The following is a 71,802-nucleotide window of genomic DNA, read 5'->3' on the forward strand; positions in this document are numbered from 1 at the left end:
GGGAGTCTGCTTCTCTCTCTCCCTATTCCCCTCCCTGTGCTAGCTCTCAAGTAAATAAGTAAATCTTTAAAAAAAAAATCTGCTCCCCCTACTCTACCTTCTGCCTTGTGGCTCGTGATCACATTCTGTCTCATTTTATCTCCTGATGACTCTCCAGCTACACTGATAGCCCCCAAGGAGGCAGGGAGGGTCCAACCCTTCTCTTGCAGCCAGCCTGGGACCCAACACCAGCTAGATGCATATGCTGTCCTTGGTGGTGAGATACCCGCCTCCTCCCAGTGCCCTTTTCTCTGGGCTTCAGTTTTCTCTCCAACTCTTGATTTAGTTTTTCTTCTTTTCTTCTTCTTCTTCTTCTTCTTCTTTTTTTTTTTTTTTACAACTGTGGTGAAAGCTACATAACATGAAATATACCATTGTAATCACTCCTAAGTGTCCAGTTCTGTGGCATTAAGAAATGAGCCCCTTGTGCAAATTTTTTTTTACCGGTGAGCATCCATCACCATCTTCCATTCACAGAACGTTCTTCCTCTTGCAAAACTGAAGATCTGTCCCCATTAAATAATAACTCCTCGCTCCCTGCTTCCACAGCCCCTAGCACCCACCGTGCCACTTTCTATCCCTATGAAATGGATTACTCTAGGAACCTTGTATCAGTGAGATTATATAGTATTGGTCTCCCTGTGCTGGGTTATTTCACTCGATGTAGTGCTCTCAGGGTCCATCCATCTTGTAGCACGTGTCAGAATTTCCTGTCTTTTTAAGAGGGGGTGAACCTTATTTTCAGAGAAAGCAGATCCCCCCTGCCAGTATGATGACAGCTGTGTCAGCTCTCTTCACCTGAAGAGCTTTCTTCCAGAAAAAGAGAGATGGTCTGGGGACGTAGACACATCATTGCTCCATTGAAATCCAAGTTTATCTTTATTTTGGCTTAATTGTGATTGTTTTATGTAGCTTTTACTGGAGACGAGTAGAGAAAAATGACTTTATTTTTAGCTAGACGTCTGTGCTCATTTTAAAATGTCATCATTATGTCATATAGCTATGATTAGAAAACAGTTATGCTCACTTTTCAAAGCTTATAAGACAGGAAAAAAAAAAAAAAGGATATAGAGGAGGTCTATGTTCCTATCACCCAGAGAGAGCCCTGATGACACCTGCGTCATATTTTTCCAGGCCAGGTAGGATCCTGGGACAGGGTAGTAGGAAGACAGGATGCACAAGGGGGTGGTTTCTGTTAGCTCCCCGTGGCGAGGGGGAGATGTGTCCTGCTATGCCTTTTCTGTGTAGCAAATAAGAATGATTGAGAGGGCGCCTGGATGGCTCAGTCAGTTAAACGTCTGCCTTTGGATCAGGTCATGATCTCAGGGTCCTGGGATCGAGCCCCACCACAGATTCCCTGCTCAGTGTGCAGTCTGCCTCTTTCTTTCCCTCCACTCTTTCCCCACCACTGGTGCGTGTGCATGTGCTCTCTCTCTCTCAAATAAATAAGCAAAATCTAAAAACAAACAAACCAAAACAAGCAAACAAAAACCCGGGCACTAAGTATTGGCAGGGATGTGGAGAAAGTAGAAACTTTGGACATGGTTGGTGGGCATGTAAAATGGCACAGCCGCTGCAGAGAACGGTCTAGTGTTTCCTCCAAAAAATTAAACACAGAATTACTATAAGACTCAGCAGTTCCACTTCTGGGGAGCTACACGGTAGAATTGAAAGCAGGGTCTCAATGAGAAATGTGGACATGCACGTCTATAGTAGCTTAGCACAGCCGGAAGGTAAAAGGAGCCCAAGTGTCCATCGATGGATGAATGGATAAACAAAATGTGGCATAAAAATCAAAATCAGGTGGAGGGAAAGACATCCAAGCAAAGCTGCCGAAGAGCTTACACCACGAGGAGAATCACTCAGTACAAAAGAGGGAGAGGTGGAGAAATGGACCTCCCTAGCCTCAAAGGATTTATATGCAAGACGGTCTTTCTGCAGAAAGGAAATCCGAGTCTTGATGAGAAAGCAAACTGCAAAGCTCAGGCAAGAAACGGAGAGAAGGCAGAAGCTTTACAAAGTCCAATGCACCGCTGAAAACAACCACCGCGCAGATGTCCATGAGCAAAGAAAGCTTCAGCCAGGAAGGTGGTGAGCAAATGGGTCGGAGAACATTGTAACACTGACATAGAAGAGAATACGAAGTGTAAATATCCAAATGATGGGAGATGATAAACATGGAAGACATAGGATGTCATTATCTGGTGTGGAACGTATTTAGGGAAGAGGGTCAAGTCCTCGGGAAGATAGCTGGGTGTACCTCAAATTCTCTGTAGCAATTTGTAATTCATAAGGCAAATGACGTTTTTGATGCTCTCATAGGAAAAAATAAGACCCTCACATTTATGCCCAACCAAACTACCACTCAAGTATAAAGACAACACCTACTCTTAAGCATGCAAGAATTTAGTTATGTAGGAACTAGGGATCCTTCCTGGAAGAGAGAGAGAGAATCATAGAGAAGAGAGGGAGGGAGGAAAGGAGGAGGGGAAGGGAAGGGAAGGGAAGGGAAAGAAAGGAAGGTAGGCTTAATGGAATCTAGCCAACTTAGGGCTGAGTCAAAGTAAAGAAGAATTCTGGAATGAGAAGTATTGGAGAGCACCCAGGTGGGGCCATTTACCCCATTTCGATACATAAGCTCATGAGTATACTAAGGATTTTACGGATTAGGGCACAGAAGAGAATGCACATGTTGTTGACCTAAACTATAAAGCTAATGATAACTAAAAGAAAAACATTCAGTGTTACATGAGTGTGCTAGGGCTGCTGTAAAAAGGACACCCGACTGAGGGGTTAAATAACAGAAATGCCTTGTCTCACAGCTCTAAAAGCTGGAAGCTTGTGATCTTGGTGTTGGTGGGTTGGTGGCCCCCAAAGGCGTTTAGTAGTTTGCCAGCAGCCCCCAGTGTCCCCGATCTGTGCCTTCATGTTCACACGGTGTTGTCCCTGTGTGTGCACCTGTCTCTATGTCCAGATTTCCCCCCTTTGCATAAGGACAACAGTTCTACTGGGTTAGGGCCCACTCTGCTGACTTCACTTTAGGTAGACTCCTTTTGGGAAGACCCTATTTCCAAATAAGCTTAACTTCTGAGGTACTTGGCCTGAGGGTTTCAACATGTGAGTTTCGGAGGACATGAAAGCCTTAACCAGTAAATGGGTGGAGACTTGAGGGAAAGGACGGGCGCGCATCGGTAAAGCTCACTTGGGCGGCTTACCAAACCGAGTAACTCCTAACCCTTCAGCTTTTCATAATCTTTGTTTCCTGAACTTTAAATAGGTCTTGTCATAATAAAACATATAGCCGGAAGCTCAGCAACTCCTTCAGGTTTACTTCCTTTTTTTTTTCTGTTCAATTCAATTAAAATTGATTTTTTTTTTCAGGAAAAACATTAATTTTTAAAAAATGGTTTTAAATTCAAAGCAAGGAAGCAGATCCACAAGAGATCATTCCAGCACTGTCTGAGGGTGTCACAGTAGAGCAGGGGTTGTCCATCCCTGGGTGGGACTGGGGGCCGCCATGCAGCAATGTCTGGAAACATTTCTGACTGTCGGGACTTGCAGAATGGGTGCTCCTGGCATCTAGTTGGTAGAGATGAGGGAAGCTGAAAACATCTTACAATACAGCTTGGAAGCTTCTCCCCTCTTCCCACCAAGCATTATCCAGTCCGAAAATGTCGATAGAGCCAAGGTCGAAAATTCCTGCTCCGTCAGGGTGCATATCAAACTGTCAGAAAGGAGGGAAATTGCAGCTTAGTCCAAACACCTCCCAGGATTTATTCAAATGTGACATCTTGGCTGGTGCTATGTTTCTTAAAGGAATTTATGCATGAAAAAGCCTGCGCAAGTAGGGTGCTGTTTGTCCTAAAGAAATCCTCTTTAATGGGAACATTTTAGGCACCACTGCAAGCAAATGGGGGAGAATACTTGGGGCAGGGAGAATTTTTGGGGTGGCTCCAAGCATTACCAGTGGGCGCACCGCAGGCTTAGAGTTCTGATGCATGCTCTATGTGCAAACTTGACCGAGAAACCTTACTCTCACGGTTGCCCCCTCTTTTTTCCAGACCCCATGTCCCCCAGACTTGTGAAGCGTCTGTACCACCTACGAGTTCCTGAAGCCTCCCGCTTGCTCACCTCATCCTGGGAAGTCCCCCCCACCCCAACTCCTGCCCGCCTCCCTCCTTGGGACTTGGCTCCAAGTCCCCTCGCCTGGAACTGCCCCCACTTGGCCATCTTTCTTGAGTGCCTTTGAAGATTTCCGGCTTCTCCAGTCCGGAAGCCACACACAGGGTCAGGCATTTGAGCCCGCTAATCTCTTCTGCCAGAGCCCGAGTGCCACGAAGCCTCTTTTCATGCCTATTTAAAGCCTCCGAGGGGCTTTCAAGTGCTCTTTGATAAATCATAGTAAGTGTTATTCCGGCCACTCCAGCGACGTACCTGCTCGAGCCCCCACCCAGCGTCAGGCAGCCGCTCCCCATCATGGCATCTCACTGGCGACAGTAATTCATTCCACTCGAGCTGACGAGCTTCGTTCCCATTTATTTGCACATTATGAGCTCTGTCACTCCACTTACCCTCTCAACAGTAAATGGTTTGAAAAATGCAACTGTAACAAATATTCGGGAGAGAAGAGAGAAGGGGAAGGGAGGGAAATCAAACCTCTGAGTTCAGAGTCCAAAAACCCCCAGATAATGAATAAATAATGCTCTTGAATTATCTCAATCAGCGACAGCATCAGGATGCCACAGACACTTTCAAGTTTTCCTGGAAAATAGATTTCCTTCTCTCTCTGCTCTCAGGTCTGTGTTGTCCAAATATCATTCTCAGGCTAGGAAAATAATTAAGCTGTGGTGTCTTCTTTTGTCTTTGAAATCAGAGGAGCCTGGGTGTTGTTTTCTCCCTTGCCTATTGAAAACCGGCACCCACTCTTTAGCCCCTCGTCCTGTTGTGATGATTGGAATGACCTTCAAAGATACTGAGGCAGCTCAGAAAGGTAATGCCTCTTTTCCTAGGTCTCAAAGCTTATATAAACTGAGACTTGAAACAGTGTGTTCTAAAATCACAGAGTGACTCGGCTCGTGCTAGAGTATATAACACATTCGTGAGTAGTATAGAAAGTTGCCCCCTCCCCTGCAGCTAGGATGTGGCTTGGCTTACTGATGGTGCCTTATGTGAAGAGAAGATGGCCTCTTTCTCTGAGCAGATACAGCCCCATGCTAGGTCACATGGTTTGATGTGCAGTGTGTGGGCTGAGTTTAGCTTTGCTCATGCCCTCATGCTGGAAGTCTTTGTGCAGTGCACAACCAGCACAACCATACATGACAGCCTGCCATGACAATCTGAGAAAGTCTACTCCCTGTGGAATGTGGGGAGTCGGCACCAGCATAGTCAAGGCCATATCTAGGCTGTATCTAGCAAGCGGCAGCATTTGCTAAAATCAAAAGCTGAAGCAGGATGAGAGTGAAGCTATAGAATGGTAGGGCTTGGCTCCGGAGGGTTTTCTGCACCCAGGCTGCAGTGGGAAGAACAGATCTAGGTGAGGGATTCAGGTCTGAGGATGTGCAGGCAGAGTGTGCCTGGTGCTGGGGATAGGCCAGCCATGTAGAGGAGACTTGTGGGGCTGGAAGCAGAGCCCATCTCTGGAGCCTTGGCAACTGCTGGAAGGCTAGGGTTTGGCAGCAGATGTGGGGTGATGTCATGACTAAATCATTGTTTGAACCCTATTGCTCTATCACACTCATGCTACCAGGGAAACTCTGATCTAGTCTAAGGCCCAAGTCCCACCCTCAATCCCTAGTGCTGAGTCCGAGTCTGCACTCAGTATAGTGTCCCTCCAAAGGGGGCGGGAAGGGCCACTGCAGCTGGGAGGCCTGGGGAGAGATTTGGAGGACTCCAGGGACAGCCTGGTTATGGGGTCGGCTGAGGCTGAAGACAACTGGTCCCACCTGTCCCTGTTTCCCTCATACCAGGTTTCCGAGACCTATCATCAGTGGACTAACTGTGGCTTTGTCTCTTGCTAGCTATGTGACCTTGACAACTTATGCCCTGTGAGACTCAGGCTCCTCATCTGTAAAATGGGTTAATACCATTCCCATGATAAGTCACTGTAATGTTTAAATGAGAAAATGTGCTTTGTAAAGTGTCCACAATGGGACATCATCAGTAGAAGCCTAATAAACAGTATTATTAATATGATCATCTTCATCATTATCGGCACAGCAGGAACATTCTGAAGCTTGTCCCATCCCCTCCTAACTCTCTGAGTCTCATCATCCTGCCTCTTCTTCTCTCATTTGCTGGTTATCCATTCTCCCCTGGGATTCCTGCTTGGCTTTTAGAAACACAAATGATTGTTGGGTAGGCAGAGAAAATACCTTTCTCCATTTTCCATAGGTTACTTTAATTTCTATTTCAAGCACCATTCCCCTGGGCAGGTGCAGGAGCTAATCCTGGTCACGTTAAAATCCTGTTCTCCGCCTTCGTGTGGCCAGGTCTGGGGTGGGGGCTTGCAGGGCTCAGCAGTCCACAGAGGTGCCTGCTGTGATTTGGGGGCAGATGCTGGAGGTTTCTTGCTCTAGAGTGTCCCCCCTTTACCTTTCTTCAAGTTATCATCATCAAATGTGAAGAAGTTGAATACAAACTTACATCTAAATGTCCCCTGGGAGGCTTTTAGGAAAGGTTTTTTTCTCATCTTACTAAAAGAGAAGAGCATCCCAACAATGACCTCTCTCACATTCTCTTGCCCTTGCAAGTTACTTTGGATACTGTAGTGTAGAGATGTGATGGCTGGGGCTGCTGCAGCCGATTTGTAGCCATGAGGAAAAGACCAAGAGCATCACATAGAAGCTGGCCTACAGCCCTGACACTACTGAGCTGCCAAACCAATACCTCAGAGGGGGCACAAGTCAAGAGATCATCGATGAGTTCATTCAGTTGGGCAAGACCAGTCTTCTGGGGTCAACAAGCATGTGTTGATGGGTGCTGGGTGCTGAGGACTGTGTGAGGCTCAGAGATAAGACAGAAAGTCTGTCACAATTGCTTCTCTCCATCACAGCATCTACGCACTTAAGGGCATCTTACACTTGTGAACTTCTCTCCAGCGGGCTCCCAGGGCTGGGTTCCAGGCTCAAAAAATCTCATGGTTTGTCCTGGGGCAGCTTGTTAAAGTCATTCTGACCTCAGTTTCCACTCGCAGGAAATGAGAATAGTTGTACTCTCTCATAGGGCTCCTTTCAGATGACGGCTGTAAGAGCTGAACACACATTAACAGTTTCTGAGATGTTTATAACTTGACTACTGCAATTATTAATAAATACCACTGCCCTGAAGTCAAGAGGGCATTGCTGGAACCCTGTTAGTAGTCACGACTAGTGTCCTGGGACTGGGCCCCCATCTGGCCTTCCACGGTCTCAATACCCACGTGGACCTGTCTGGAGGGCTGGGTGACCTCACACAGGGACTCCGTTTCCTTGCAATGGAGACCCCGAAGAGAAATTAATTCTCACCATTCGGGGCCCTCCTCTTTATTACCTATTCATCAAAAATTGCCCAGCGTTTGTGCATTTTTCATTACAAGAGTCAACATTTGCCACGTTAATAAAGCAAGGGGCTGCTTTTCTCCTCTCAGAAATAGAATATGTAACGACACGGCCCCTTTGATGTTTCTCAGCCAATACAATATGTATCTGAATGAGGATGAAAGCCATCCTGTTAGGGCCGGGCTGCGGAGGCGGGCGCGGTGGTGGAGCAAGGCCGGGGCGGGGGTGCAGCAGGTGTCTTCTGGAAGAGGCACAGCGAGGCCCAAAGTGGTGGCGTCCAGAGACTTCAGAGAGGGTCTGGGGTGCCTGAGCAGGGTACTGAAGCAAGGTTCCTGGGCCAAGGGCGGCAGTGGGGGTTAGTGGCAGGGTCAGGCTTCTGCTCTAAATCAAGATGGGCCTGGGAGCTGGGCCCCACGGGCAGACGTGGGCCTGGGTCTGGCTCCTGGTGGTTCCTGCCTGTCTCTCAACAGGGTCATTGTAAAGATGCCTCATCCTCTTTGTCTAGAAGGTTGCAAATGACAATAAAGACCGTGGACTGTCAAGGTGGAAGGCAGATGCCTGACGGGCCCGAGAGCCCATGGGCAAGTGAGAGGAATGGAGTCCTGCTCTGACTGAGTTCAGGCCTCTGGAGGAGAGTCTCTTCAGCATGTGAAGCCTCAGTTGTCTCATCTGTAAAATGGAGCTCCTGTTAGCCACTGACCCTTATTACTGATGCACAAGGGCCAGGGGTCTCCATGTGTGCAAGAGGCCGGGGGAGTGCTGGAGTGAGGATATGGGTACCAGGGTTGCCTCTCTGCCCCTGAGCTTGGTGCCAGTTGCTGGACGGTGACCGACGATGGCAGCGGCCCCTTCCCCACACGGCTACCGTGAGGAGTTCGAGAGTGTCTCTACACAAACTTGCCAGAACCCTTCCAGGCCTTAGGTCCACCCCTGCTCTCAGGGGTTCCCTCCGTGTGGGGGATAAAGACAAAGAACAGATGCCATGGGTGGAGTGACCAGATGACCTCCCATTACATCTATTGTCCCAGCACAATGACTAAAACCCTTTTTACATTCAAAGTCGTCTTGTTTGGAAAACTAGTTCTGTACTCACCTTCACTTTGAAGAAAACTAAAGACATCAGTGAGTAAAAGAGTGACTGGGGGGAACATCATTAACGGACCAGAAAGGCCACTCAGAGGATATGACGTTTTCATGAAGACCTGAGCGGTGGGGACGGAGTTAGTCATGTGACAGGTGAATGAGCATTAGGTGAACAGCAAAGGCAAAGGTCCTGAAGCAGCACCAAGCATTGGGTATTGGAATAATGGGTGGGCTAATCATATAACTGAGCAGACGAGAGAGTGGTGCCAAAGGAGGGTTCAGGGATAGGCAGGGCCAGATCACAGAAAACCTGGTGGGCTTAGGAATGAAAATCTTAAATTTTGTCTTGTAGGTCAGAGGTCAGAAAGTTTTTCTCTGTCAAAAGGTGTATAGGGAATAGTTTAGACCCAGCAGGCTATGAGCTCTCTGTTGTACATGCTTGACAGTTATGCTTATTCAACTACGAAAGTAGCCATAGCCCATATGCAAACAAATGGAGGACGCTGTGTTCCAATAAAACTTTATTGACAAGAACAGTGAGCAGGGCCGGAGTTGACCCCAGGCCATAATTTGCCAACACTACACTAAGTAATGGGAAGCCATGGGTGGATTTTAAGCAATGGCTTGACCATGGTATGACCCGATCTGATTTGCATTGCTAAAAGAATCTCTCCAGTTGCTATGGAGACAATGGATGGCAGCGGGTCAGGAAGAATATCTGTAGTAAAAAAGTGCAGATGTTCTGGTAATTGTTGGTGGTGTCTCAGACTCAGGAGCTAGCAGAGGAGAGAAGTGACAGTTTTGGGACCTGTTTGGAAGGGAAGCATTCCAGAAGGGTTCCCACTGAGCTTTATAAAAACTGTGAAATGCGGGCCAAACATAAGGCGTGATCACGAGCTCTATCATTTGTGTCTTTTTGCTCGTCAAAGGGCTGGCTAGCCTGGCCGTCACCAGGACCACACAGTTGGCTTTGCAGAAATCACCTCTTCGGTTCAAATCCCTTACAAAAGCCCAGGCTGCAATTATAAAGCTTCATGGCTATCCAGCATCCATAAAAGAGGTAATTTTAATATTTGGTTCAACTTCAAAGCAGTAACTTAGAATTATATATACCCCATTAAAATATAATGTTTTCCCCCAAAACTAATCAAATGGCTAAATCAATTGTTGGTGGATTGCCAGTGGCCTGAGGATCAATGGGAATGGAAAATGTATTCTATATTTTCCTTGTTACATAGAGTTAGAAGGCATATATTATTAATGCTCATCCTTTAGAGACCAGATTTGTGCATTCGCTAAAATAAACACTACAATTTTGAGGGCTTGCTTGGATAGAGTAAGCAGAAGTGTAAGGGCAGAGAATGCTTTGCAAGGAGGCAGCTACCCCAGAGCCCTGGTGGGGTGATGGGAAGTGCCAGGGGCTGGGATCTGGGAAACGCGGGTCTTGCATCTATGACTCATGTGTTCCATGACTTTGCAATATGTCCTTTTTCTTCTTAGTCTCTCCATTTGTCGAAGGAGGAGTTTGGGCATGGTCAATGAAGGTAAACAGGTTTTGTGTTCATTTAACTCAATCAGTAGGTACTGGGTGGAGCCTTGCATGGGGAAGGATTCTGAAACCATGGCAGGGCTCAGAGGGACGGAGTGCTGCAATTGATTAGTAATGTCTGCCATGAGCATGGGTTAAGCATCCTGACAGCTAGGCATTTGTGATTCTGGACTAAATATGTTCTAAGGTCCCTTCTATTTCTCACAGGTTGACTAAAGTTTTAGTAGTCTGAGTGGGTGGTCTCCTTTCTGACTTATAGGATCTTCTCAGGTTTTCCATAAATGGCTTCTTATCCTTCCCTGTGGCTAGCTTTGGCTGATCAGGACTTCTCCAAGGATAAGAGATTCCATGCTCCAAGTTCTATATGTCAATTGCGAAATATCAATAATGCTACTTTGCACCAGGAACTATGGATTCAAATGTCCATAGACCATGGGAACAGCTTCATGTGAGCAGGGACAATGCAGAAGGACATTCTTTTTAAGGGACAGACAAGGAACATAAAGCATGGAAGGCCACCTGTGTCCCCTTGAGTTTTCCATCCACACCAGGGAGCAGTTAATCAGGAGGGTAGGACACTCCCATTGTCTCCTGAGCCTCTCCCTTTCCCTGATGAGCTATCACAATTGCGATAGACCCAGGCAACAAAGAAATTGATCGGAAAGCTGGAGGGAAAGGGCTCCCTAGGTTGAGGCTGGTGGGACAAGGGCAGGAAAGTGGTTCAGAAAAAGGGGGCTTTGGAGCTCAGCGTGCTGAGATGGAACAGGCATGTTGGGGGGCACTGCCCTTATGATGTTTTCCAATCAAGTTTCTGGGTCTTGGGAGACAAAGGGTCTGTTTGAACAGCTCTGGGCTACATGCTCTCTTCTTGGTGGGGGACCACAAAGGACTTGATTTACAGACCCACAGAGTGGAGGAGAGAGAATATCCAAAAAGAGGACAGAAGAAGGGGAAAATGGATGTCAGGCAGTAGAGACCAGAATATACGTGGAGTCAGAGCCTTGCAAAGGTAGCCAGTAGGAGCCCCCCCGCCCCAGCCTGGACTGGGGGCCAGCATAGGCTCCTTGGTTCTGCTCCTTCCTGATGGCAGAAGCTGGCTGTTCAGTCCGAGCCGTGGTGTCAACTTCCTGTGGCTGCCGTGACACGTTACCATGAATGGATGGCTTATAACAAGGGAAATATATCTTCTCACTGTCCTGGAGGCCAGAGGTCCAAACTGAAGGCTTACATGCTCTTGTGACCCCAGGGGAGTGCCCATTCTTTGCCTCCTCCAACTTCTGGTGACGTTTCTTGACTTGTGGCTGCATTGCCTGGGTGATGACACCGCCTTGTCCTCTTTGGTCTGTCTTCTCCTCTCCTGTTTGTGTCAAGGCTCACTCTGCCTTTTGGGGATACAGACACTTGTTTTTGGCCTCAGGGCCCAGCCAGATTGTCCAGGAGGACCCTTTTCTCTCAAGATTCTTCACTTCGTTTTATCTACAAAGGCTCTATTTCCAAATAGGGTCCCATTCTCAGGTTCTAGAGACTAGGACGTGTACATAACTCCTGGGGGACCACCATTCAGCCCACCACATGGACACCGACATCATTCTTTCCTGTGATCTGTCTCTTTCTCCCAGGATGCCAGGGGTGGAGGCCATTCTTTCCTTTTCCTCAAATTCCTTTTATGCATTTTCTGTTTAAGGATTCACATGTTTTGCTGGAGTTTACAAATGGTCAGAATTCCTATTATGGGCTGGGCATTTTTACATGCAAAATTGATTTTGATCCTTGCTGCAAGTCTTCGGGAGGAGAAGGGATCCCTGTTCTCCTCCCTGTAGCTTCCGAGGGGACATGGAGTGGGATATAGCTGGGATTTGCACCCAGGCCACTCTGGCGGCAAGCTTTCCACTGTCACCAACTTCTGTTTCACTTAACCCTTTTGGCCATGTCTCTAAGAAACTTGAAGGAAATCCCTAAAGACTGGATAAAGGTATCTTATGAGTGGCCCTCCTTGATGTCACATCTGAGATTGTCCCTCCCTGCCAAAAAATGGCCCACATTTGCAGGTTGACCTGGAGCCTGTGGAGTCTCCCCCTCTTGCAGTGTGTTCAAGGGCATTATTCCAGGGCTGCCTGCTCTTCTGAGAGGTCATTCCAGGTTCCCCTGGAAGGTCCTTGGGGCCAAAAAATGCATTTCTTGGCCATCCCCCAGAGTTTATCTGGAAAAGTGGGAGCCCAGCACCTCTAGTGAGAGCTTGCCCTCCTCCCATTACTCCTCCCTCCTCCCATCAACCTTTCAGTGCAAAAGAACTGAATTGCATGTCTCCGTCTCCTCCTCAGTGCTGAAACCAGGACCCCCGATTAAACCCTGGGCATGGATTTATGGCCCTGGGTTGTGCAATTACCCTATAAAAGGAGCTGTCTTACTAGTTACTGCATTCGAAGACTTTGGGGTACTGTGGGACTATGAGCCCCATCGATGGTGGAAGCAGAAAATGTTGAGTGTGCAAAACCAAAAGATATTTCTGGAATTGGAATTTGCCCAACACTGAGTCAGTGGCTTCCCTTAGGCCTTGGAACTCTCTTTTGTTTGCTTATCGAGTTAAACCTTTTTGTATTCCAGATAGGGAAGCTGAGACCCAAGGAAGGACAGAGACCTTGCCAAAGCCCCATAGAACTCACAAGTCCTGGCTCCCTTCCTGGGAGCTTCCCCCTGACACCCAAGTGGGCTGTGCCAGGTGGGCAAGAGCCTATGCAGACAGCCGGGGAAAGGAGCCTACCAATTAGTCTGGGAAAGTGACAAGCACATGAAAAATGACCCAGAAAAGAAACCTAGACATTTCACAAGGAAAATTACACTTCCTCACAACCTCAAAACCTGCCCCATAAAGTCTCCTGGCAAAGCATCTTTGAGAACACACGACATGTCAGGATTCTTTCACAGGCTACGTTTAAGTGTTTTCACCTGGGGAAAAGTTTTGTGTTTTTCCACTTGAAAAATAAGAAAGATCAGCCCTAATGGCTCAAAGGAAATGCCTCCTTAGAAGAAGGGCAGGTGTGTTTGCAGAGAAGCGTTCACTCCCCCGTTCATTCTTCCAGTCATTCATTTGGTAAGCATTTCCTGAGTCTTACTGCGCGTGCTCAGCGCTAAAGATACAGCCGTGAACGAGGACACAGCCTCAGCGCTAAGGATGGGATAAACTGAGTGATGGGGGCAATAATCTCGGCCCCCATATTCAGCTTGTAGTAAAAGTGCCCCGCCCTTGCCATGCTCCTTTGTTGATGATCTCACCGTATCTTCGCAACAAGCCTGTGAGGCAGGACCATATGAGTTCCTCTTCTGGATAACCCACCGAGGCACGGAGGTGTTCAGGAAAGTTCCAAAGATACTCATTTAGAACTGATGGAGCCAGGGTTCGGCTCAGCCACTCCGGTCCGAGAAGGAAGACAGAAGATAAACAACTTGCCTCTAAAAATTAATACATTATTACAAGCTGTGATGACTTCTCCAAAAGACGGGGAGAACTATTTCGAGAGAATGTAAGGTGAGGACCTCCTTGGGTAGGATTTTTTGGGAAAACTTGAAGGACAAGTGGGAGTTAGATCAGCAGAGAGGATAGGAAGAGGGTATTTTGTGTGCTTGTTTTTGTTTTTGTTTTTTTTTAAGAAAGCTGAAATCCTTTCTTTCCAGTGGAATTCCACTCAACATTCCAGATAATAATATAGGACAGGAGCAGAGCTCTAATCTTCTACTTTCTCACCCCTCCTCTAGTATCTATTCCTGCATATGTGCAGAATCTCTTCTCATGGACTGTTGAGCTCTGCTGGGCGTGACCTCATCTAAAATGCCCACCCTCATGGTGCTGCCTATGCCCATTGTGGCCCATACCCCTTCCAAAGAGGATCTGCTCCTACCCCAGCCAACTTGCTAAAATCAGATGCCTGTACTCCCTCAGGATGACTGGCCTCTGTCCCAAGATTGGCCTGGCCATAGGCTGCCTGTTGGACTCTTGCACCTGGAAACAGCCATGAGGAAGAAGGGCCAGAACCCCACCTGTGGACACCGAGGGGAGGGAGACTTGGAGCCAGAGTCACCATCAGGAGGGGTGCAGCATGAGACTTAGGAGGGCACCGGGCTGGGGAGAGCCTGAGAGCAAGAAGAAGCCCAGCGAAGCTTCCCTTCAGACCTGCCCCTGACACCATGGAGTCAATGTCAGGTTGTTAAATAAAGCCCTTTTCCCCAGGGCAACTACTGGCCACTTCCCCTTTGCTCACTACTGTATCGATGAGAAAGTCCCCCAGGAGTCAGAAAGGGGCTTGTTTAGGGAACTGCCCTGGTTAGTACTGCACTCTTCTATTAGTTCATTCTAGAACAGCCTGTGAGGCAGATACCATCAGTCGCCTGCATTTCACAGGTGAGGAAACTGAGGCACACAGTGTCATGTGACTTGCCTTGGATGGCACGCAAAAATGAGTGACGACTCAGGATTTGACCCTGGAGTAGTCAGTCTCCAGGGAGGATGAACTGAACCACTCTGTTATCCTATCAGCTAATTGAAATCAGCCAGAAAAAGCAATGAACAAGAGATACAAAGAGTCCGTTCATAAGAGACTCAAAAATAGTAACCACTGCCCGACAGGAAATGGGCCGGAGCTTCACAAAGAATACGAGACTTTTCCAAGACACAAAAGGCTTGATTGATCCGTACGTAATGCTCCTGGATGGAAAGATTGAGTACTTGTCCATCTTGCCTATCACGATTTAGACATTTAAAACAACTTAAGTCCTGAAGTTATTTTTTGAGGAACCTGATCATACGATCATACGATCTTAAGGTGCACCTGGGAGAGAAGAACCAAGACGTCTTTGAGAAAAGGATCATTATTAAGCAGGAATTTGCTCCTTACCGCATTTGGGGGCATATAACAAAGCCATGGTAATTAAAACAGTGTGACACCAGCTTTTGAATCACAGAAAGAGAAGGTATATACAATTAAATATTCGCTACGTGATAAAGGAGGTGTTTCATATAAGTGAAGAAATATATCATACCAAAATTAATTCCAAATGCATTTAATATTTCCTTGTAGAAAATGAAACTGATCTCCTCTCAAAAATGCATAACCTGAATTGAATCAAAGGGGAACATCAAACAAATCCGAATGAGGGCCTTCTACAAAATGACTAGCCTGGAATCTTCTATCTGTCAGCAACCAAACAGGCAGGGGGAGTAGGGTGAGTTCTCAGAACTGGGGAAAAGGACCCAGAGGTGTGAGCAGAGCCATCTGTCTGAGGCAGAGGAAGGGATGGATGTTTTGGAAGATGGTGATGCCCTATGAGAGAAGTGGACCCTGAAAGGAAAGTTCTGGAAATATAGCTTGTGCCACTGACAAGAGGCCCTGCTCTTTGTCTCCCTTGGTTTTCTAAACTCTGCTCAAGTGATTGCTGATACATCCATCCATTAATGGAATACTGTGTCAGCTCAGAAAAACCTACTTGTGAAGAACTTCTAATCACATCAGAAAAGACTTTAAATCAAATGTCAAGAAGAAGGACTATCTAGTGTTTACTATGTGCCAAGTACTATTCTAAGTCCCTTTAGAGGTTTTCCTCACACCTACCTTTTATGGGAAGTACTATTGTTGTCCCTGCTTAAATTGGAGGAAACTGAGGCAGGATACAGGAGGTAAAGTGACCCCACTAAAGTCACATGCTTATATAAACAAGGGCTGGGATTTTGCATTAGGGAATTAACCCCCAGAAACTGCACTCTTCACTGCCAGGCTCCCTGCCTCTGTATAAAACCAATAACATGACCCATAACAAGACGGAAATGATGCGCGGAAGTTAAGATTACAGGTATTTGTTTTCTGGATGAATTTGTTTTTTGCTGAACTTCTAGAATATTCATTGGTAAGTTAGCATTATTATTATTATTATTATTTAAAATTATATTTATTTGACAGACAGAGATCACAAGTAGGCAGAAAGACAGGCAAAGAGAGAGAGAGGAGGAAGCAGGCTCCCTGCTAAGCAGAGAGCCCGATGCGGGGCTCGATCCCAGGACCCTGAGATCATGACCCAAGCTGAAAGCAGAGACTTAACCCACTGAGCCACCCAGGCACCCCAAGTCAGCATTATTTTTGCTATTGGAAAAGGAGAATAACTAAAAGAAAAAATTTTCCCCACCTTTCTTTTTTTTTTTTAAGATTTTATTTATTTATTTGACAGATCACAGGTAGGCAGAGAGGCAGGCGGGGGGCATTGGGGGGGAAGCAGGCTCCCCGCTGAGCAGAGAGCCCGATGTGGGTCTTGATCCCAGACCCTGAGATCATGACCTGAACCGAAGCCAGAGGCTTTAACCCACTGAGCCACCCAGGCGCCCCTTCCCCACCTTTCTAGTTCATTCTATGAGAACCAATTCTTGGCCACTTCCGGACCATGCTCATCTCAGTCCTCTCTGCAAACTCACACCATGGGCCCTTCCCTGTATTGCTGAAGGCTTCATTGTTGGCTAAGGGGTTGGTGGGCTAGAACCGTCTCGAGAACGTTGCAAGTTCCTCAAGAGAGTGAACATTTGAACAAGTTCAGAGGAATTAAGTTACTTGCCAAAGGGCATGCAGCAGAACTGGGATTCCGGGTCTTCTGATTCCCAGGCGAGGGCTCCCATCTCTATTCCTAACTGCCTCTCCTTACTTGAAATCCTTCACCTTTACAGACAGTTCCTGATATCTGTGGTGTTTATGCTTTCCTGTCCGGAATCAGTGCTTGCCTCTCAGGCTTCCCAAAAGACGTGCTGCCCTTGGGAGCTCAGTAGTCAAGTGAGTATCCACGTGACTACAGTCCACCCGGTGCAGACAGGAGATGTCCATGCTGGGACCTGGGACCCGTTCATGTTTATGACATGGCCTTGCCATGTGACCGTGAGCCAGCCTCCCCGCCCTAAGACTCCACGTCCTCATGCACCCAATGGAGACATGAAAAACCCTCCAGCTGTTTTTCTGGCTCTAAAGCTCTCTCAGGGACAGTAGTACTTCCTTCCTCCCCTGAGTCACTGGGAGGACCTACTTAGTTCACAGAGGTGGAAGTATCTGGAAAATTCAAGAATCCCACAGTGGCTAAGAGTATAGGCTTAGAAGGCCAACAGATCAAGGGCTCAAATCCCAGCCCCTACTTGTGGGACTCGGGGAAACTTTCTTAAGCTCTCTTCATCTCAGTTTCCTTATATCTCAAAAGGGTATAATAAAAACACCTCACCTGCATTGCTGTGAATATAAAACAATTCTTAATTAAAGTAACGCCTGGCGCCAAGAAGTACTTAATAAATATTAGCTCTGTGCCAGGAGCCACTGTTATTATAAAAGCCTCTGTTCTTGAGGAATTTCTAAACACATGGGGAGACAAGAAGTGCTCCAAAGTACAGTCTGGGGACAATAGGATTGTATGGCATTCAGCGTGACTTTGAGAGTGTGACACGCAGGCAGTCAGAGCCATAGGAAGCAGAGAAGGGTGCCCTGAAGGGTTGGCAGGGTTTCTCTAAGGGGGATGTTGATGGGGATGATTTGACTGGGAAAGAGTGGGTTCCAATGGCAGTGTGTTTATGGAAAGCCCTACCCCCAGTGAGAGAAGGAACAGATCAGGCATCGCTTCACTTGGTCATTCTGATCCTTCAAAATTTCCTTTGTTTTGTCCGACTCTGTGTTCAGTACCAAGACACAAGATGGATCAAACAAATCTGTGTCGTAGCTAAGACCGTGGACACGGAGTCAGACATGCTTGGGCGAGGGTTAAGCTGTGTGATCCTGGTGAAGCTATGTAACCTTTCTGAAGTTTACTTTCCCATTCTGTAAAATGGGGATAACAATGGTACCTCGTCATGAGGCCATTGTGAAGATTAAATGAACTGCCTGAAAAAGGAGTCAGTCTCTGGGAAGCGCCGTCTTTAGTATGTTATATCTTCAGCGTTGGAAAGTTGTGGGGAACATGGTCAAGAGGAGAAATACAGCTCTGTCTGGGAATTGTGCATAACCCAAAGGAAAAATGATCAATGCTGCATTTAGACTTCCCAAACCATAGGAAGGTCCTACACATGAATAAAAAGGACCCCAGAACCTGTGTTACTCAAAGTATGGCCCACGTTCCCACACCAGCTCGCAAACTCTTTGCGAGAGGTCTGTGATGAGACAGTGATACAGGTGAAAGTAAGTTTTGAAATTTTTATAGCAATTTTACGTTGCTCTGACATCTAAATACATGCTGGGTAGACTTGTCTCATTGAACAGGGTATAGATCATTTCCATTACGGTTGCATTCGGTGGGTACATTGCATGTGGATCAAGCTGTATACCAGTTATGTGTCAATCACGATGGACTGAAAATATTTTAAAATGGTCCTTTGCAACAGATAGTTTGCAAAACACTATTTTATAGGCAGACAGAGGACTTTAATTTTGAGTGGGCAGATGCTCTACATGGCTCAAACACAGAGAATTTGATAGAGGACATTGAGTACACAGACAAGGGAAGGTCTGAGAAGCCAAACAAGGGATGATGATACATCTCAGACTTTGGCTACATCAAGAAGCTGCTACCAGTCCTGGGGTTGAAGGGACAACAGGATGAGACATTGCAACCCAAAACAAAATTCAGGTTGTCCAGAGGGAGCTAGACACATGGCTGGGCTTCCGCCCAGGAATCAGTGCCACGGAAGAGTCACTGCCACAGATACCACAGGAGAAAGTGGAGAGAGAAAGAAATATACCCCGACTTTCCTCCTCCTTCCATCCCCAATACTCCACCAGAGCCTTCCATTGGTTGAATCTAGAAGCCAGTTGGCAAAGGAGCTTGGGTATACAGAGAAGGGGAACGACAATGAGTGGATCTTAGAGCAAATAAACCAATGACTGTGACAGGGCAAGAAACTAGCCAGACATACTTGATCTCCAATGACTTCTTCTGACCAAGCCAAGGTGGCTGTGGGTTAGGACTCCTCACTGGCCCCCTGTCTCTGGGCATTGAGAAGATCAAGGAAGTTGATGCTCACTCAAGACTCTTGGAGTTTGGAAGGGCTGGGGAGAAGATGGAATTTCCATACTACTAATCCCAAGGACAGGATTAAGAAGCAAGATTAAAGTCTGTTTCTCTAGATTATTTTCCCTCCAACCTCCCTCTTGTAACTTCCAAAGGTGGGGGGAGGGAATCCAAGAAGTGCATGATGTCCTCCATTTTTTAAATGGAGCTGTTAAAGCCAAAAGATGTGCACTTTATGGAGATTTAGGAGAGTTTCTTCGAAAATGGAGAAAGAATTCTAAGAAAAAAGTTAAAACAAAAAACAAGAGGTTGGAAGACTATAACACTTGTAAAAAGAACCTGCCAGGCGAGGATGCGGGGAGAAAATTGATATTAATGAAACATCATGAGCGAATTAAGACAGCCAAAGTGTTCTCAGATGTCTGTGGGGACTGCTCCTCTCACAGGCTTTTGGAAAAAGTTAACATGTAAAACTTGCTCATAAACAAAAGTATTTTAAGAATTTCAGCTCAGAGACATTCCTGGCTAGCATCGCTCATGCAGTTGGGAATACCTTTGATTAATTCCGGCTGGTAATTAGATTGGAGACTGTTTGTGCCAAGAGCTCCCAAGAGCTGCATGAAGGGCGAGGAGGGAAGTCAGGGCACCAGGGGAGAGCCCTCACCTCCTGCTTCTTGCCCTGAAGTGAGCTGGATGATTGGTGAGACCAGTAAACTCTCAGACCAGCTCAGGTCATCTGTAAGACTTGTCACCGAAACCACCCTGTGTGTGACTGCAGAGGACACCAAGTGGAGTGTCTCTCTTTGTCTCCTTTCTCTGAGCACAGCCGCTCCCTCCCCTCCAGCCATGTTTCAATCACAAGCCCTGGACGTAGCTGATTGGGCCAGGCGTGGTCACCTGACTGAGGCTGAGCCAATCAGATTCTCTCCGCCTGGAGTTTGGAACTAGCGTTTGCAGATGCTGCTCTGTTTCTTTTTGTTATTTAAACCGTGGAAGCGTAAGCTCAGGGTGTGCTGGTTGGCTGCCTTTCACAGAGAAAGAAAGATGAAGTAGATCCAGAGGAAAGAAATGACTCAAGGCAATGGAACTTGAGAGAGACCCTGGTTATGGGGCCCTCGGTTCCTGTCCCTCCATAAGGCACGGTTTCATGGTCTCTCCTTGGATATTGACTGGTGCATCTCCAGATGGTTGACGTTTTTATTGCTCATGCAAGTTTGGGTTTCTGCTCTTTGCCACCGAGACACCAACAGTTTGAGTAAAATGATGTTCACCGTGTCATGGCCGAAAATGGCCCCAGCGCCTGCAGGAGAAGCTAGTCAATAACATTTCTTTATTACTCAGTTCAATGCAGGAAACATCCGTGCCTTGCCTCTTAATTCTCTCTCCTATTTGGGGCTGGCAATAAAGAGAGAAGTGGGTGAAGACCTTGTGATTTGATGGCTCCCCTAAAGCTGCCCTGACCAAAACCCAGCCCCTGCCCACCTGCATTGTGTCCCACCACTGGAGTCTTTTCACTCTGTGTAACTCAACACAGGATGCTGCGTGGCGAAGGATAAAGCCTTTTGTACGGATGACATGACTGAGGCTCAGAGCTTAGGTGACTACTCCTTGTAGCATCTAGCAAAGTTCTAGGCACCAGGGTTATACTTGGTAAGTCCAACTCATGCATGCCCATGACCCAGCTGTGGTCCTCAGAGGACTCCTGAAGATGTCTTGGGGAAATGACCACAATGCTTCCCAATACTGGCTGTGACTTAGCATTACTGAGGAAGGCTTTTGGAAAAAAAAAAAAAAAAAAAAAGTCTGATGCTTGGGCCATATTCCAGACCAACTAAATCATAGGCTCTGGGTTTGGGACTTGGCCATCTTTAGTTTTCAGATGTTCCCAAGATGATTCTAAGATGCTGTCAGGATTGAGAGCTACTGACCTGAGTGAATTACTTATTGAAAAAAGGAAAGATTAATTGAACTATGAGTATTGGATTTTCATTGTTGAACATGAGTTTGAATCCCCTTCCCCCCAACCCAATGCATTGCCTAGGATGAGTGGGAGGATGGGGAAAGAAGAAGGTGGACTGGGACAGAATGGAGTTTAGATGTTTCCTAGCATCACTGAATTCAACCCAACTTGGACTGCCAGAAGTTCAAGTTCATCAATCATTATACTTCATTAATTTAGACTCAAGGTGAGGATTTATGAATGTTCTCAAACCATGAGGAAAATGGCTTTGCTCAACAGAGGAAAGATGTAAATAAGACAGCCAGCCCTTTGGCCTGCTTAAGGAAACCAGCCCCAAACACACACACACACACACACACACACACACACACACACACACACACAATGGTGGGTTTGCTAATAATACACAGGATTTTAGTTAGTCATTAAAGTAGGTCCTTGGGGAGCACTCTTTGCCAAACACTGTTCCTGGCATATGGTAGAGACTCAATAAATATTTGTTGAATTAATGAATAAATGAACATATTGTCACTGTAGAAGTCACCACATGCTCTTGGGATTACAGAAGGTTTTGAAAGAAATGTAATATTTGGAGCTCTAAACAAAAATTAGCTGACCTATCACTGTCTGGAACCTGGAGGGGTTAATGGGCCCGAGTTCCAAATTTGGGCTGGGTGATTTCCATTGGTTTGGTTTTCAAGTTTCCCAAACTCTAAATGTCCCCTCTGTATTACCCCAAAGCTGGCTCCAGCCTTGCTCGATTTTGACCAATAATGAAGAGGAGTGTGGCGAGGCACACACAGCTTACACATGTCCTGCGCAGGGGAGGTTACTGTCCCCTCTACTTGGCTCCTCCTCTGGGCGTCACCCCCCATCCGCATGGGAGGAGACACACTGACAGCCCAGGACTTCTCAGACTTGCCAACCAAAACACCAACAAGGGCAGAGAAGTGTGCGCTCATCATCTCCACAATTGAGGGGCACTCCCTGAGGCCACCAAGGTCAGCAGTGCTGCTAGGAACTAAACTAAGTTGGGTCTCCCCCCAGTCCTTATGTGGAAGCCTGAATCCCCAATATGACTGTGTTTGGAGATAAGGCCTCTGAGGATGTAGGGTTAAATGAGGTCATAACGATGGTGCCCCGATCTTTTAAGATTTGTGTCCTTATAAGAAAAGATGCAGAGAGCCCCCTCACACTCAGAGGAAAGGCCATGTAAGGACAAAGATAAAAGGGGGTATCAGGGCTGTCTTTGAAATTGAACTATTTAAAAAAATTTATTCTGGTGTAATTGACTTGTTAATGCAGGCTTTGTTTTAATATTGAAAATAGTTGTTACTTAAAATAACATTTTTCCTGGGGCGCCTGGGTGACTCAGCTGGTTAGATGTCTGACTTTGGCTTAGGTCACGATCCCAGGTTTCTGGGATCGAGTCCCGCATGGAGCTCTCTGCTCAGTGGGGAGTCTGATTCTCCCTCTCCCTCGTCCCCTCCCCCTTGCTCATGTGCTCTCTTTCTCTCTCTCATGCACATTCTCTTTCTCTCAAATAAATAAATAAAATCTTTTACAAATTTTAAAAAATACATAAAACAACATTTCCCTTAAGTTTCACCCAATCTTGACCTTATCTCCAATGACCTTTGGTACATGTGCCCCATTTGAAAAGTACGTGACGAGTAGAGTTGACAAGAAGCTTAAGGAATTGTGACCAGAACAGAGAGGGAGGGATCAAACCGGGGTCTTCAGTCTTGAGAAACACTGTGTCTCCTTTCAATAAAAATAAAAATAAAAATCTTGTCCATCCTGGGGGTTCAGGTACCCGTGGCTCTGCCCTGTGGGTGTCCCATCAGTCAGGTGTCACCAACGTCTTACTGGTCTTATGGAAAATAGGATTTATTTTTCAGTTTTTGGTTTTAAGTATCATAACTTGAATTGTGTGTTTTCAAACCAGGGGCACCCCTGACACCATCTCCGTCCTGGAAATTCTGCTTGCCGCACCCAGCCTGATTCTGCACTTCCTCCCTCAGTTTTGCTGTTTTAAGTATATATCTCAGCCAATGGGGATGAGTTCCAGGGAGGGAGATTTCAGTACAGAGAGCGAGACATTCTAAAAGAGCCATCCGAGCCACGGAATGAAATGGTGTGAAAGATAGTGAGTCCCCCATGGCCAGAGGTGTGTAAGGAGAGGTCAAGTGACCACTCCTGACGAGATGGAGAAGGAGACAGTGCTTTACACAGGGGCCATGTGGAAAGGCCCCAGGGAGCTCTCTTTGTCCCTTTGGCCTCCCTGGAAGTCTCAGGGCCCTATGAGGAAATATGAGACTGACCAGCTGTCACCCCCACCACATACCTCCTGAAAAGTGCCTGTTCATCCCTCCCCTCAGGCTCACTTTTCTGCCCTAGGCCAGAGTTTGCCCATGGGCTAATCTCAAGGCATTTATTTGGTTTGACCAGGAAGCTACTGCTATTTTTATTTTGTGATCTCTCCGCTTCCAAACTAAATCAGGCACTTCATGTGAGAAATGTGGATTTTCAGTTTCTCTGTTAAACTCAGATCCTGTAGCCTGGGCTCGCCTCCCAGCAGGGCGCCGTCTGTCTCCCCTGCTGACCTCCACTCCGGTTATCCACTCTCACCTTGTCTTAGACTGGCTTTCCAAAGCAGATCGTGACACCAGGATCGGAGAGCAAGTAGTTTACTTAGGAGATGAGCCTAGGACACAGGAGCCCTGGGTGGGGACGCGGGCCAAGATGGGGACAAAAGCCGATCAAGTTCCTATTGTGGGCAGCTAGCGTTTAATCTGGCTGGGGGTCGCTGTGAGAGTCAGCGCAGAATGTGCCTCAGTTTCCCTCCTGAGCAGAGAGGAAGTGGAGTTTTTGTCCAGTCCTGGGTGCAGTCTGTTTGAGCAGCGAGAGATCCGGCGGCCAGAGAAAGTCCTGAGGCAGAGAGAGGCCGATCCTAGCAGGGGAGAGAGCAGAATGCACTAAAAAGGTAAGTCCCACCCCAAGAATGGGTTGCGAGGAGCTTCTGCTATGCCTCTGTGACATGTCTGGCTTTGCCACCTCTGCTCTAAGCCATTTTGTCCAGCCCTGACACAAAAGGAAATGGCCTGTCATCCCCCTCCTAGTCTGACTCAATGACTTCTCGATGCTGGGTTGGCACGATAACGTGGGCTTGGGGGGTCATGGATCCAGGTAACCGCTCACCGACCCATAATAGGAAAACCACCCACCTTTCCCAGATCCCACATGGGGATGACCTTCTGGAGGGCGCCAATGACAGTATGGGGTCCCCTCTTTCTTTCTCCCCATCCAGCCAGTCTTGCTTTTTCCTTCCAGAACATTCAGCTTCTTCAAGTCCTCTGCTCTTTTGTCCACTCTAAGATCAACCAGTTAACTGGTTTCAATGGTGAGGTGCAGGGGGGTTAATGGGGGGAGGGGGATTGACAATACTTTTTCTAAGTCAAATCTCCAGATCTGGGTCATAAAAAATGATGCTTTTTAAGTATTTCCATCTTCGCTGGCATCCCTTTGCCGACCAGAGGAAGAGCAGCAGACACCAGGCAATGGACCTTGATTGCCTCCATGGCCCCACTTCCTGGAACAAAGGGGCTGGCAAATAGATACAGACTGAAAGGGGCAAGTTCTCTGCCAGACTGTCCCTGGAGGGGAGTTAATCTTCACCATAAACCTGTTGTGTTCCGAGAATCTGTCTTGTAAACTCTGTGCTGATGGCTATTGTTTTCAGATTAGAGAGCCTGTTGATAATCTCTCTTCCAAAAAATCTGTGGTTTGGGGCTTTTAAATGTTGAGAACCATGCCCCAGACCCCTTGGGGATTCATTTTGCCAGAGGTGCCAGGCAAGGCTTTCTCCCCCCAGGTCTTTGCACAGAACTGAGCAGAACTTTCCCCCTAGGCACAGAACTGACAGGCAACCTTTTTGGGGTCAAGTAAACTTTTTCTGACCCTTTCTCATCTTGTTCCTCTTCCTCAGATGCTGTACACTGAGAGTGGGTGAGCCTAGCCCATCATATGTGGCCAAGAGTTCCTGCCTTCTGGGATGTAGTTACACTGAGCTGCGATGTGTGGTGGGAACGGGGCAAAGACACAAAGATAGGAAGCCAAACGCATGGGGCTTGAGCCATATCGCTTAGAGCACAAGGCTTCTGTGTCCCAGCTGAAGGGTCCTTGGGCAAACCACTGAGCTTTACTCTGTCCCTGTTTCCTCATCTATGAAATGGAAATTATGTTGGCATCTACTTTCTGGAGCTCTTATAAAGGTAGGGTTCACAGGAAGAGCTCCTTGCCTGGCACATTAGTAAGAGCCTGATAGATGAGCTCTTTCTGTCTTTTGTCACCATCATCACCATTACCATCATCACCATCATCACCATCACCAACAACATCATCTGGTCATTGTCATCTAGGCTTCCAGAAACACTAACGCGGAGCAGCAGACCTTCCTAAGAACTGAGTCTCATCCATTGAGAAGCAAAGGTAACTTCTTAAATAATGAAGATTTGGACATGGGCCTTGAAGAATGGGAAGAAGTTGGACAAGTGGCAAAGTTGTGGGGGGCGATGCCAAGTCGGGGAGGAGGGTGGGAGGAGGGGGTCAAGGGACGTGTGGGAAAGATGCCCACGTGAGTTTGGAGGTTAGTGAGTACCGAATTGGCTGGGGTGGGTATAAGAGATGCGGAGATGGGGAAATGAGACAGAAGAGGGGGGCTGAGCCCAGCAGAAACGGCAGGGTCAAGGCCAAGGGGTGGGGTGGGTGTGGTTTTAAACCGGGAGACCTCTTTGATCAGCGCGGGGAGTGTGAGCCCTCAGGAAGAACAAGTCTACTTTCTAAGAGAAGCCAAACTTCTCAGATAAAGGGATTCTCCTTCGGTCTGAACGAAATGGCCAGCATGACCTCATGCCTGAATGTTCCATTTGTCAAATTACATCCTTTGCTTCGACAGCAAAGCTGAGGCTCTGTGTGAGGTGCCCAGAGTGGGAGAGGTGGGACGTTTTATTGGACACTATTGAATTTGTCTAGACCCCTGTAATTCCCCTGGAAGGGGCCACGGATACAGGGTTAATTTACCCTACGACCCGAAGCCACAAAGTTGATAACCAGCTGCCATAGTCTACGGGAGAGATGAACTCCATTGCGGGGCTGTTCAATAAATCTGCTATTAGCAGGGAAAGTGCTTACATGCACTTAAAAAAAATTAAACAACAAAATAAGAGCCGTTGATTGACAAGGCATCAATAAAGCCGGGTCTGTGCACTGCTGACCTCCCCCTACCCCCAGCTGCCAATCTGTGTTTATTAGAAATCTGCTCTATAAATAGCTTGTGGCAGAGAAAACAGAGAGCTGCTTCTTAAGTGTGTGATTGTGAAATGCTAACTATTTAATACTTGGCTTTTGGTTAGCTTTAGTCGATGGTTTGCTCCAGTCGAGCTGTGGGGCACCAGTAGTCAGGGGTTGTTGTCAGGAGGGGGTTAATAATTTTTGACCCTCCACCTCTAAAGCAGAATTGTTGGTTCCCCACTCCAGATCTGTTCTTCCTTTGTGCTGCCTGCCTGAACCCCAGTTTGTGTTCAGGGTTGCAATGGCTTTCCTTTACTTCTCTGAAGCTGGGGTTGGCCACACACACAGTTCTGGCCCATGAGACACAGCTGAGAGTTTCTGGGAGAATTTTTGCTAACCCAATCCATGCACTACCTCTTTCTCTTTCTTCCTTCCATTTTCCTCTTGCCTGGAATGTGGCTAGAAGTCTGGAAGAACAGCAGCCACATTGTGACTATGAGGTTACAAGATGGAAGATGAAGGTCCTGGTGATAGGGATGGTGGAGCAAAAAGGTGGATGGATACAGTTAAGGTCCTTGATGTTGCTGATAAGTCACTTACAGTTCTAGGATGCCTGTTCATAGACATTTTGTTGGGTGATAAAAATAAACTCTTACTTGTTTAAGCTACTGAAGAAGGAGTATTTGTTAATTATAGCTGGACATACCCCTAACTGCCAGCCATAGTTTTAATAACCTTACATACATTAATTCATTTACCTCTTGCTACTATCCTCTTAAGTAGGAAACATTATGGTTCCCATTTTGCAGACAAGGAAACTGAGGCCCAAGTAGAGCTGTGAAGGGGAAGAATCAGGACTGGACTACTGGAATGCTGCACTCCAGTCTCCTCATCGGGGTTCTTTCTGTCCCTCTGCTCAGAGAGGAGGAGTCACCCCACTACAGGGTCAGGTGAGGGTCTGTTTCAGGGCTCCCGATGATTCCCATCTCGCCCTCCGGGTGTAAAAGGGTACCAGGAATGCTTGACAGAAACAAACCACAACAAAACTAAACATCCTAGTCTCATAGCATGAATTGTGCAAAAATGGGGAGGAAAGATTGATTACAGAATGTGGGATCTCAGCTCTAATCGATATTTCATCAGCTTAAGAAATGAACGTGGTCCAGGAGTCCTCCCGCGGATGAGACAGAGAATCCGGTAGGAAGAAAGTTAGAGCCTCATACTTTATCTCTCCCTCCCCTTGCAGGCATTTTTTTTTTCCTCCTCTGGAGACATGACACACCTCTCTTTGCTCTTTCCTCACAGGATCTGACTAGAGAATCGTGCCCTTTCAAGGCTACAAAGGACTTCAGGGGTCATCTAGCCCACTCCCGATTCAGAAATGCTAATAATGGGGGCACCCGGGTGGCTCAGCGGGTTCAGCATCTGACTTGTGATTTCAGCTCAGGTCATGAGCTCAGGGTCATGAGTTCAAGCCCTGCATCTGGCTCAGCAGGGAGTCTGCTCGAGAGTCTCTCTCTCCTCCTCTCTCTGCCCCTCCCCCAACTTTGTGCACATGCTTTCTCTCTCTCTCTCTCTAATAAATAAATCTTTAAAAAAAAGAAATGGTAATAATTGTCATGAGATTAGCTGGCATAAAATAAGCACTCACTGTGTAATAGGCACTCTGCTGATTGCCTTTTGTATGTATTTCCCTTGACCATCCTAGGAGGTTGGTACTACAGATACTCCAACTTCAGAGGAGAAAATGAGGTACAGAGAGTTTAAATAACTTGCTTACAAGCTTATGGAAATCAAGTGTATTCATCAGCATCATGCCAGGTCCGTAACAAATAATCCCCAAATGTTAGTGCTTAGCACAATGGCAATTTACCTGCAGACCCCTCATCACTCCAGCACTGGTGTCTCTGGTTCCCAGCTGGTGTCCTCTGTGTGGTGCTTTGGGGACCCAGGCTCCTTCCATCTTGTAGCTCTTCTCTCTCCTGGGGCCTCATCTCTGTCAACCATATCCATCCAGTGAAGGGAGAGAGAGAAAGAGAGAGAACACAGAGAATGCACACTCGCTTCCTTGGAATCTTGGTCCACCAGGTTCAGTGCCACCTTTCATATCCCATTGACGAGAATTAGGGATGTAGCTAAATCCAGATGGAGACAAAGGCAGGTGCTTCTCAGAGACACTTCTGCAGCATGGAATGAAAAAGATGGATTTGAATGACAACTAGTCACCTGTCATGGTAAGTCCTCCCTGAAGGTAGGAGGAAGGGGGAGGGGAAGGAGTGGGCCCTGCAATGTCATCTGTCTCCTTTAACCAAGATGCAAAAGCTTTTTAGGACCCTCCCCACCCCCCACCAACCCCTCCAGCACTGACTTAGCACTGACTACTTAGGTCTCATTGGCCAGAGCTGGCTCATCGGTCCGGCCCATCCCAAGCTACAAAGGAAGCTGGGAGAACACTAGGATTGTCATGACTAGCTTACATGCGTCATGTCTCATCACCTGGGACTGAGGACATTGCCTTCTGGAACTAAAGCAGCATTCAATGATCAAAGAACAAGGAGTGCAGATGGCTCTCCAGTTACCAGCTACTTGAGTCGATCACAGACTCATTTATTCAAAAATCTATTCTGCAAATGTTGACTGAGCACCTGCTCTGTGCCAGGCGCTGTGCTAGCTTGGAGGAGGGGCATCTTTTCTATCATCCAAGGCCACCCTGCCTCCCACTGAACTCCGCACTGAAACTGCCCTCAACAAGGGTATCAGGAACCTCCATTTGGACAAATCCCAAAGACACCTTTCAGGGATCTTCCCAGACCTCGTGGCCCCGTAGATGCTTCTGCCAAGTCAAGATCATCTCTCTTCTTTGGGGTGACTGGGAAATAATCCCTGGGCCCCAGGATCAGACATGGAAACAGCCTGCCCACTGAGGGGCTGCTTTCCCCAGTGACTCCATCAGCAGGAGGGATGACGGAGATCGGGAGCTTTACCCGCCAGCCACCCCTCTGCCCGGCTCCCTGGAGGGGAGCTAGGAGGGCACTTTCCCATCAATTCTGATGACTAAACCAAGTTCATGTTCAGAATGTGTATAAAGTTATTTGGGCCACATTTCCATGTTAACTGTTCAGATCAGAAATTCTCAATGTCAGTTAAATTTGGTTAGATTATAAGACAACACAGTCAAGATCAAGAACATGTGGCCTGATTTGATTTAACCCAGAGAAGAAATGCCTTTTCCCTTCTGCTCAGCTATAACACTATACATATAAAGATACATACGTGCTTGCTCTCTGCCAGAAATGTCAACTGCTTTTGATCTCTCCCTTCAGATATTAAAGTTTCCCCTGCTCACCCCTCTGCTTGGCGGGCCCCTTAAGGGCTTTCAAACCAATAAACAAGCCTGGAGCTGTTGAGAGGGTAGAAGCTGTTTGCCTTTTGAGCTGGAGCCCCGTGGCCCAAAGGTCGTGTTTAATCAGCCTCAAGGTTTTGGTTAACACTGACTTGGAGTTTAAAATAGCATTTCAATAACCTCAGCCTCCTCCCGCTCCCCCATCAGCCCAGGGAGGAGGGAGACAGAGGGCCCTGGCTTTCGGGGTTTGTGTGTTTGTTGTGAAGGTTTTGAAGCAAATGAGCTGTGCTTGGCTGGTGACCACAGGTGGAGAGCTGCCCTCCTTGGCAGCCTCGAGGAGGGGCCTGGTGGTGGGACCCGGTGCTGGGTGCCCTTCCCGGCTACCCGCCCCCACCCCCGGGTAAGGGGCCCGACCATGTAGCAGAATGCCAGCTGGAGTTTGCATTTCCTTCTCATCTCCTGTTCTGACTCTAAAGATGGAAATGCTCTTTAAAGGAGACCATGGGGGCCCCCCTTATGTCAAGTCTTGGTTATGCCCTCAATCATGATCAGACAGTGAGAGTAGAGGCCATTACCATCTCACCTACAAGCTGTTTACAGAATCACCCAAGACAGAAGAGGGTCGACAGCACTGGCTCTTCTTTTCCTGGGAAAGGAAAGCCAACGAAGCCTCCTGCGCTGGGATTTGGGCTGCTTCTGCACTCTTTGGTGTTCCTCCCTTTTTCCTATCTCTTAACCTTTCCGCTGTAGGCTCCTGGTCCTCCCAAAGTGACATCCTCTATCGCTCCTCCCTGGGAACCTGGGAGTGGACAGGCTCCATAGAAGACAAATGGTGCTGACTCCTCTTAAAAGAGTCTGCCTCTTAAAGCATTCATTCGACACTTCATTACACTTAGAAATCGCCTCCCCCTCCCAGGGGCCAATGGCCAGCATGGCGTCCGGTAGCTCAGCCAGCCTGTCGTGATCTGGAGGGGCTGGGTCACGCCATAGCAGCAAGGTATCATCACCTGGACACAACAGGAGCTCGTTTGTCACCCATGAAAAGTCCTCTGCAGATGAAGGGGCTCTTGGAGGAGGGGGGAGCCTTGTCCCCTTGCACTGACTTCATGATCCCAGCAGCTTGCATGGTCTCAACAACATGGCTCCATGATCACAGTGAAAACAACTAGAAGGTTGGGAATCATCAGCTGTCCATCGCTAACACTCAGCTCTTAAGCTCACTGCCCAGGACTGGTCACATGGACCTACTCGCTGAGGGCAGCATCTGGGAAATTGGAGGCAACATGTGGGTTGTTAGGGGAGCGGGAAACTCTAGCACTACAAGCCAGCCCACCTCCTGCATCTCAGAACTCTGGCGATCCCTGAAAGGACTCATGGACTCTTCTCAGGGTCTGGGGAGCTCCCTTCTGAGCCTGTTGTCAGGGCCAGACCGGGAGATGCCAGACTCCTGAAGCAGAGGATCAAAGAATCATCTCTATCACCATCATCATCATGGTTGTTAATATATATTCGGTGTTTTCTACATGCTGGGCGCGTGCTTAAATTTCCCATGCATTATCTCCTTTCCTCCTCTCAGTGGCCATCTGAGGAGTGACTATTACGCATTCCGTGTTTATCGCCACATTAACTGAGGCTCAGAGAAAGTAAATGATTTGCCTGAGTCTCTCCAGTCAATAGCTGGCAAAGCTTAGGCAGTCAGACCCTCAAGTTCACTCTGCTACATGCAGGTCACTGGACCCCCAGCCCTGGGCTGTGCAGGAGGCAACTCGAAAGGGTCATTGTGCTTCCAGGGGGGATCCTTTGCGGCTTCTCCTGCTGAAGCTGAGGGTGGCCAGCCCCAGCAAGCCCTGGACTGCTGCTTCCCTGGAGACCTTGTTCCGTCTCACCAGGCGTGCTCCCTCAGTGGGCCCAGCATCTCCAGAGTCGGATGCTTCTTGACTGGCTGCTCCAATCCGGCCCCAATATCCGGAGGATTTGGCTGTGGATGTCATCAGGCCCTGTGGACCTCAAGCAAGCAGGCCTGGTGCTGAGCTGGAACAGGGGGACGACCCACAAGGCCCATTTCCCAACAGTGGGCTCTGGGCTCCCAGGCCTGGGAAGACAAGCCATCTCCCCAGGGATCCTTCCTGTCCCAGCACCCCCTGCAACTTGATAGAAGGCTGTTTTTGTACTCCATGAGGCCAGACAAGCGGGGACCTATTTGAATCTGATACACAGCTAAATAACCAGAGGCGTGGGGTCTTGCATGGCCAAATCCTGACTCAGGACCCAAGAATTGAGTATGCAGCTCGGTGGGGAAGCTAGTCGGGTTGTGCAGTCTGTCCAGCAGCAGCTGGCTGTATCCAGCACAGAAAGAGGGATGAAACGAGGCCTCTCGAGCTCAGGAACTCCCACCCTCCTGTAGGCAGACAGACAAATCATCCCAAGAGAGGGGGAAAATTCTATATTCGAAGGAGTTACAAATACTGATGGGACCCAGGTGGCAGTCACTTTCTGTTCTTCAGGAGGGCTTCTGTGAGGAGGTGATGACAATTCTGAAGGGTTTGGACTGAGGGGGTCAGGGTAAGGGGAGAACATTCCAGGCAGAAGGCACAGCAAGTGCAAAGGCCTCAGAGTTTAGAACTGGGTGATATGTCCTGAGAAGGTTAATTTGCCCAACATGGCTGTAACATGGGGCACAGGGCATGGGAGGGGACGAGAGTGGAAAGATATTTCTGCCTTCGGGTGGATTCTGGGGGAAACTGACAGCCCAGTTGCCATTTGATTTGGGCCCTCCTGGGGGGTTGAATAGACGTGGAGATTTGGAAGTGAAGGCTAATCCTGGGCCTGGGAAGGAGGGCAGAGCCTGGGTGATGGAGAAAGAGGGGCTCCAGGTAGCGTGTATTTTCTCCCACTGCTGTGGAACCAATTACCTCACACATAACAGATTGGAGAGCATGCATTTATTAACGGACAGGTCCTGGAGTCTGGAGTCTGGGTCTGGTGTGTACTGAGGTCTCTACTCAGAGTCTCACCAGTTGGACCAAAAGTGTTTGGGGCTGTGACCCGGGGGCTGCTTTGGGCTCTGACAGGTGCCCTTCCCCATGGCAGTTCCCAGCAAGGATGCTTGCTTTCTCCCAGGCCAGCGTTCTGGAAGTCTCTGACTTCCCCTTCAGTAGCCAGTGGAAGAAAACTGCTTTTTAAAGGGCTCCTGTGGTTAAGTCAGCCTCATCCTCATAATCTCTGTATTTTAAGTGCCACTGATTTGGGACTTTAATCCCATCGGCAAAATCCTGATTTAACAACATCTCGCCTAGTGTTTGATTGAATAACCAGGGGTCAAGAGTCCTGGCACACATTTTAAAATCCTGCCATGCCACCAGAGGCTGGAGGGGTCCTGGGGCAGCTGGGTAGAGGCACTGGGAATGAGAGAACAAGATAAGAGGAGCCCTGGGAGGGAGTTGGAGCTTGGCACTCACCTTGGGGCTTGCCAGGCTGGCCTCCGGGAATTGGCATCCGGAGCCTGGCTTTGGGTGGGCTGCGTGGAAGGGTCTTCTGGTCAGTGGAAGCTGCGGAGCTGATTGGCTGTGTCTGAGGCGGGACCCCCCACTGGGCTTCTACATCCAGCCAAGGTGGGAAGAAGCCAGGCTTACACCTGTAAGGAGAAGTCTGCTCTAGGCTCCCCCAACAGCGTACCCCAGCCCCACCATCCTTAGGTTCCTGCGGAGGTGACCAGAGAAGCAGGAAGCCCCAAACCCAGGTTCTGCTGTCCCAATTACTTCTCCTCTGAGCCCTCAGGTTCCCCTGACCCACCTCAGCTGAAGGCCCAGGATGGCTGCACCTAGAGACATCATGCCCTCTACTTTCGGGGCAGGCTGCTTTGTATTCTTTCTGAGATGGTCTGTTGGACATAAGCACAAGAGGAGGCATGGGATAGGCTTGATAATAAATAATGATGAATCATAAGAACAATGTTGATCAGACTCACAGGTCCTATAGACAGGAGACATAGCATACCACGTAGGACCACATGGAAAAGACAGCAGGGTGGCCAAGAGGCAGAAGACAGGAGGGGGCTTCTGGAGGGAAAGGCAAAGCAGGGCAAGGTGAGCAGCCTAGAGTGGGTAGTTCGGATCCTTTCTGTGGGCTTTGGGCTGTAGGGATGGTCTCTGGTTGCCGGGCGCCCGGCCCAGGGCTGATCAAGACAGAGGAATATTTGCCTCCTGGGTGCAGGGGCAGAAAGACAGGTACAGGCCTAGTTTGCATATCAAAGATATGCTCCTGCTGGGCCCTGTGCTACCTCTAAGAATTGGCTGGCCCAGAGACAAGCGGTCTCTCCCAGGCAGAAAGGTATTTTTAAGATGTCAAAACATCAGGGGCGCCTGGGTGGCTCAGTCAGTTAAGTGTCTGCCTTCGGCTTGGGTCATGATCCCAGAGTGCTGGGATCGAGTTTTTCATTGAGCTTCTTGCTCAGCAGGGAGTCTGCTTCTCCCTCTCCACCTTCCCCTACTTGTGCTCTCTCTCTGTGTGTCTCATAAATAAAATCTTTTTAAAAAAAGTTGTTAAAACATCATAATATACAGAAATTTTTTTTTAAGATTTATTTATTTATTTGACAGGCAGAGATCACAAGTAGGCAGAGAGGGAGGCAGAGACAGAGGAGGAAACAGGCTCCCTACTGAGCAGAGAGCCCAATGTGGGGCTCGATCCCAGGACCCCAAGATCATGACCTGAGCCGAAGACAGAGGCTTTAACCCACTGAGCCACTCAGGTGCCCCCAATATACGGAAAATTAAAAAAATATATATATGCAATACACAGGTTCAACTTAAAAGTGGGTAACAAAGATTAGGACAGTTCAGGCACATGACTGGGGCATCCCCATTTTCCACAGAGGTGGAAACTGAGGCCCAGATGCACTAAATTTTATGTAGGGTCAGAGTTGGTAAGGGAAAACAGGGAAGCTTGACCTCTGGTTTTGTATTTGTTCCCCCAGGTCCCTATACCTCTCCCATTGAGGTGTCTGTCTCTTATCCTGTGTATCCTTCCAGAAAAGAGACTGAAGTCTTCTTATCCAGAAAAAACGACCCCAAGCTCCCTCCCAGTGTATACTTGGGGACTAGATATACAACTCTGACAAGGTAGGAATGGGGCAATTCTTTTTCTTTTTTAACATTTTATTTATTTATTAGAGAGAGAGTGAGAGCAAGTGAGCATAAGCAGGGAGGGGTAGAGGAAGAGAGAGAATCCCAAGCAGGTTCCGTGCTGGGCATGGAACCTGACACGAGGTTCCATCTCACAACCCTGACATCATGACCTGAGCTGAAATCAAGAGTCCAGGCTTAATCAACTGAGCCACCCAGTCACCCTGGAATGGGGCACTTCTTAACCCAAAAGATAGGCCAGGCCTTAACTCCAAGGAGTGACTTGCCAAGCCTGCAGTTGGTCGAAGGCCAAGAGAGAAGGGAAGAACTTTCAGAGGAGAGGAGGGGGCCTTGCCAGCGCTCGCCAGCCGCAGCTCACCTCTTTGGGGCTCCCCCAACCCCCCACCTAAACCGAGGCCCTGACGTGTTCCCTTTGTTTCCGAACCTGCTTTCTTTCCATACTCCCAGTCGGCTCCATTTTCTAGGAATATTTCAGTGGGTCCATAGGAGACGTGGGACAAGTCTCTGGTGGTTAGTGCTCTGACTGTGGTATTGTTTGAGGCCACACCTTGGGCTCCTCAAGGGGCCTACGTCGGAGGGATGCACAGGAAAGCAGCCGGTGGACGCAGCCTGGAAAAGGAAGCCCCGGCCCCCGGCACTCACCAGCTGAGCAAGCCCCACTGGTAGAGGTGGCGTGAGCATCGGCGACCGGCAGAGGGGAGCTCACGAGATTCCCTCTGAGTCCATGGAAACAGATGCCTCTGAAAGCCTGCGGATTACTTGCCTGGCAAGTGTGAGCTGCTAATTAAGTTTTACTATTTACCTCTGGAAAGAGAAGGGGTTTCCCTGGCTCTGGAGAGGGCCTGAACCCTCCCCTCTCTCCTTTCTATCCCCCACTCAAATCAGGCCTGGAAGCCTTCTGGCACTGGGAGGGCGGACAGGTAAATCATTGGGGTCTGGAGAAGGGGAAATATTACATAAGCCCAGCCCTTAGAGGCCCCTATGGGTAGGGGGCAAAAGAAGGAAGTCATTTGGCCCAGGCTAATTAGCAACTTCTAACTACTTGGCTTTGGTCTCTCAGAAGGTCATTTCCGTCACTTGGAAGGCGGGGGAAGTAATCTCATTTCCCTCTGAGAGTCGCTGGGAGATTAGTGGAGAGGGTGTACAGGAGTGTCTGCTTGTTACCTACCTCAACATTCTTTATTTGGCCGACAAAGTGCCCAGATAAAAGATCATTTTTCCTGGCCTCCCTTGCAGCTAGGGCTGACCCGGGAGATGTAAGTGAAAGTTGCTGATCATGGTGGTAGAGTTCCTGGGAGCATTACAGGGGTCTGCCTCGACAGAGCCCATTGCTCTTTCCTCCCTGTCTCATTCTCCCTCTTTCCTGGAAGGCAAACACGATGGCCAGAGCTCCAGCCACCATCTTGGAGTACAAAGTGATCTTGGGAATGGATCCTTGTGCTGAAGATGGTGGAACCAAAAGGTGGAGATATCTCATGGCCTCTGGACTGTCTATTTTGGGGTTGATTCTAAGGGATAGAGACTTGACGTCTATGTTTGCTGAAGACAGCTATTCTCAAACTTCTAGCATGCATTAGAATTATGTGGAAGGCTGGTTAAAACAAAGATTGCTGGGCTGCAGTGCCCAGTGTTTCTGATTTGGCCGGCCTGGGGTGAGGCCCGAGAATTTTGTTCCAAACGTGGTCCTGGGTGATGCTGACGGTAGGGGTATGGGTACCGCTCCTTGAGAGCCATTGGTTCAAGCCATCATCAATCCAGTTTTTATTTTTGAAACCCAATCTCAACTTACATAGCAAGGTAAGGGCTTCACACTCAAGAAATATGATTACTATTTTTTTTATAGGGGTGAATTGATAGTAAGGGGGGGTTACCTATTCCTCTCCTAGCACCCAGGAGATCAAGGGGCTGGAAGGGAGGGCAAAGCCATGATGGCCAGCCTGCCCACCCCCACTGAAGACAGCCTTGACCTCAAGAACCCCAAAGGAGACTGGGTGGTCCCAGAGCCTTTCCGCAGGGACCCACTTTGCACAGGCCCATCATACGTCATCTCCTATCATACGTCAGAAAGTTAACATAGAGTCAAGGTTTGAACTGTAGACACCATACTCCAAACAGCTGTGTGAGGCTGAAGATCCAACCCCCTCCCCCGGCCCCTGGGCATTGGACTAGGCTATGCTCAGCTGTATTCTCAGGAACAGAAAGCAAGAGGGCTACGGGGTAGCTTTGGGAGGGAGTGAAGGGAGTCTGGACCCTGCCACCCCTGTGTCCATGCCCCCTCCATGAGGGCTGAACACCAAGCCCTGTAGAGTTTGAGGAGAGGCTGCCCCTTGTCCAGGAAGGTGGGCTGTGCTGACAGATTGGAAGCCGTGCTTCTCCTGAGGTCAGTGGCCCAGCACTGCCAGCTTTTCCAATAAAATATGAAGTTCAGAAACTCCAGGCAATCCTCTCTCTCCATTGAGTGATGACCTTGTAATTGGCTCACACGCTCGCTTGATTTATCAACTCCAACCTGGGCAGCCAGAGAAGGATGAATTAGCTTCAGAGGCCTGCGGCTGAAAGCAGGGTCCCGGGGAGCCGTGATGCCATGGGCGTGGGGACCATTTGTCACCACCTGGCTTTGCTTAATTGTGGGAAGATAAAGCGAGGAGGTGTCGGATGGCACTGTGTAAATCATGGTCTTTGGTAGAACAACCTGGGGCTTCGGTCGCGAGGAGGATGGGCCGCATTTGGAGGGGAGCTCGGACGCAGACCTGCTGCTTGGAGGTGGCTGGAGGGTCCCACTCCCCCCTTTCCATCAGTGACAGGATGCACCCAAGGTCAAGTCCCTGGTATCAGAGTTCTGGTCCTAGCCCCATTCCCTCTTGTTGAGGTGTGTCACCTTGGGCCATCCCTCTTTACTTTCTGGCCTTGACCCCAAAGAGATACTAGGGAGCCCCCACCATGAGTGGGGAGGGTCCGGTGCAGGACTCTGAGCCCCCCTACTTTTGTCTCCTGGCTTCGCCTGGGGCAGCTCTACTTTCCTGTTCTGTAGATTGGGGTTTCCGGTAAGACATCACTTGACACAACCTATAACATCGTGGGGGAAAGGAACAGTATGCATTGTTGGCAAAGATGCCAAGTGACGGCAACCATCCATCATTGCCGGCGGAGCGGGGTGGGGGTGAGGAGAAGGCAAAGTGCTATAAACACTTCGGAAAATTTTGCAGTTTCCTGGAAATTTAAATACATAGGGGCGCCTGAGTGGCTCTGTCAGTCGAGTGTCTGACTCTAGGTTTCAGCTCAGGTCATGATCTCATGGGTGGTGGGATCGAGCCCCACATCAGGCTCTGCACTCAGCAGGGAGTCTGTGTGAGATTTTTCTTCCTCTGCCCCTCCCCTTCCCCCTCATGTGTGTCCTCTCTCTCTCTCTTTAAAATAAATAAATAAATACATAAATACATAAATCTCTAAAAAAAAGTTAAATATATACTTACCCCATGACCCATCAATTCCTACTGTATTTACCATGGAGGGAAAAAAATAGATATATTTACATAAAAATTTGTACACACGTGTTCACAGAAGCTTTATTTGGAATAGCTAGAAAGTAGCAACAGCCTAGATGCCCCCCGTGTGGAGGATAGACAAATATCCCGGACTTCATCCCCAGAATAGACTACTACTCAGCAATTAAAAGGGACAAATGGCTGATGCGCCCAGGCCCTGGGTAAGTCTTAGTGCAGGGTTACCTATGTTTTGAAGGAAGTGGCTAGATCCTGCAGGATCCCATTTTTAGAATATTCTGAAAATGACAAAACGCTATAGGGAGGGGGTGAGGGCCCTGGGGCACTTTGGTGGGGCCAAGGGGCCTCTTCTATACCTTGACTCTGGTCGTAGTGACACGACTGTGTTTGCTCAGCTAGCAGAACTGCACGCTTTAAGGGTGGATTTTACAAAATGTAAATGGCACCTTAATTTAGAACTTAAAAAAAAAATCATCCCAAGGAAAGGTTTTGTTGTTCCAAAACAAAACCTGGAAAATCCCCGACTGAGTGCGATCGGAAGGTCCCTTACCGTGCCCCCCACTCCCCACCAGTGTGGGCTCCCAGGCAGAGTCTGCCGCTGCCTTTTCCAGCTCTGTGCTGCGGCTGGGGGCGTGGCATGTGGATGTGACACCCATGTCTGCATGTCTGCTGGGTGCCCTGCCTGGGAGACACCAGGCCTCCCCCCACACCCCTGCGTGGTCTTTGCTGAACAAACACTGACCCCTTCTGTCTCCTGCTGTTCCTCTTCCCTCCCCCAGCCTGCATCTCAGGGCCAGAAAACTGCGGTCCATGACGAGGTCTGGGGGAGCCTTGAGAGGGGGCAGGGGAGCTGAGCAAGCAGCAAGAGTTGGCAGCCAGCCCTTCCATGGGGGGAGTTGGTCCTGCAGCTGCCAGCCCTCTCGGGGCTCTGGGGTTGGGCCAGGACAGAACCCACAGGGGGATCCCGGGACACCCTACTGCCTACCCACCTTGTCCAGGTCTCACTGCCCAGGCCTGAGTGTGAGGAGGAGGAGGAGGAGCAGGAAGGTCTGGCTTTGCTGAGGATAGCTGGTTAAGTGCTGCCCTTCTCTGGGCCTCAGTCTTCCTACCCACGAAGTGGGAATGCCAATCCAGGCTCTTCTACTTTGCTCATTCATTTATTTGTGCACGGAGCACGGGCACCGTAGTGGGCTCTGGGCAAGAAGGGATGCACACGGCTGCCAGGGTTCCTGGACCTGCAGGGCTCAGAGACCCACAGCGCCTGGGAGGTTCACAGCAAGGAGGGTACCAATGAGTTGTGGACATGCTCAGGCCCAGTCTACGGGGAAGGCTTGGAATCGGTCTGCTGTTTCCTCCTTCCCAGAGATGAACCAGGGCACGCAGTGAGGTTAGGCTGGCTGGGAGCTGGGAGGATGGGGAGTGGAACAAGAGAGATTCTGGACTTCTCTGGTAGTTTCTCCCTGCCCCTCCATCCCAGAGCCCCCTGAACCTACCCTTGGAAGCTCTTTCAGATGAACTGACCCCAGCCCTAGCCCAGCTACCTCTGGGCTGACTGTGCCCAGGGAGAGAGGAGGTCCCTGGAGCTGGGGACAGTGGGACTGAGACTGTGGGCTTGCGTGTGCGGGCTTGCACACGTGGGTGTTTGCATGTGTGTACCTGTCATGTGGGCAGGTGTATGTGTATGTGCTGCCGACCTGCTCCTGCGTTTGTGTATCTGTAAGGCTCAACGGACACGGTCTCGTGGGTCTCCAAGTGCCCACATGCCGCTGGTGTGCGTGGGTGTGTGTCGATGTGCACGCGGATGTGGGTGTGACATCGCAGCCGTGTGGGCCTCTGTGTTGTGTGCGTGCGTGGCCTTAGGCCCACGTTCCTGGACCCGCCCGTACACGCTAGGTGCCCGTGGATCTGTGAGGGCATGTGTGCTGTGCATGTGGGCGAGTCCATGAGGGCATGCACATGCGTGTGCCTGGTGGGGGCGGAGCGAGCCGGTCCACACCGCGTCTCAACGCCCCAGGGCCCTTGTCTGAGGAGGGGGCTGCTGTCCCTGCTGCCACAGACCCAGATCCCAGGCATGCACTCCTGGGGGCAAAGCCAGAGCCTCCCCGGGTGACACAGTCACCCCTGGGGCGGGACAGGGCTGGGCCAGTGCTCCCCCCACCCACCCCCCACGGCCAGACACGGATGAGCTCCCTTCATGTGGTAGCTTTGGCCTATTTCTGTCTTGTTTGGCTCATCCTGGCCGGGGCTGTTCCCGTCTGACGATGCCCTGTTTCTCCACCCGCCTATTTCAGCTGAGGAATGTGCTGTTTGTGTCTCAAGCAGAAAACCGAAAACCCCCATTATGGTTAGCTATCCCGCGGCTTCGAACAGCCACTCATTTACTTCGTTTTCTCCTACTCTATATTTGTCGACCAATGACACGCTGAATTTGGAAGGCAGGGGTTGGGGGGACCAGGGCCTCTTTGGGGAGGCTGGGGCATCATCCTAGCCCTCCCCTCTGTCCAGGACAGTGTTTGGCTTCTCTGCCAGGGGGAGCTCCCCTTTCTGTCCCCCCTACGTCCCCCCAAACTGCACAGCAGCCCTGGCCTGAGTCCCCCAGACCTTCGGCCTTAGTATGTTGTCGGGGCTGGCCCTCCCCTGTCCCTGCTGGCCTCAGCTGCAAGCCCCCTGACCCCACAGCAGTTTCTGGAACTTTGCTCCACACACCCAGAGCAGCATGGGGGCAGCAAGGGTGCGGGATCTAGAACAAAACTATCTGGTCTAAATCCTGGCTTGGTCATCAGCTGGCTGGGTTACTCAAGCGAGGTGTTTATCTTCTTTGTTTTGCCATGCCTTCATCCATGAAGTGGGAGTCATTCTCTATTTCTCTGGTTTTTAGACCCACGTTTTCACACTCTGACACTGGCCTTACAATCAATAGTGTGGCATTGTTCCATGGGTTGCTTTTTTCCTCTGACTTAATGAAACGTGAACTCATGGTGTGGTCTCCGATCAAAGGTGTTTAGGATTCTCTGAAATCGGCTCGTAGTACTATAACAGATGGCACATTCAAAATAAGATAATTAGAAGAGGTTTTCATAAAGGAACACAAAGGTGTGAGTAGGATGTAAGGAAACCACTTGCTGTAGTGAGATGCCTGGGACTAATAAGAGAAACACTTTTATGACTCCAGACTTCAAGAAGGAAATGGGCGGGGGTGGGAGGGAGGTTCCAGAAGCTTTGGGAAAGCGTTGGTTCCAAGGATGCTCACTGGCAGTGACTTTCATTGGGGACAGGGGACAGGACCATCCCAAGGCAGGCTACTGGGCCCACCATCTATTAACTGTGTGATGTGGGGCAAGTTATTTATCTGTGCCTCAGTTTGTTCATCTGCAAAATGGGCATAATGATGGCTCCTATCACATAGGACTGTTGTCAGACTGAAGTAAAAATGCATCAAGTGTTTATAGCACATCTGAAAGACTGCCCATTACGAGTATCATCGTCTCAGTAATAGCACCAGGAGTATTTCTTTCTGTCTTAAGCCCCATCCTAACTCCACTCTCCTGTCTGTCTTTGAACTACTCGTTCTCCCTGTTGTTTGTTGCTTGCCACCAGGAAACCCTAACTCTATGGTGACACAGCAATGATACAGGATCGGGTCAGGGTCACCTCCCAGCAGATATTAGTGATAAACACTTCCTGCTGAATGTCAGCCCCCTGTCCCATCCTGCCCTACCCAGCCCCCGCAGGACTAAGAGCTCAGATGGCAAGCTATCGTGGAGGGTCTCTAACTGACGGGGAGGTGGAGGTCAAGAGCCTTGTTCCTTCCACTTTTTCCTTCTCCCTTTGCCCCCTCCTCCACTGTCTAGCATTTCAGTTCTAGAATCTTCTAGAACAATTCCCGCCTGTTGAGTCCACAGCCTACTTCAGCCAGACCAAGGCCCCCAGGCCATCTATCTCATCGTAAGCCACTGCAGGAGGAGGGAAAGAGAGAGTAGCGATACCACCGAGGAGCCCCGTGGAAGCATTGGAGGGAGTCCACACAGCCATCTGCTGCAGAAATAAGGGCATGGGGGTGATTCATAACCAAACGGCAACACCTACATGTTTCCGAGTCTAGTCGTTATTGGAAAATGATAGGCCCCACACTCCGCTGGTGCAAATATGCATCCCTACATGCTGTGGGGTTAACCGACAGCCAGCCACAAGTTGCGCTGATGACGAGGGAACCAAACCAACAGCGATTCGTAATTAAAACGTAAAAACAGCAGCGAGTACAGACCGGGAGCAGCCGAGGCAGCCCCAACCGTGCCTGGACCTCTCGCGGAGGACATCGCGGCCTGGGGCAACATGTGGTAGCGTTTTGCGAAGCTGCCAAGGGCTGCATGGTCACCCGACTTCTTAGCCAAGTGCTGAATCGAGTCTTCGAGAAACTTCTAACGTGCTAATTTTCGTGCATGAAGGCCAACTTCAGCAGCCCTCGGTGACTCACTGGATCTATCAGTGAGTGCCTGTTTGTTTAAAGAATTGTGTATCATTTGCTGAGGAAAGACTGCTGGGGGAGGGGAAGTCACAGTTTCTGGGATCTCGCATTTTAGGGAAAAGTCAAAAGATCTGGGTTCAAGACCCAGTAATATAGAGTTTGAGCATCAGCATCTCAGGAAATCATCACCCCGGCCACGCGGGGTCATTGGCTGGGAGCAGCTGGTGGGAAGTGTGACTTTGGTACAAAGGTGGTGATAGGTTTCAGAGCAGACAAGACATAACGCTCATCTCTAGAGCAGCAAGAATCCTGCAGAATGCCACCTGCTGACCGGCTCTGAAAAGCCAAAGTCTTGTCTTGGACCTGGGAACGGGAGGCGGGATCCTGAATGGTATCTGTTGTCCTCGTGCTGGGAATGCTGCCAGTGGTGTCTACTACAGAATGGACCTAAGAAAGCACACAACCCCTTCTTAGGACAGGGGTACAGAGGGTTTAGAGTGAAGGTGGGAGAGCTGTGCCCAGGGTCTCATTTTGAACTAAGGCAGAGGCAGGACTGGAGCTGAGGCAGAACCTTCCAGAGCAGGTTACACACGTCCTGTTCCGGGAAAGTTGCCATGCCCAGGGCTGAGCCAAGCCAGGTGACTGGGCCCTGCTCCTACTGGGCTGGCTATGTACAAGCCCTTCCTTTTCAGCTGGATTGGCCATTTTGGTTTCCTGTGCTGCCCCCAGCCTCTGGCTACTTCTCGCTGGAACCGTGGATCAGCACCTAGGAGTGAACTCACAGCCAACCCTGGTGAGATATTTTTAGAGCAATTAAACATAGCAATAACTCCTCACCTTCTCTTAAGGCTCATTTCCTATTTCTCTATTAAAAGGAATAAAAACCCATCTTGGAAGGCTGCCCGACACCCTTTTTGGGGAAGGAGGTGGGACCGGACACTGGGCAGTGCTGGCCAAGGTCAGATGGAGTTTGCCTGTGAATCCTCCATACCTCTCGTCGGATGAATCAGCCCCACCCCCACCCCCGACCTCAGCCAGCTCTCTAGAAGCGATATCTGAGTTCCTGCTGCTGTGACCTGGGCACCACGGATTGTTCAACACATGGGGACCAGATGGACAATCTTCCTGGTGTGGCTCAGGAGGGAGCATTATGTCCATGTCATATAGACCTCCTAAATCACCTCTACCTTCCTATAGCCCTACCAATAAATCTACCGCCCGGGCATTAATCTCTCCTTGGCCAAGCAGGGGGTTAATTCCACATTTCCACACTGGTTCTCGTGGGTTGTCTTTCTACAAGCCACCTGCTTTAAAACAGGAATACCTGTAGCAAGAAGACTCCAGTTCAGAGCGATTGGGTTAGGACAGAGTGTTGAACCTGGGTGTAGACTCCTGTGTTTGCCACTTATAAACTGAGTCATCAAGCAAATCATTTCCCCTTTCTGAGTCTCAGACACCCGTGGGGACCAGTTAGTCATCTTTACAGGGCCTCTTTCCTGGAGATCTTATGAAGATCCGATTAAACAGTGGTTGGAAAAACTACTTTAGAAGCCGTGAAATTGTAGGAGTCAGATCAGGTTAGGATGTACCCTAGTAAAAAAAATCCCGAAATTTCAGTGGCTTAACACGGAATGAGTTCTCTCGTGCAGAGTTCTATCTTTTGGCTTCACCATCTCAAATCATGGCTTCCTGAGTCACTGCCCCAGGGTTGTGAGGTCTGGAAAGTTCACACCAACCTTTAGATCCTTTGAACCTGAAATGACCCTCGTCATCTCCACTGGTAGCCCGTTGGTTGGAATGAGGATGCAGCTCTGCCCAACGGCAAAGAGGCTGGGGCGTGGAGGAGAGCACATGGATATCTGGTAAGCTGTCAGCATCCCTGCTGCAAAAAGAGTCCTACAACTGGATTGTTATTATTATTTGCCAGAGCGATTTTCTGTGTCGCTAGTTCATTTTTACAGGGAGCAAGAGCAGAGATGGTGGGGCCATGAAGTTTCCCATGGGACAGGACGAAGGTCGTGCATGCTCAGGGCGAGAGGGAAGAAGCCGAAGAAAAAGTTGGGTGTGCAGACAGGGGGTGAGTGACAGAAGCCCACCTGGGTTGCATTCTCTGCTAGATTGAAGCTGGTCCTGGACCGAGGGGCTTAGCTGCCTCTTGCCCAGCATCAGGTCACCACCACCCACAGGCTCTTGCTCAGGGTCTCACGGACACTCCCTGGGTCCCCACCGAGGCCGGTGGGATTTAATAATTCTAATGATTCTAAATTATCTGTGGCTGGAGACCAGTTTTGTTTCTAATCTCTGACTCGTGGTGGACCTCTGTAAGAGATGATAAAAGGGAATGACTAGAGAAGTTGCCCAATCCAGAAATGAATCTTGAAAACAACACAAGAGCTGTGCCTGAAATACCTAGGGAAAAAAAAAATTTTCTGGGTGGCTCAGTGGGTGAAGCTTCCAACTCTTGATTTCAGCTCTGGTCATGATCTCAGGGTGGTGAGATTGAACCCCATGTGGTGCTCTGTGCTCAGCGGGGAGCCTGCTAAAGACTTTCCCTCTGCTCCTCCCCCTCTTAAAATAAACAAATAAAATCTTAAAAAAAAAAAGGAAAAAAATTAAATAAAATCAGACAATATATTCTAGGGAACCATAGAAATGAATTTGCGGTGCGCATCTGCAAACCACCATAAAAAAGGACGATTAAGAAAACGAAACAGAGGGCATCACAACTTGCCAGAATCCTGCTGAAGGAGGCCATTCTGTGAATCGAGCACCCCGAGACCGTGGTGGGGTCCCGTTGCCCTGGAAGTTAAGCGCTCCTGTGTATTTCTGCATTCACCTCGTGGTGGACCCGTTACGGAGGTCTGGGGCTTGGCTCTGGGCCCTGCACGCACTGCCCTGTTTAGCTGGTCTGCTTTTCCCTCGCAAGGAATACGTGGGAGATGCAGGACCTTGGAGAAGCTGGGCTGATGAGTAATGGAGCCCTCCCGCTGTGGCCACGGAATGCGCCCAAGAAAATCGCTCCAAGCCATTAGTGGACTGCGTGGCCCCACGTCGGAGCCTTGTCCCTGGAGGGGTGTGCTCTGAATGCGCTTCTCTGTAGATTCCATAGGTCTCCCTCTGCCCCCCTCACCCACCTCTGGAGCCACTCACGTGCGTTGATGGCGTTTGCCTCCTTGAGTCTATATTAATTAAAGAGCTGACTCAAGATAGGAGAGCCAAGTGTCTTATTTCATAAAGTAGATAATGTTCGAGATTTTAATTTACAAGGAGAGCGGAGACCGGGGTCTGTCTGCAGCAGAAAGAGTCGTAGAAAGCTTCTTAGTTTCTGAATCTGATATCTCAAGACTTTCTGAGTTGCTATAAATTCTGATAAAATGTCTTCCCAGCGGCAAAAGATAATTTTTATAAGCTTTTGGAAGGGACTAATAAAGCAGTAATCTACCATCTTCCATTATTTAAAGACCTGGCTCAAGGGATGTGATTTGTAAGGGTTTTTATATATAAATATAGAGACGTATATTAATTATATGTCTCAATCCATCAACCTCTCTGCAAAGAATTCATGGAAGAGCTTTGGCTTCCCCAGGACCAGCCTCTCACCTCTGCCGGAGCTGGAAAGATCGGTCTCAGAGTCCTACCTCCGTGGATCTCCGCGCCTCCAGGAGAAGTGATCAGAGGTGACAGTGCAAACACTCTTCATCTATCCCCTGGCCCTATGCGATAACCTCAGGGTTCCAATTTCGGTCTGACATACACGATTCTGCTGTGACAAGGCCTGGTGGCGATGAGGGCGGCTTAGTCATCATCTGACAACAGACACATGTTGGGGATTTTCCCATCTGCCCCTTGCCTGAGTATTCGAGCTCTGGGGTTATCACGCAGACACCCAGCCTGAGCATCCAATAACAATGAGCTTAAACTCAGAGCCGGGGAAGGCAGCTCACACCAGGAGCCTGGGACCCAGGCTAGATGAGGCAGAGCAGATTTCCGAGGCTGCGGGATTTGTGCGGCTTATGATGTAAGAGCACTTCACGCCCCCATGAAGCATTCGAGATGCTACTGGGAGAGCAGATTGTGCAAGTTCCTGCTCCTCAGCCTTCTGGCCCCACTCGAGCCAAGAGGCCTTCGCATGATGGCAAAGAGCTGGGTGACAGTGCTCCTTGAAAGGGACAGAGGTTATCTGCTCTGTATCTGCTGCCTTTCCACAGTGTCCCCTCACACTCTGAGCACACAAGGGGACCCAACATGGGAAGATGCCGCTGAGAAGTGGTAGCGTTTCATCCATCAGCTCGGCACCCTTTGAATGTGCTCTGTGACCCCCAGTGTAGGTAGAGGAAGCAAGTTGAGGTTAGTGAGGGCCAAAGTCAGAGCCACGGGTTCAAATCCAGGGCTGGTTGACCCTGTTGGCTCGTGTGGCTTCCACTACAAATATTGACTTACAGACAGAGGGGATAAAGAAGAGAAAAGGGCGCCTGTGTGGCTCAGTCGTTAAGCGTCAGCCTTTGGCTCAGGTCGTGATCCCAGGGTTCTGGCTTCAAGCCCCGTGTCAAGCTAACCTGTTCAGCAGGAAGCCTGCTTCCTCCTCTCCTACTCCCCCTGCTTGTGTTCTCTCTCTTGCTGTCCGTCTCTCTCTGTCAAGTAAATAAATAAAATCTCTAAAAAAAAAAAAAATAAAGAGAAAGAAGGGATGCCTGGGTGGCTCAGTCGGTTAAGCATCTGCCTTCTGCTCACACCATGATCTCGGGGTCCTGGGATCGAGCCAGGCATCAGGCTCCCAGCTCCGTGGAGAGTCTGCTTCTCCCTCTGTGCCTTCCTCCACTTGTGCTCACACCCCTCCCCTCTGTCAAATAAATAAATAAAATCTTTAAAAAAATAAAAGTAAAAAGAGAAGAGAAAAGAGGTGGGGAGAGAAGGAAGTTAGCATTGGAATCAGCCACCTGGATGAGTTGTGGATTGTTGTGTCCGACGGGGAGAGACTTTGGCAGGGAAACACTCCGTGCACAGAAGTGGAGCGTGGCCGCAGATGGCCCTCGAAAGACTCCGCAAAAACCGAGCAAGACGCTGAAGCAAGAGGCATCCTCAGCTCCGCAGGACAGAATCACCCTCCAGACACAGCTGCGGGGTTCCTCCCAGCCAAGACTGGACCAAGACAGTGTCATGACCCTAGTTCAGGCTGGACCGGGAGCCTGGACATGACTCGGGGCCCCGTGCTCGAGCAGCAGCCACTGTTCCAACCGTTGCCTGAGAAACTTCAGGACTCAGGGACACCTGGGTGGCTCCGACAGTTAAGCGTCGGACTCTTGACATGAGATCAAGCCCCACATCAGACTCCGTGCTGAGCATGGAGCCTGCTTTGGATTCTGTCCCCCCCCCCAGCTCTCTCTCTTTCCCTCTCTCTCTTTCTCTCTCTCAAAATCAAATAAAAATAAAAATAAAATAAAGCTTCAGGTCTCATGTATAGGCATTACAATCCACTGAGTAAGAGAAGCAAGGGGAGGGAAGTTTCCCAGTTGTGAACCAGCAGTGACGGGCTTCCCTTGATTTCCAGAAAAGCACACACGCCAGGGTCACGTGCAGCTGAGCTCACCAGCAGCAGCTTGCTCCCCATCCGTGAACGTCCAGAGTTCCTGAAGGTCGCCATCAACCTTCCCAACCCGTCCTCCCTACCACCTTTCCAGAAGTGCACAATTTCCCCATTTCCTGAAATGAAATCCTCTCTCCTGGACATACCCTGAGAAGTTCCTGGCTGCCTGCTGAGCCCTGAGTGAGACAAGCTGCCTGAGAGTATGGCCTCCACCCAAAAGAGTGTAGGCTCGGTTGTTTTTTGGAAAACTAAGATCACCCTCCTTGCACACCTGGCTATAGAGACAGAGTCATACCCGTTACGTATTTTTGAGGAAGCTGGGGTCCTCGGGTGTTGTCAGCACTCCCCACCTAATCCCCAGCTTCTTTCCTGGCCACTGCTGATCCCACCAGAAAACCCCGAGAGGTGGATACGATCTCCATTCAGTGGATTGGAGACATTGGTCCCCAGGATATGAGTCTGCTTAGGCTGCTGTAACAAAATACGATAGTTCAGCGGCTTAAACAACACGAATCTGTTTTCTCACAGCTCTGCAGACTGGAAGTCCCAGATCAGGGTCCAGCATCATTGTTTCTGGCGAGGGCTCTCCTCCTGGCTTCAGGATGGTGTCTTCTCTCTGTGTCATCCCATGGCCCTGCCTCTGGGTGCTGCGTTCACAGTGATAAGGAGCGATGCTAATCCTGTAGGTCAAGGCCCCACCCATAGGACTTCACTTTACCTTAATGACTTCCTTAAAGGTACCTTCTCCAAATGTAAGGCCACCCTGAGGGGTAGGGCTTCAGCCTACGCATTCCGGAGAGACATGAACACTCAGCCTATGACAGACCTCTAGCCTGGTGCTCCTTCTAGCCTGCTTGGAAACCAAATGTGGTAGCGAGAGGCATCCGAGGAGGGTAAAAAGAGAAGAAAAAGGACAGGGACCAAGGTCTTTGGGTAATTTCAGCCAAAGTCCAAAAGACAGTACTTTCCAAGCCTCGACGCAGACACCCCTCTGACATTCTGACTCTCAGAGGCTTTTTCTTGGCCCGCGTCGTGTCTTTTAGAAACATGAATGTGTCGCCAGTTTTTGAAGATTGGGAGACTTCCCGTAAAAACCTGGGTTTCTGGCTCCTCTTGAAAAATCGGAAGGTCTCTCGTCTCACTAGGGTAGCATGTCAGCTCTGCAACCGGGCTGTAGTTTGGAGGTGGCCCATTAGCCCTGAACTCCTGGGCTCCCTCTGGGCACACGTGGGCCACATGGGCCTGAGGAAGATGGGGCGCCCCAGAGCCGCCCAGCCTCCGTGAGCTTCTTTGCAGAGACAACAGCACAGCATGGGTCCTCTTTGATTCCAGCATGCCCATCCAATGTCCAGCTGCTCCTTTCCCCCACGACAATATTGCATAATTCACATGAAAGCGGATTAATCTACGGTCAGGAAATTCAGACACTCGATATGACTTCTAAGGGCCTCTTTATTTGTATGAAAAAAAGGATCATCCCCAAATATTCACTTCTCCTCCCCTCTGGGGTTTGAAAATGGTCCCCCAAGACCCTGTTCCACCGACCATCTGGAGGATAACCAGAGAATCCTGTGGGCCGAGGGCGGGTGGCTTTCTGGGCTCCCCATGCTGGCTGGAGGCACCACAAGCTCTCCCTGTGAAGGGCCCAATATGGGCGTTTATTTATTTTTAAAAACTCAGTCTCTAGCCCTGAATCCTTTGCTGATTCTTGGCTCTTTCCTGAAGCCTCTCCCACAGCCCAGCTCCTCTGATCATTAGTGTCAGAAAGTTTCCTCTGCCGGTCCGGGAGGAAGCGGGCCTCTTACCCCCACAGTGCTGCTCGGTCCGGAAGAAGAGCCAGCAGAGGAACTGCTAACAGGTTCTGTGTCCACCCACGCAGCTCCCTGCTCCTCAGCTGTGTGACCTTGGGCAAAGCGCTTTACCTCTCTGGGCTTTTGACTGTTCTGCCAAGTTGGGGCGGGTGGGACGAGGTGGTTTGCCATACCTCAGAGAAAATGTATTGTAATAATGGATGAGGAAAAGACTGACAAATATATAACGACACATGACACTTATTAACGACAATGAATTGGTCCAGGCTTCCGGAGGAAACAAACAGTGCCAGGCAAAGAGCATAACAGAAGGTGAGGTTAATAAAGGCCTAATGTCAAAAGCGGGCAGGTTTGGGGGCACACAGGATGGGACAGCACCCTAGGTTATATCTGTGGAGGTATGAGCAAAGGAGTAACTTACAGAATGCAGAAGCACAGCTGTGTAAAGAACAAACAGATGAGAGCAGAAATAGATCCACGGATCACAGAGAACAAGCCAGAAGGCTGGGGGTGGGGGGATGGGCAAAGTGGGTGAAGGGGAGTTGGGGGATACAGGCTTCCAGTTATGAAATGAACCAGTCACGGTGATGTAAGGTGCAGCCTTGGAAATATAGTCAGTGACATTGTAATCACATCACACGGAGACAGCTGGTGGTTATGTTTGGGGTGAGCGCAGCATAGTGTATAGAGAAGTCGGATCACGGTGTTGTACATCTGACACTAATGTAACATCGTTTATTAAATATAGTTCAAAGAAAAAAAATAGAGAAAAAATAAAATTAAAATTAAAAATTGGAAAAAAAGGGGGGTCTCCTTCAGTAGGGCATACAGCCAACCCATGGTGACCCGATGAGGTAGGGGAGAAGCAGGAGGAATAAATATCCCAACATGTTCTCCTCTCACCCTCTTCAGTCCTGCTGGGGTCTCCCATTGGCCAAACCCAACCAGAAGCAAGAGGGCAAGGAAGCTCTTTCTGCTATCCACAGATGTCCCCCTCTCAAGCCACGGAGCAGAGTGGAGGAGAATGGATCTAGGGTCCGGAGGGGGAACAGAAGGCATTTGGAACCACCTAGAACACGCAGGTCCAGGTCGCTCTGTTTGTCAAGGGTCCTGGGTGCTCGGGCAATGCTGCGTATCACTGTCTTGATTATTCATCTCACCAGTCCCAGAGGTAGGGACTCTTATTATTCCCAGTTTACAGATGTGCAAACTGAGGCTTCGGCAGGCAAACTGACATGCCCAGCAGGGCCCCCTAGCCGGTCAGGAACCCAGATGCCCTGAACACGCTGCTGTATGGGCTTTCGGGTGGAGAGAGAAGGCTTTTCCTGGCATCACCGTTCTGGATCCTGGTGTCATACAGATGTCTTCAGCATTGTTCCATTTTCAAGTGTCAGGCTCCGCGCTCGGCTCCATGGAGACTTGCTGTGCTGATCTCGGGGGCTCAGAATGTAACCGGGAGCCCTGTGAAGGCAGGGAGCATAGCCATGAGCACAGGCGCGGGGGTGGATGGGCAGGCAAAAAAAGCAGGCAAAACAGAACGTCGTGCTCAGAGGTAACGAGGTCTGGGGAGAGAGGAGAGAGCCAGCTCCAGATGACCTTGGGGCGTCCCTGGGGTTTGGAGACTCGTGTTGACACAAGTGGAAGGAGCAAGGGGTGTGGATGAAAAGTCCTTTTTGAGGTACCCATAGAACATGCAGCTGGACATGTCCAGCTGGTCGCTGGGGCTGGGCTCCATGGAGTTTGAGCAAGTTATTTAACTTCTATGTTCCAGGAACTGAAGAAATAGGGCTACCTTCCATTTTTTTCTTTTTTCTTTTTTTTTGTCATCTATGGATTAACATATAGGACAGCGGGGTCCTAGGGAGAGTGAAGCGTAAATATAAGATCTCAATTCCCTCATCACCAGGTGTCAGTCATCTCATGGGCCAGCCCCTCCTGCCTTAGACTCATAATATGAATGAAAAAGAAAGTTCTATGGTGTCAAACCGCTGACCTTTTAGGGCCTGCTGGTTGCAACAGTGGAGAGTTAAGTCACCAGGACCTGGAGCTTTAGTGTGGACCAAGTCTTGTAGGGTGGGAAGCTTGAACTGCTCCAGAGGGACCCCTGGCTTCTAAGAGGGGCTCCAACAGGCAAGACAGAAGCCCATCTTCCCCTCAGGAGTCGGCTTTTGTCAGGGTGAGGAGATCCCAGGCCGAGAAGGGGCGTACCGTATCCACACAGGGCAGGGGCGTCTGGGTGACGGGCTTCTCTGGGAGGATCCAGGCATTGGGTCCCCCGCTCTCCAGAGACCCAGAGCTCTAGTGCCCCACGAGTGACTGCTCTGGCTTGGACCACAGGCTTCCAGGGACAATGAGAGCCTGTAGAACTCAGCTGGCAGGAAATTTATGTCTGATCCCACTTTCTTCTTACAGACTGTTTGAAGCAGCTCTCATTCTGCTAAAAGTCTCCCATGGCTGGGGGTGGTTTGGTTTTGTTTTCTATTTGGGGTTTTTTTTTAATCGTTTTCCCAAGTGGAGCCATTTTTCGTTTAGTAATGGCGACCCATTGCGCTTCCTCCCTCTCCAGTGCTCCTCTCCCCCACCACCGCTCTCCCAGGACGAAGCCCCAGAACCAGCGGGGCGGCAGCCAGGGCTTCCCAAACCGTGGCCTAATTCCAGCGCTATTTGATATTCCTGCAAACCCAGGACCCACACGATGTGCTGGGACAGTGTTTGTTTGGAGAACACATTTCCACCCCCTTTGTGCAGCAAGCCCGGGACCAAAGGACATGCATGTCTTTGTGGCAAATCTGGAGTTTGCAAGAGCTGGAGGGGAGAGACAGCTCAAAGCCAGGCAGACACACTCCAGTTTCCACGATATGGGCATGCGCGCTGCTACGTGGCCCAGCTGCCCCAAAGGGTAGTTATGAAACAGTGTGGAAAACGTCTCTGTCCGTCAGGAATGCCAGCTTCAAGGAACAGAAAAGTCTGCTACTGTGATCCAAATTAATAGGGGATTCTTCTTCTCCCATGACAAGCCATCGGGAGACTGGAGCCTGACTGTGTGGGGCATTGGTTCAGTGGCTCAATGATGTGATCAAGGTCCGAGGTTTGTTTCATCTTTCGGTTCCAGCATCCTTGGGATGTTGACTTTGGACCTCATGCATTTGCTTCCTGATCCCCAAATGGCTGGTGGTTCTCTAGACCTCCCATGTGCATCAAAGGCAGAGGGAAGAGGGTCAAAGCAAAGATTTTCTTCTAATGAGGCTTTGCCTTTGTATTTGATATGGTTAAGCCATATCCCGAATATTGCCCTGTCACCTCTCATTGGCTGGGAGGATTAGCAAAAGGGGAGGGGGCGTGAGAGATGGGTTTGGGTAGGCAATGGGTGGCATCTGGCACAGAACCACAGTCTAAGAAGCAAGATGAGCTGGGTCGTAGCCCTGGTTCTGCAATGAAAGGGCAGTGTGCCTCAGTTTACCTTCTGTTCCAGGAGAAAGTTGAACTCTGGGACCTCAAGGATCCTTCCTATGTCTATAGATGGTTCTACAGCTGTAACCTGGACATGGTGACCAAACCGTGGCACCTTTAGCAGAGGAGCCCCCCCCAATCCCGTGTCTCAGTGGGGAAGGCCGAGCACACACTTCTGCCTGTGTGTCCTACAACAGTGTGGTGGCAGAATCACCTGCCCCAGGACTCTGCCCCAAGAGCAAATTAATCTGCAGAGTTAAACCCAAGAGTGTGCAGGGGCTGCCTGGGACAGAGGGGATAGAGGGGGCAGCCCAGGCTTCGGCCCCAGGAGTGCTGGATTCTAGTCTCAGGGATGCCTCTGACTTGCTGGGTGACCTGGAATCAAATGCTGGCGGTCTCAGTGTCCCATTTGTCCAGGAAGGGAGCTAGACAAGATGGTCTGTGCAGGTCTGTCTGGCTCTAAGCTGCATCTGTGGGGTGAGGAAGAGGAAGGTGGGAGGGAAAGCTCAGGGCTGCATTCCCACGGCTGTAAGAAGCCCAGCAGGGGTTGGGAGGGGTAGGCAGGACTGCCCTGGGAGAAGCAGGAGGTCCTCCTGAATGAGGGCTCAGTGCTTCCTCTGAGCTAATGTCACAGGTCCAGCCAACACATGACATTGACGACTCTCAGAACCTCAGGCCAAGGGGTGGGTTCTCTGGCTCAGTTCATGTTTCACAGACATCTCAAACTTAGTGCTGAAGGGTCCATTCTAAGAGTACTTGGCAGTGACCCATCTCTTTTATTTCTACTCTCCCTTCTTCCTCCCTCCTTCCCTTCCTTCGAAAAGCATTTACTGAGCAACTGCTATGCTAACAATTGAACAGTGAACAAGGCAGACCTGGTCTCTGCCTTCGTGGAGTGGGCACTGAAGGGGACAAGGGCATTGATCGTTTACTGTCTGATGGGAGTCAAAGCTATAGGAATGTAGATAAGAACCAAGCAATGGGATGCCTGGGTGGCTCAGTTGGTTAAGCGGCTGCCTTCGGCTCAAGTTATGATCCCAGCGTCCTGGGATTGAGTCCTGCATTGGGCTCCTTGCTCAGTAGGGAGCCTGCTTCTCCCTCTGCCTCTGCTGCCACTCTGCCTGCCTGTGCTCACTCGCTCTCTGACAAATAAATAAATAAAATATTAAAAAAAAAAAAAAAGAAGAAGAAGAAGAACCAAGCAATGCAGCCAAAGAGGGAGGGAACAGGGACAGCTTCCTAGAGGAGGTGGCGTTCATGTGGAAAACTGAAGGATAAGGAGGGGTTAGCCAGAGCAATTGGCATAGGAGCATCTACTCTGGCTGCTTAAAGTGGGGGTCAAGTGGCCCACTACTGCCCCTCTCTGGAGAATCTTCGAGAATCTTTGACCAGGTGAGCCACTTCACCTGGAGACCCGTAAGAGATCCCATGTTCCCCTCATCATCCCACTGAGGAAGCCGACTTCAGTCAATGAGTGATATAAGGCCACAAACCCAGTCCCCTTACCTTAAGGTGGGACCACCCTGGGCCATCTACTCCCCAGAGCTCCCCACAGCATTAGGCTGAGAATGGAACTTGAGGGGCCCATGGCTTTACTCAGCTTCTTCCCTTGTCCTCTCATACTTCCCCTACTCTTTTCTAGGTTTCTTCTGGAACAGCTCCTCAAAAAGCTTGGTTTCCAGAGGTATAAGGCAGCCCAGCATTAAGAGAGGAAGATAAAGAGAAAGCAACCAGAGGAAGCCAGAGGTATGCCTTGCTGACAACAATGCACTGTGACTTTTGCAGGCCCTGTGGATCGAAAGCAATGCATAATTGAGAGGCTCAGCACTGGCTAGTTGCTCAGACGAGCCTGAGAGATACAGCCCCTTGCCAGCCCCAGAGTCCTTCTGAGGCCCGCTGTCCAGCCCCGAGTCATCTCTCTTGGCCTCCAGCCCTCTCCTCACTCAGGGACAATGGTCTCCATCCAGCGGAAGGGAAGTATACAGCAGACATGGTTGGTGTGACCTGGCAGTGGAGAGCACACAGGCTCTGGAGTCAGACTGTATCAGTTAGCTATTTCCACGATAATGCTGCATAACAACAACAACAAAAAGTGGTGGGGGGAGACGGGGAACAAACTCTCAGTGGCTTGTAACAATAAGAATTAGTTTAGCTAATGCCTTTGTGTGACGGCGGTGGGGTGGGGTGCACTGAAACCGCTTTTGCTGATGTGTTTGTGATTCCTCTATGAAGCAGCCAATCTAGACTGTGGAGTTGGGGCAGTTCTGCTTTACCTGGAGATGTGTGTGAATTCTGTTCCTCTTCTTTTGTAATCCTGCTTGGTTCTGTGAGCTAGCCAGAGAAGATTCCTGCAAGTAAAGAAAAACCTCTTAAGCGTAAGACTTGAAACTGTCACATGGTCAGCTTCTGTCTCATGATCTTGGCCAAAGAAAGTCACAGGACTGGACCCGAAGGCTAAGAGGGGGGAACTACACTCTTTCATTGAGAGGTACTGCAAAGTCACATGACCAAGGGGGAACCCTCAGCATCCATAATATAATCTGTCCCAGATCGCTTCTTTGGGATTCAGGTTCAGCCCCTTTGAGAAGTCACTCAACCTCTCTGAGCCTCATTTTTCTCATTACAGAAGAGAAATACTAATAGTATCTTCCTTTTGAGAGGTTGTAAGGATCCAATTAAAGCAGGGGAGGTAGGTGAGTCACTGTTCTATATCATCTGAGCAACCAGCTGTGAAGAAAGCATCCTGGGGCAAGAGTCTGGAGTAGCAGAGAGAAGAGAAGAAGGAATCAAACCCTTAAAATCATTGAACAGCCTGATTCTGATCACTGGATCAGATCATTTCTGTAAACACATAAATTCCCTTACTGTTCAGGTGAGTGTGGGCTACTTTTTCATTACTTGGAGCCAAAAGCTTCCCTTAGATGGCTTGACCCCTTTGGGCTGCTATAGTGGAATACCATTGAGTGGGTGGTTGATGAGCAACAGAAATTTATTCTCGAAGTTCTGGAGGCTGGAAGTCCAGGATCAGGGAGCCAGACTGACCCAGTTGTGGTGAGGAACCTCTTTGGAGTTACAGATGCTGACTTCTTGTTGTGTCCTCACAAGGCAGAGGGAGGCTTTCTAGGATCTCTTTTATAAGGGCATAATCCCATTCCTGAGAGTTCGCCCTCATGACCTCATCACCCTCCCTAAAGCCCCAGCTCCTAATACCATCACCTTGGGAGTTAGGTCTCAACAGGTGAATTTTGGGGGACACCTTCAGACCATTGTCCTGGACTGAGATTTTCATGTTTTTACAGTCTTGTATTTTTTTTTTTCTTAAACCATGATTCTTTTAGGAAAGGATATCTCTTGAAATGAAATATTCAACAATATTTTCATTTCACAATTTTATTCCTCTTCCATTGAATTCAAGTTAAACATATTCCGTGGCTTTTGGATAAAATAGCGTATACAGCTTCTTTAATGTACAGTAAGAGTCCATTTCAATAACTTGTTTCCATTTTGATCCATCTGTCCATCTTTCTATCAATCTATGTAATGTTCCATGAGCATATATGTGAACGAAACAGCAGGAGTAATAGGCAGTCATGTGAACAGTGGTTATTCCTTAGCAGTAGAATTTAGGATGGTTTCCCTTTGTATTTCCATTTTTTCCATTTTCAAATGAGCAGGCAGTTTTTTATTTTGCCAAAAAATAAAGTGATTACCTAGTTTCTTTGGCAAATCTAACCTGCTGATACAATAAAGACGATGACTGCCATTAATCGAGTGCCCGCTGCATTCTAGTTGAGTGTCTCCCAGTGTAGACTGTAGGTTGAAGGTGGTGTGGCTCCAGCCTCATTCCTCTTCCTCCTCCCTCCCTTTGGGCCAAGTTTCTCACTTAAAGTTCATTCATCTTCATTATCTTATGGCCTCAAGACACACCCATGATACAGTAAGTCAGAACCATATTTGGTACTCCTGTTCGACAGAAGGGCAAGCTGAATCAAAAAAGCCCGAGTGGCTTGGCCAAAGTCCCCAGGCCAGAACCCAGGTCTCCAGATTCCCAGCCTGGAGCCTCCTGGGATAGGGTTATGGGAAGCTTTGGGTGCAAAGCCAAGGACTCCCTCTTCTTCATCCAGAACTTAGCACATCAGCTCTTGTGTCTTCCGCTAGAATCCCCCTTGAGTTCAACCTGATCTCCAAGACTCCCATCCTGAGGCTCAGAGAGCCTTTTATGAATAACAATCAGCACTGGGGACATTTTTTTAAAAGTTACTAATATTAATTTTACAGAAATAAAATCTAATTGAATTCCTCCTGGCTTTCCCCATTAACTTAATGTTAAATGGACTTTTAACGGATGTTTTAATTAGATGTTCCTAGTAATGGGAATATGGCTTAATTTTCAGATGAGGGCCCAACCTGCCAATAGTCCCATTTGGACTTTTAATTAAGGTGAGAAAATATGAACCAGTCACACTGGGCTTTTACCTGGGCTCTTTGTAGGATGGCGAGGTCACAAATACACCAGGCACTCAAGGGCTTAGGGGAAAAAGGGGGGCTAGGAATGGGGGGCGGGATGGTGGGAACGGGCAAATCAGGACCCCCGCCATTTGAAAGGGATCCTATACTAGCCTGTTTTTCAATGTGAGGATGTGGATCTGGAAGCTGTTTCCAAATACTTCCCTGTATTTCTCTTTGACTTCCCTGGGTTTGTCAGATACTCGGTTAGCAGGTGTATGAATTTGCTTTTGCTGTGTAACAAAACCTCCCCCAAATTTAGTGACTTTTAAAAACAGCTTTCTATTAATTCACAGTTCTGCATGACAGCAATTTGGCCGAGATTAGCTGGGAATTCCTTCTAGTCTGGGCTAGATTTGGTTCATCTTGGCTGAACTTATCTACAGTCAGCCAGTGGACGAGCTGGGGCTGGCTGGCTGGTGATGGGCCCCGCTAGGATATTTGGGAGAACCTGGGCTTCCTTTTTTGTAGCTTGTCATCCTCCAGCCCCCTCGCCCAAGTTGCAGGATTTCAAGAGCTACGAGAAGGTAAGCCCCCATGCTTCAAGGCTTTTCAAGACTCTGCTTCTATCAGAGACGTCTGCCACTGTCCCATTGGCAAAGCAAGTCAGGTGAAGGGATACACCAAAGGATGGAGACAGAAGAAGCATGAACAAATTTGGGACACTCCTGTAATTAATCCCTCACAGCAGATTAGGTGAAAAGCAGGTAAAGCCTGCTTCATTAAATCAGAAGTCCCAAATATAAATGCCTTCTATGCGTAGCACAGTGTGATGATGGGGGCAGGCCAAGCGTCCCAGGTTGGGGTCAATATTCTCTTTCATGACCCGGGAGATGGTGAGCTGAATTGGGAATCTGAGTGGGGCTCTGCTAGACAATTCTTTTGCTCTAAGTGGTATTGCCTGGGGTCCCTTGGTGGTATTCAGTGGGTGACTGGGCTAGTTTGGAGGTTCCAAGATGCCTTAACTCACATTCCTGGGAAGGCTGGGCTCCTCTGAGCTCCTACCCCTCTTGATGTGGTCTCTCTAGAGGATTGGGTGGGTTCTCACATGTGGCTCAGGGTGCCAAGAGTAAGTGTTCCCGGAGACCGGAAGTAGAAGCTGCAGTCTCTAAAGGCCCGAGCCTGGGAACAAGCACCCTGTCCTTCCACCATATTGGATCCCTCAAAGCAGTAACAGAGCACCCAGGTTCAAGAAGAACCAGATACCTCAGCGTGCTGTAGGAGGATGTCAAAGAATCTGTAGCCATCTTTAATCTGCCAAAATACTCTTATTACTACTATTACTCTATTAATATTTATTATTCTTCCAGGGTTGGAAATTTGAGGAGGCAGCACTAGAACCAAGACCCTCCCATTGCTCTTGCTGAAGGAGTGAGTCCCTGAAAACCAGCTTCTTCCTTCATCTGGGGTGCTGGTCCTGGATCCTTCCCAGCCGTCTGTGATTGGTCGGAAGAATGGTGATGGGCAAGTTTTTGGCAGACATGTGTCCCCAAGGACATATTTTTTTCTCCCCAGCCTCCTAGTACCCACAGCTCCAGAGCCATTTCCTCCCTACCACCCCCACATGTGTGGGGCTCCTGCCCTGTCCCACCCCCTTCCCTTCCACCGGGCATTGGCCAATGAGTCTGATGGTCATTGAGTCGTCTGAAAGCTTGTGTGAAGCAGAGTTACCTCCCTTCCTTGTTTCCACCCCCAAGAAATGCGCCTTCTCATGTCTTGTCAAGTCACTGTTTATGGAGTGGCAGGCTAATACAGACGTGACATGTTTGCACTTTGGGCAATCAGGGTTCAAATTTCAGGGCTGCCTCCTGCTGACTGCGTGGCCTCAAACAGGTTGTTCATGCCTCAGTCTCCTTGTCTGTGCAATGGGGATAATATTAAAACGCCTTGGTGGGGTTGTTAGGAGGATGAAATCTGTGACTATAAAACACCAAGAACAGTACTTGCTCATAGCCAGTGAGGGCGATGGGAGCATGTGCCCTTATTTTTATGACTGCAAAGTGAAAATGTACTGAGTAAGAAGTGTGCAGAAGAGCATACAGTGGAAAGTCAGTCTTCGAACAATTGTATCTTTTGCCTTTCTCCCCAGAGGCACCTCTGCTAGTAGTTTCTTGGATACACTGCCGGAAGTATTCATCCGAGCATGTGTGTGTGTGTGTGTGTGTGTGTGATTTTTAAAAATCACACACACACACACACATACAGGATTTTTAAAAATCACACACACACACACACACACACACACACACACATACAGGATACCAAACACTTTTATAGACATTTGTCTGTACCTTGCTTGCTTTCCTTAACTCCTTATCAAGGAGATTTTTACCAGCACATCTGGATTTCAGGAATAGAGCTCTAACAATAGAAATCCAAGATATCCAGGCCCTCGTGGAAGAAAAAAATCCATCAGGAGGTACACCTCAAATTCTACTGTGTAGATCACTCCAGACCCTGCTTGTGGATTTTGAAGGCTTTGTCCCCAGTACACTCTATAACCTTGGAAAGTCCCTTTTCTCTGGCCTCGGTTTTCCCATCTGTTAAATGGGAGTCAGACAAGGCTCTCTCTAAGCCTTTCTGAAGCAGGACATTCCAGCTCTTCAAGGATATCAGAACATTCTAGTCTCGGCCAGGACCCGGAGACTTCGGGGCCCCGGCCTTCTTCTTCTAGGCCCTATTCCCCGACAGCTTCCATAAAGGGGCTGGAGGAGGTGTGTCACTGAGGCATGGAGAATGGGTAACGAGGCCAGAGCAGGAATGAGGCAAATATCCTGGGACCGCCTGAACCGAACCCGGGGCGTTTGGAGACGCCAGGCGGGCGGCCTCGGTTTGTGTTGGACGCCTCACAGCCCGCCCGTGGTAACCAAACCGGCTTTTGTTTGTTTGTCTAAATAGGAAGACAGAGGCTCAGAGCTAGCTGGGACGGCTCCACAAACAGCCCCGTGGCCAGAGGAGGCGGCCGGGGGCTCAGCTGGGCCGCCAGAGGCCTGTGGGACTGAGAAGGGGGCGCCCGGAGGCCAGACTAACTGAGCCTTCGAGGGGATTTGCATGGATGGCTGGCCTGGAGGGAGCTCCCTTGCCCAAGCCGGGGGACAGGAAGGGAGAAACCAGACTGGCCCGGAGCAGAGCCTACAGCAGGCCTCCTCCCTCTGTCCTGGCTCTGTCTTGCAGCCTCTGACCTCATCCCAGGGGACACAGGCCTGGGGCCCAACCCCTTTGAGCTGCCTCTGTTTTGCCCATCAACACAAGCCAGTGGCAAAAGGGTTATTGATCAGTCCTTTCTGCTGTAGAGGGGACAGTGGCAGGTTAATGAGGGCCTCCTCCCTGGTCAGCAGAGGGAGGGGAGGGGACCAGCTTTCTCAGAGGCCAGGACAAGCTGGGCAGCCATCTTTGGGCTTCATTGACCCCAAGGTCCCCAAGGCCTTGCTTTCTTTCCATCCCAGAGCAGCCAGACCCCTGGAACCCCGGATTCAGAACTGGAGAAGTCTTTGTGAGATTTTTGGTGTTGTGATAGATGTAGTTATAGATGAAGTATATGTATAAAGCTAAAGTGTTTAGAAGAGCCATTTTTATAGAACGAAAGTGGCATAATACTGTCAATTTCATGTGATTCAACCCAATAGGTATAATTATAAGGATATAAATGTAACTATGACACAGACTGAGATCTATATGCACACACAGATGTACAGACATGTAAATACATGCACATATTTTAAAAACAATATACTAGTGATTGACTTGATCAGTTTTTTGGAACTGACTCAGAGAAATCTCACTGGCTTTTGCTCCGTGTTCCCCTACACCCCAAGCACGGAGACCTTGATGTAATCTAGGCATCATCATCACAGCATAAGGGCCCCCTTCCATCGCCACCAGTCCTCAGGGCTTTGTGATCAGGATGTCAGCTTGTTTATCTGCTGCAGCAAAAAGTGAACTTTGGCATCAGGAAAATCCAGAGCCAAATCCTCACCTTGCAACTTACTCCTGGGGTGACCTTAGCTAAGACATCATCTCCTAGAACATCTGTCTTCTCATCTGTGCCTGAGGGGATATGGACAGGACCTACTTGGCTGAGCCTTTGTGAAAATGCATTGGAATAAAGCATGCCAGGATCTGGTCACTGCTGCATAAGATGGCCTTCGCAGGTGGTGACCTTCCTATCCCCTAAAGTGCTCCTACTGGGCCTTCCATGGCATCTGGAAGGAGAAATTAATTTGGCCTTGAGGCATGGCAGAAAAACACAAATATTTTCCTTATATAAAACCTTTAAAAAAAAATACAGAAGTAATCCAAATGCATTTTATAAAATCCAGAGCAGTAAAATAAAAAGAAAAGAAAATACCCCTAATCCAATACCTTGAGACTACCAGTGTTAATATTTTGTAATAATGGGGAATTCTTTATCTGCAATTTGCAAGTAGAGAAAATCTAAGTCAGGGCGCCTGGGTGGCTCAGTTGGTTAAGTGTCTACCTTTGGCTCGGGCCATGATCCCAGGGTCTTGAGACAGAGCTCCATGGCGGCCTCATTGCTCAGTGGAGAGCCTGCTTCTCCCTCTCCCCTCACCATTCGTGAGCTCTCTCTCTCTCTCATGTAAGCGCCCTCTCCCTCTTTATCTCAGATAAATAAATAAATAAATAAATAAATAAAATCTTTTAAAAAAAGAAAATCTGAGTCAAACTAGCTTAAGACAAAAGGGAATTGGTGGGCTCACATGACTGAAATGTTCAGAATAAGCTTGTCAGATGTCGGGCACAGCTGGCCCAGGTGTTAATTGATGTCAGCAGGTGTATTGGTCAGCTTGGCCAACCATAACCAATACCACAGACATGGCATCTGAAACAACAGAAATCTATTTCCTCACAGTTCTGGAGGCTGGAAGTTCAAGGTCAAGGTGCAGGCAGAACTGGTTTCTCCTGAGGACTGTCTTCTTGACTCCTCAAAGTTCTTTTCCTCTGCGCAGGCAAAGCATCTCTACTCTTACTACATGGACAACAGGCCTATTTGGGTGCAACCCCCCTACTATGACCTGGTTTGGCTCTCATTACCTCTTGAAAGACCTGACCTCCAAACACAGTCACATTGGAGGTTGAGGCTTCAACATACGAATTTTTGCAGGGGACACCATTCATCCCATCAAATCAGGGACCTACTGCTCTGAGTCTTTCAATCTGTCTTCCTTGGCCTGCTTCATCCTTTGTCAGGAATAATGGCCACCAGCAGCTCTAGGCTGATCTACCTTTTTATCTACGAAAGAAAGAGAACGTCTCTGGCCCATTGCTCTGGGATTCCATTTGACTGGCCCACACCGGGTCACGTGCCCACCCCTGAACCAATGGCTGGGTTCTGCGTGATCAGGCCCATGCCACCTGTTGCTGGGGGCTCAGATCAGCCGCATGTGAGCACATAACCTGAAGTGGGAGTGGGAGCAATCCCCAAAGGCAATCAGGGTTTTCTTTCCAACGGCAGGCTGTGCGGATGTTGGGAAGGGACAACAGCTCATGTCTACCACATTCTTGGAATATAATCACATACAAATATATATTCCCTCCACCCCAAGCAAAAATAGGGTCTGAAGTGTTGGGGAGCAAGGAGAAACACAGAAGCCAACAGCCTATCTCAGTGCCAGTTCTATGGCTGTCCCTGAGGCTACCCCCTGTGATGGTTCCAACAGGTGTTTCTGCCTTCCAGCCTTTCTTCTGTAACCCCCCCCCCCACCTAGGCCACCCTGAAAGGTAAATTTCTTTCACCTAGATGAATCAGGTGGCTTCAGACTCTGACAAGGCAGAAACCTCAGAAGAGAGACATGGGGCCTCATAGGCTTTGAAAAAGGAAAATGGCGTCAGATTCCATCCACCACTGACTGGAAGCTGGTCACCAAAACCACGGGAAGACTGGGAATTCAATTCTGCCTCCTTTCTGACCTCTGCTCTCCGATCCCCAGGGGGCCCACCAAAAAAAGAAGAGATCGAATCTTGGTAACAGACTCTCTGGGGTCCCAGCCTCTGGTCTCCCAAAGTCAGCATCCTGATTCCTCTGTGGAGATCACCCCTCTCCTCAGAGGGGTACCTTGGGTGGAATGACACAGGCAGGTGTGTTGTCTGCTGTGTGGAAGCCACCAGAAAAGGTCAGTCCTCTCTTCTCTGTAAGCTGGGGGTCAGGTGTGGGATCTCCGTGTGGCCCACCGGGTGGACTCACAGGGACTCGATTCATGGAACCCGTGATGCAAGGATGAAGATACAAGTGACTCCCCTCACCCAGGTTATGGCCTGCCTCCTGACCAGACCATTCCTGCTGTGACCCCGTGGCCATGGTGGCTGTTCCCTGGCCTTCCAGAGAAGCCCCGCCATACCCCAGACTTGTGATTCCTTAATGTTCTACCAGTAAATGTGTCACAATGCTCTTTCTGTTACTTACAGCCAAAGGGGCTTAAGCCAGTCAGCACTGCGAGGGCCCTTCAATGCCAAAGTTGTCCGAGAGAAGGGCTGTGACAGACACCCCTCCTGAGCATTCCTTTCTACCTTCTCCTCCTGCTAGATTGTATCTCCCAGCCTCCCTTGCAGTGAGTCAAGGCCCTGGAACTAAGTTGGGGACACTGGAGTGTGGACACGATGCTATGCGTGTCACTTCCAGGCCTGGCCCGCCGTCCCTCCCAGCTGTGCTCCACGGAGGCTCAGCTCCCAGAGGCGAGCCGGGCCACCAGGCAGAAGAAGCCTACCGTGAATGTTTTCATGGAGTCCAGGACTAGCCTCACCCCCATTCCCTGCCACCATTGCAGACTTCGCATGGAGTTTCACGGTCTTAAGCCGGAGACACTTGGAGGGTCACTTGTTACAGCAGCTGGTGTTGTGGGCCCTAGGCATGTGTACAGTAGTTCTCTTGAGAAAGTGTCCTATGCCTTCCAATTGGCAAAGAAGATACCAATCAGAGCCGAGAAGTGACCCCCGGCTGCGACTCCCTTGTCAGCCAGAGGGGCGGGCTCCCCTAGACCAGGGACCAGACCATCAAGTCTACTGTAAGGTGGAAAAGGCTGACTTAAGAAGGAACCACAGCTTGAGGTACGCCACGCTGGGACCCCTCCTCTCTTGCTCCTTCAAGTATAACCTCCAATTACATTAAGAGTGAATTTTCATCAGGGACCCAGGGATTTTGAAGTGACTTTCGGATGTTCTGGAGCCTTCCCTTCAGAGTTCAGTGGGCTGGGCCCCTTTTCCCAGAGCACTCTGGGAAGATCCTTCCCCGAGTAGAGGAGCAGATGTTGATTTGCATATATGCATTTTTCTGGCCTCTGATGAGATTAGGAGGTGCATTTTTAATCAAAGCCTCCAGCGAGGCTGGGCCCTCGAGGAGGGTAAGAGGAAATGTCACAGCAAAGAGGGTGTGGGCCTGGGAAACAGAGGCTCTCAGAGCTGAGCCTTGTTTGTAAAATCGGAGCGGTGCTGGCAAACAAGGCTGGCCCCAGCCCCTGCTCTGGCTGTCTATAAACCTTGAACAAGTCCTGGCTTCTCCCAAGCCTCAGCTGCCCCTAAAAAATAGAGGATTGGGGTGATGTCACTGGACCCACTAACTTTTCCAGGTTGCTATGTAATGGAAAGCCAAATCATCATGGTGCAAAATGCTTTGCGGGTGTCTTGCCCTAATTTTGCAGATGGAAGGAATTATCTCCCGACAGGGTTGTGAGCAAGAGGGACTCCCCTCCCTGATCCCCAGGCCCTGATCCAAGTCCAAGGGGTCAAGAGTTCTATCCTAGAGGGAAGTTCCCTTTTCCCACCAAGGTGCCCAGCTTGGATGCTGGTGTAGGGTAGAAATTGCCCCAGCTCTTCCAGTGAATAGGGACACCTCGGTTTTTTGGGGAAGAGGATGTTTAGAAATGATTCCAAGGTGAAATCTATGTTTCTCGAGGTCGCTAATTCTCAAAGTAATATATCCTGAAGTCTTTAAAAAGGATGAGCTATGTCTACCTGTATTCCTTGACCACATCAAACACTTTGCCCTCTCAGAGCTTTCGAGCTGGCTGTTCCCTGTGCCTGGAAAGCTTTTCCCATTTTCTTTCGTGTCTCTGTCAAAATGTGACCTCCTCCACTGGTCTTTTCAGGCCCTTCTGGCTTTGGGGACTCTTCCCTGTCACTGTCTTTCCTCTGATCTACGGCTTCTCAAGCTCAGCACTATTATGTTTCGCCCTGGATGATTCTTTGTTGTGGGAACTGTTCTGGACCTTAGAGGATGTTTCACAGCATCTCTGACCTCAACTCACTAGATGCCAGGAGCACCCATCCCCCAAAGGTTATCACAATCCGAAATGTCTTCAAATGTTATCAAACGTGTCCTGGGGGCTAAGTCTTCCCAGCTGAGATCCACCACCTGTTTTATTTTTCTGTAGAAGACCTGGCACTCTTGGAATTCTGTTTTACATGTATTTCTGATCATTTGTTTATTATCCCCTTCCCTCTCCCCTGGAATGTGAGGCCTGCTTGGGCAGGCCCCTGTTTTTCTTTTGCTCACCAGCGTGCTCCCAAGGAGCACCTGATGGGTCGAGGAGACCAATGAATGCTTGTTGAATAAATAAGGGAGTGAGAGAAGAAGAGGCAGCATCACAAGCATGTGGGTGTGTGATCCCTTCTGTGTCTGTGTGCACGCACATGTAACAAGATGCAGAAAAATCCATTCTTGTGGCCGCTGGTACAAGAAGACTTTTAAGGAGATGGCAGTCTCCACCTAGGTAGCTCTGTTCTTTGGAAGTTCACTTGGGGGAGGCTAGCTCTCTCCTGGGCTTCTGAATGGGGTTGGAATTACTCTGCATGAAACAAAGATAGAGAACCTCCTGTTGGTTCCCACCACATTCAAAATAAAAGCTGATGTGTATGCAGTGGGAAGTAAGGGCCTAGCAGTACCTCCACCCCATTCCTCGCTGACCCTCATCTTTTATTCTTCCCCACATAAACTCAGCCCCTGCCAAACTGGCCTCCTGGATATTCCTTGAACAGTCCAACTATATCCTGCCTCAGGGCCTTTGCATATGCTATTGCTTCTCCCTGGACCACTCTTAATTTCTTATGTGGGTTATTGTCACGGCTTGCAATCTTTCTAACTTCTCTCCATGTCTAGGCAAAAGTTAGAGATGACTTTCCTGACTACCTCATTTGCTTAATGTTTGTGTTGTCTGTCTACCCCATGGGAGTATCAGCTCCTCGACGGGGAGGGGCTCCTAACAGTTTTGCTCTCTGTGGCTTCTCCAGCAACTAGATTATTGCTTGGGATCTTCGTGGTCATGGGTGGTGTGGATGGATACGTGTGCATGACTTATTTAACACTGCGAGGCCCAGGAGGGAAACAATGGCCAGTATGCCATCGTGTTCCCCAAGGCAGACCCTGAGACAGAGTCAAGTGAAAATGATGTCTAGGAAGCATTTCTGGGAGCAATCCATGGGGAATGAGCAAGTAGGACAGGGAAGGGGAGGAGGCCAAGAGAGGGCGCATAGCAAGCAACGTTCTACAGGGGGTACTTGGGGTTCCGCATCTGAGTTGTCCTGGCCAGGGGCAGAAGAGGGGAAAGCTTTTGTATCCCACACCCATCATGCTGCTCTAGAAGGAGGCACATGCCAGACACTTCCAGCCAAACAGAGTATGTTCCAGAAACAAAAAGACTCAGGTGGGGGCTAGTGGGAGAGTATGCACACCCAAAAGTGGAATTCGGTGCACAAGAAGATGGGGAAAGGACCCCCGGGGGCAGGGGATGGAGCTCTGATAGCGTCTCTTACAGTAGGCATGCCCCAGATCTGTTGAGTAACCACACCAGCCGAGCTCAGTTGCAACCGGAACATGCTTGTGGCTACACAAGTGACTTCATTCCATGCTACCATGCCACCATCGCTTGCAACTCATAATCCATGCAGAAAGGAGGATATGAGGACTACATGCAGAGTTTGACGTGAATTAAATAAGGGGGTGTGTACTAGGCACCCACATCCCTGCTCCCAGGGGATCAGGCTGAGCTGCTCCAGCTCAAGGCCCCTTGGTCTGCTTGGCATCTTGACACTGAGCTTGCAGAGACCTTGGCACTGGGGCAGACCTCCTATTCGTCTGCTTCCTCTGCTATGACTCAAGTACATTTCCGATCCATGTTCACATCCTTCCATACTTTTGCAGAGGCCGTGCCCTCTGCCTAGAATGCCTTCCTTGTCGTTCTTGACCTTGAAATACATTGCCCTTCTTCCCTCCCTCCCTCCCTTCCTACCTTCCCTTCCATCCCACTTTCAGCTCCTATATCACTTCTGGAGTGGGTGAGGCCATGCGGACCTGGAACTGAGCATTCGGAGACTGCTCTGGCCTCTGATGTTGTCACCAGGGACCCTCCTTTCCGGCATCCGCATTCCACTCTGCCCTTCCCGCTCCTCCCCACCCCGTCCCCCAGGTTCCTCCTTGCAACTCCCTGCTTCCCCTTCCTCCCAGGGGTCTGCCGTGGCCTTCCCCCAGAACCTAGGGCCTCAGCGACTTCTCTCCCCTTGATTTCCTGCCCCTAGAAACTTCTGGAGCCAGAGTCAGACTCCAGTGCCCCAAGAGTTAACCACCATCTCAACCTCAGCTCAAACTTGTTCATTGTCAAATGGATTTCTCGGGCCAGCCAGAGTGCCGGGAGCCCAGGCCGAGCTGGGTCGAGTCGAGTTTATTTTTCTGCTGACTACCATCTCCCAGCTGAGTATCTTTCCCAGGACAAATCTCCGGCCCCGTTTTCCCTGGCTCTCTCTCCCAGTATAAAAACAACTTTATCTCTAAAGAGCAAATAACACCCAGCGCTCATAACAGATGCCAAGAACTGTTTCTGTTTTGATTTTTGAAAATAAAAATTCAACTGTGTTCAATAAAATTCAGAAGCCGCTTCCCTCTGTGGAAATTAAAGGAATCCAAGACGCCGGAGAAGCCACCGACCTTCCTAATTAAAGTTGCAGCAACGGCGGGAAGCTGCTTCCTACAACCAGCCTGCTCTTGCTGAGCCGAGAACAAAGCCGGCCCCCATCAATATTTCATTCTCTCTTTTCTTCCACGATAACAATGCTGTGTGTTCTGAGTGCGCCCCCCAAAAAGACATGCAGAGCTATGTTAATTAGGGTTTAAATAATTGACGCCCCAGATCTCGCTGTGTTTCCGGAAGTGTGCAGGCTGGGTTGGGGGCTCCACTTCTGCATCCGTATGCGGTCACAGCCTCTGTCTGTCTGTCTGTCTCCTGTGCAGCAGGTATGGGCTGAAGGAAAGACCCATCCCAGTTCCCAGAAATTGCTTCTATCCTGAGGTTTTGGGGATTTTTTTGTTTTGTTTTGTTTTTTTGGGGTTTTTTTGCTTTGAGCAGTAGGCTGGAGTCTGATAAGACGTGTGAAGCTAGGGCCTTCTCTGAGGAAGTGAGCTTGCACTTTTTCCTGCCCAGGGCAGGGGCCTGGCCACCCCCAAGACTCTGAGCCCATGCTGGGAACAATCTCTGGATACCTGAGCTACAGGAAGGCCTAGTTAAGTCTTTCAGTGCAGCAAAGTGAGGAAGGGTAGTTAGAAAAGGGATGGGTGGATGTGTGGATGGATGGATGGGTGGATGGATGGGTGGATGGGTGGATGGATGGATGAGTGGATGGGTGGTTGGATGGATGGATGGATGAGTGGATGGGTAGATGGATGGATGTGTGGATGGATGGGTGGGAGGTGAAAGGAGGGGAAGCTGGCTGACTGGATGAGTGGGTAGGTGGATGGATGAATGAGTTTGTCCTGTGGGCCCACGGTACTTTATCTCCTCTTGGGTAGGAAAATATTAACAAGGTAGATAGTGTCCCCATAGGTCCTTATGTGCACATTGCAACTTAGGACCCCGTTCTATTAGCAACAATGACAGGGGCTGTGGCGTGCTGGTTAAGAGCATGAATCTGGACCAGACCATCAAGGTTTGAATCCCAGCTCTGCCCCTGGCTGGCTGTGGAAACTTGGACAAGTTACTTGGCCTCTCTGTGCCTCAGTTTCCTCATCTGTAAAACACTGGGACCTATCTCACAGGGCTGCTGTGAGCCTGAGATTGTTGTAAGTACTAGATGAGTTTACACCAGGGATGAGCCACTATCATGCTTGTGAAAAGGTTTGAATTTCAGGTAGCATAGCAAGGAGGGTAGGGAGAGACCACTCAGGGACTTCCAGGGACTCCAATACATAGAGGCAAAAAGAGTCAACATGGAGGGTTCTGGGGGGCAGAGGGGGACTAAGGCTGCCAGTCACTACACTCGGGACATACTTAGCAAGCTTCCTTTGGCTGCAGGGAGGGTTTAGCAATGAGCCACTGTGTGGACAACCATTCTTGTTGGGGCTCTGGACCCATCTGCCCTTCTGTGGTTAACTCCAGTATAATTTCCTTCTGCAGAAAAACCCTCCCCTCTCCCATCACCTCGTGGTTCTTATTTGGATGAATCAGGTCTCAAGCCTGGTCATTTGACCCCAAATGGGAGCCAGGGGGGAAATGCCATCTTTGTCCACTGGGCTCTGAAACTCCCCAGGAAGCAGCACAAGAGCCATCTTGTCACCCATGGGGAGAGCCCCTCAGAAGGCAAGGCCAGGACAGAGCAAAGTGGGTCTGAGAGATGGAACAAGAGCCACAGCCCAAAAACTCAGGCTTCTCTCCCTTATAATCGAAGGGCCCTGAAGACATAACCACCATCCTTCCTCCTGCCTGCCCAGGCCCTGGGCATCCCACACATGTCTGGGACCCATGGACTGGGACTTCCAAGAGCCCAGGCAGGGAAATCTTGACTTCTCTTTCCCCCTTTGCAATGTCCATTAAATAAACACTGAGTAGAGTGGATAAAAAAGAAACACGGTGCCTGTGTCTGAGATGTACACTTCGCCTAGTGAGGGAGGTAGACACAATCAAGGTCCTACCTCAAGGCCTTTGCCCATGCCGAACCTCTAGCTGGGAATGATGTCTCTCCTCTGCCTACTGAAATCCTCTCTGTTGACGAGATACAGCTGAGATGCCACTTCCTTTAGGACCCCTTCTCTGATGTCCCCTTATGGATTTCCCGCTCCTTCTGGCCTGTTCCTTTCTTGTCATCTTGGTGTCATCTTGGTGCTGTCTATCCATGTCTGTCTGTGTGAGAGTCTGGGTAGGAGAGGGACTTTCTGTTCTTCCTTGGGGGTCCCCTCATGCCACGCCATTATCACCCACTCTACAAGATACCCCTCCTCAGTTTGAGGGCCTTTTATTTCCCTTGTCTTGTTTTGTCTCTCTGGGGACACATCAGGTGGGGTTCGTCTCCCATAGGACTTCTAATCAGACCTGACCTGTGAAGCTGGAAGAGTCGCCACAGGTCATGGACTCGATCTCACTGCTCATTCAGCTCCCAGGCAGGCTTCAGGGATGATCTGAGTAGAAATCCCACCCTCACAGGCCAGAAACCCAGCAGCTGGGGCTCCTCACAGTTCTGCCCTTGAACCTGCTGGGCAACCAGAGTGGCTGTATTCAAATCCTACCCTTGACACTTGCTAGCTGGGCAGCCTT

Source organism: Lontra canadensis, unplaced genomic scaffold (genome assembly GCF_010015895.1).
Source record: "Lontra canadensis isolate GAN:19392208 unplaced genomic scaffold, GSC_riverotter_1.0 scaffold8, whole genome shotgun sequence".
Classification (NCBI taxonomy): domain Eukaryota; kingdom Metazoa; phylum Chordata; class Mammalia; order Carnivora; family Mustelidae; genus Lontra; species Lontra canadensis.